The sequence below is a fragment of the Sminthopsis crassicaudata genome, chromosome 2 (assembly GCF_048593235.1).
Source record: "Sminthopsis crassicaudata isolate SCR6 chromosome 2, ASM4859323v1, whole genome shotgun sequence".
NCBI lineage: Eukaryota > Metazoa > Chordata > Mammalia > Dasyuromorphia > Dasyuridae > Sminthopsis > Sminthopsis crassicaudata.
In genome coordinates, this window is record NC_133618.1 from 214583773 (window position 1) to 214655861 (window position 72089).

Consider the following 72089-nt stretch of genomic DNA (forward strand, 5'->3'; position numbering starts at 1 on the left):
GAAGTAGATTAATTGAGAGAAATATAGAAATGATAAAATGAAAAGCTGTTTCTTTCAAAATACTAATAAAATAGCAAATGAGCAAGGTAAAAGCATAACCAGGTCTTTTTCATAATCATTCATAATTATATGCTAACCAAACTGAGAACACAAAAGAAACAGAGAAATATCTTCAAAGATATAAAATACCCACACTATAAGATTATATAGAGATCCTAAATACTCCAATCTCAAAACCAGAAATAAATCTAGCTGTTCTTAGTCCTAATAGATTCACAAGTGAATTCTATCAAATTTACAAATAACAGTTAATACTTATACTTTCATAAATTATTCTCAAAAATTGAGAAAGACATCACCTGACCAAAATCTTTTGATGAGACAAATATAGTTCTAATACCTAAGCCAGGGAAAAATAAAATACATAAAGAAAACTATAGGCCAATATTATCAATGAACATTGACTGAAAAAATTTAAACCCCTATTATAAAGAAACTATGATAATTTTTTCCAAGAAATCATTCATTATGACCAAGTAGAATTTATAGGAGGGATATAAAAATCCATCATTAAGAAAGCAATCAATGTAATTAACCATACTAAAAAGCCAAAACATCCAAAATCATATGAACATCTCAACAGATGCAAAAAAGCCTTTGATGATCAACAACTTTGATGATCTTTTATGCTAATAAATAATAAATCTATAAAGTATAGGCATAGAAGAATCTTTGTAAAATATAAAAGCATCTAAAATAAAAAACAAATACCATACATAATGAATATATGCTAGAATCTTTTCTATTACATGTAGAAGTGAAACAAGAATGCCTGCTCTTCCCACTACTATTTGACAGTTCTGGAAATGCTAGCAACAGCAATAGAACAAGAGAAAGAAATCAAAAGTATAAAGATATGTGAAAAGGAGAGAAGATTATCTGTTTGCTAATGATAATATGATGGTCTACTTGGAAAATCATAAGGAATTAGTAAAAATCCTAATTGAGATAATAGCTTCAGTAGAGTTACAGTCTGGAAAATAAACCCTCAAAAATCAACAGTATTTCTACATGATTCTAGAAGCAATGATTGCAAGAGAAATTTCATTCCAAATCACTAAAAAATACATAAAATATTTGAAGATCAAATTCACCAAAGACACAATAGATTCAATTGCAAAGTATTACTTAAAGGAATAAAGAATAATTTAAATAGATATAAAATTATCAATACTCATGGCTAGACCAGGCCAATATTTTTTAAAGAACAACAATGCTCCCAAAATTAATTTTTGTGAAATGATGATATAAAAAATCAAAACATCAATAAAAACTTTAAAAAACTAAATTAGGTAAGGTATAAAACAAGAACATATATACAATCATATACAATTCCTCCTCCCCCCAAAAAAAGAATTTTCTACTGATGGAAAAATTTCTAAATGATTCATAGCAATTGCACTGAGTACTGGATCAATACAAAATCTCCATATTGAGACTCATTGCAATGCAAAAGGTTACAGTTTAACTATCTTTTAAATTTTTATTTATTTTATTTTTGTTCTACAAAATAAAACTAGCATTTCTATAACATACTAGAATTTTTAAAAGATGATTACACAGGGGCAGCTAGAGCATCAACCCTGAAGTCAGCAGGACCTGAGTTCAAATATGACCTCAAACACTTAAAACTCCCTAATTATATGACCCTGGGCAAGTCACTTAGCCCCAATTACATCAACAACAAAAAATGATTACACAAATGTTAAATTTATAAGTTAAGTACAACTTTCTATTCTTTTTACGTAAATATATATACATATATGTACATATATATATAATGAAATTATCACAAATTATTTTCCCTTTTTTCTTTCCTCCCACAAAATCCTAGAATGGACTCCACTAGACACAAATATGTATTTGTCTGTATGTGTATGTGTGTATAATCATATATATATTCAAAATTATTCTTAGAAAATTTCTATATATCAGGTCTTTCTCTGTATGTAGATAGTACCTTCCTTCATATGTCCTTTATAGTTAATATGGGTATTTGTAATCATTCAACATTCTTTTTTTTTTTTTTTTTTTTTTTTTTTTTAATTTTTTTTATTTTATTTTATAATTATAACATTTTTTAACAGTACATATGCATGGGTAATTTTTTACCACATTATCCCTTGCACTTACTTCTATTCAGATTTTTTCCCTTCCTCCCCCAACCCCCTCCCCCAGATGGCAAGCAGTCTTATATATGTTAAATATATTACAGTATAATTTAGATACAATATATGTGTGTAGAACCGAATTTTTTGGTTGCACAGGAAGAATTGGATTCAGAAGGTAAAAATAACAGTTTACATTCATTTCCCAGTGTTCCTTTTCTGGATGTAGCTGGTTCTGTCCATCATTAATCAATTGGAATTGGATTAGTTCTTCTCTATGTTGAAGAAATCCACTTCCATCAGCATACATCCTCGTACAGTATCATTGTTGAAGTGTATAATGATCTTCTGGTTCTGCTCGTTTCACTCAGCATCAGTTGATGTAAGTCTCTCCAAGCCTCTCTGTATTTCTCCTGTTGGTCATTTCTTATAGAACAATAATATTCCATAACATTCATATACCATAGTTTACCCAACCATTCTCCAATTGATGGACATCCATTCATCTTCCAGCTTCTAGCCACTATGAAAAGGGCTGCCACAAACATTTTGGCACATACAGGACCCTTTCCCTTCTCTAGTAGTTCCTTGGGGTATAAGCCCAGTAGTAGTATGGCTGGGTCAAAGGGTATGCACATTTTGATAACTTTTTGGGCATAATTCCAGATTGCTCTCCAGAATGGTTGGATTCTTTCACAACTCCACCAACAATGCATCAGTGTCCCAGTTTTCCCACAGCCCCTCCAACATTCATCGTTATTTGTTCCTGTCATCTTAGCCAATCTGACAGGTGTGTAATGATACCTCAGAGTTGTCTTAATTTGCATTTCTCTGATCAATAGTGATTTGGAACACTCTTTCATATGAGTGGAAATGGTTTTAATTTCATCATCTGAAAATTGTCTGTTCATATCCTTTGACCATTTATCAATTGGAGAATGGCTTGATTTCTTATAAATTAAAGTCAATTCTCTGTATATTTTGGAGATGAGGCCTTTATCAGAACCTTTAACTGTAAAAATTTTTTCCCAATTTGTTACTTCCCTTCTAATCTTGTTTGCATTAGTTTTGTTTGTGCAGAAACTTTTTAATTTGGTGTAATCAAAATGTTCTATTTTGTGATCAATAATGGTCTCTAGTTCTCCCTTGGACACAAACTCCTTCCTCCTCCACAAGTCTGAGAGGTAAACCATCCCATGTTCCTCCAATTTATTTATGATTTCGTTCTTTATGCCTAAATCTTGGACCCATTTTGATCTAATCTTAGTATGTGGTGTTAAATGTGGGTCCATGCCTAGTTTCTGCCATACTAATTTCCAGTTTTCCCAGCAGTTTTTGTCAAATAATGAATTCTTATCCCAAAATTTGGGATCTTTGGGTTTGTCAAAGATTAGATTGCTATTTTTATTCACTATCTTGTCCTGTGAACCTAACCTATGCCACTGATCAACTAGTCTATTTCTTAGCCAATACCAAATGGTTTTGGTGACTGTTGCTTTATAATATAGCTTTAAATCAGGTACACTTAGACCACCTTCCTCTGACTTTTTTTTCATTAGTTCCCTTGCAATTCTCGACCTTTTATTCTTCCATATGAATTTTGTTGTTATTTTTTCTAGGTCATTAAGATAGTTTCTTGGGAGTCTGATTGGTATAGCACTAAATAAATAGATTAGTTTGGGGAGTATTGTCATCTTTATTATATTCGCTCGGCCTATCCAAGAACATTGAATGTCTTTCCAATGATTTAAATCTGACTTTATTTTTGTGGCAAGTGTTTTGTAATTTTGCTCATATAATTCCTGACTCTCCTTTGGTAGATATATTCCCAAATATTTGATACTATCGACTGTTATTTTGAATGGAATTTCTCTTTGTATCTCTTGCTGTTGGATTGTGTTGGTAATGTATAAAAATCCTGAGGATTTATGTGGATTTATTTTGTATCCTGCGACTTTGCTAAAATTCTGAATTATTTCTAATAGCTTTTTAGCAGAGTCTTTGGGGTTCTCTAAGTATACCATCATGTCATCTGCGAAAAGTGACAATTTGATTTCTTCATTTCCTACTCTAATTCCTTGGATCTCTTTCTCGGCTCTTATTGCCAAGGCTAGAGTTTCTAGTACTATATTGAATAGTAATGGTGATAGTGGGCAACCTTGTTTCACTCCTGATCTTACAGGGAAAGGTTCTAGTTTATCACCATTACATATGATGTTTACTGAAGGTTTTAAATATATGCTCCTTATTATTTTAAGGAATAGTCCATTTATTCCTATACTCTCAAGCGTTTTTAGTAGGAATGGATGTTGGATTTTATCAAATGCCTTTTCTGCATCTATTGAGATGATCATATGGTTTTTATTAATTTGATTATTAATATGGTCAATTATACTAATAGTTTTCCTAATATTAAACCAGCCCTGCATTCCTGGTATAAATCCCACTTGGTCATAGTGTATTATCCTGGGGATGATTTTCTGAAGTCTATTTGCTAATATCTTATTTAAGATTTTAGCATCAATATTCATTAAGGAAATTGGTCTATAGTTTTCTTTCTCAGTTTTCAATCTACCTGGTTTAGGTATCAGTACCATGTCTGTGTCATAGAAGGAATTTGGTAGGACTCCTTCAATCCCTATTTTTTCAAATAGTTTACATAGCATTGGAGTTAGTTGTTCTTTAAATGTTTGGTAGAATTCACCTGTAAATCCATCTGGTCCTGGGGACTTTTTCTTAGGAAGTTGGTTAATAGCTTGGTCTATTTCTTTTTCTGAGATGGGACTATTTAGACTACTTACTTCTTCTTCTGTTAATCTGGGCAAGCTATATTTTTGAAGGTATTCTTCCATTTCATTTAAGTTATCGAATTTATCGGCATAAAGTTGAGCAAAGTAGCTCCTAACTATTGTTCTAATTTCCTCTTCATTAGTGGTGAGTTCACCCTTTTCATTTTCAAGACTATCAATTTGCTTTTTCTCTTTCCTTTTTTTTAATCAGGTTTACTAAGGGTTTGTCTATTTTGTTGGTTTTTTCATAAAACCAACTCTTAGTTTTATTAATTAATTCAATAGTTTTTTTACTTTCAATTTTATTAATCTCACCTTTTATTTTTTGAATTTCAAGTTTTGTGTTTGTCTGGGGGTTTTTAATTTGTTCCTTTTCTAGCAATTTTAGTTGTAAACCCAATTCGTTGGCCCTCTCTTTCTCTATTTTATGCAGGTAGGCCTGTAGAGATATAAAACTTCCCCTAATTACTGCTTTGGCTGTATCCCACACATTTTGGTATGATGTCTCATTATTGTCATTTTCTTGGGTGAAGTTATTAATTATGTCTATGATTTGTTGTTTTACCCAATCATTCTTTAGTATAAGATTATTTAGTTTCCAATTATTTTTTGGTCTATTTTCCCCTGGCTTTTTATTAAATGTTATTTTGATTGCATTATGGTCTGAAAAGGATGCATTTACTATTTCTGCCTTACTGCATTTGATTTTGAGGTTTTTATGCCCTAGTATATGATCAATTTTTGTATAGGTTCCATGAACTGCTGAGAAGAAAGTATATTCCTTTCTGTCTCCATTTAGCTTTCGCCAAAGATCTATCATATCAAATTTTTCTAGTATTCTATTTACCTCTTTGACTTCTTTCTTATTTATTTTGTGGTTTGATTTATCTAATTCTGAGAGTGCAAGGTTGAGATCTCCCGCTATTATAGTTTTGCTATCTATTTCCTCTTGCAGCTCTCTTAATTTCTCTTTTAAGAATTTAGATGCTGCACCACTTGGTGCATACATGTTTAATATTGATACTGCTTCACTATTGATGCTTCCCTTTAGCAGGATATAATGCCCTTCCTTATCTCTTTTAATTAGATCAATTTTTGTTTTTGCTTGATCTGAGATGAGGATGGCTACTCCTGCTTTTTTGGTTTTGCCTGAAGCATAATAGATTCTGCTCCACCCTTTTACTTTTACTTTGAATGTCTCATCCTGTTTCAGGTGTGTTTCTCTTAGGGGATAGAGCACCAGCCTTGAATTCAGAAGAACCGCAGTTCAAATCATTCAACATTCTTAAAACAATATTGCTATTACTGTACATAACATTCTCTTAGTTCTGCTTATTTTGCTTTTCATTATTTCATGCAAGTCTTTCCATGTTTTTCTAAAACTGAGAACATCATTTCTTATAGCACAGTAGCATTTCATCACAACCATATAGCACAACTTGTTCAGCCACCCCAATTGATGAACATCCCACAATTTCTAATTCTTTGCTACCACAAAGAGAGCTAATATAAATATTTTAGAACATATATGTCTCCTTTTCTCTATTCATCTTTGAAAATAGATTTAGTAGTGGTATTGTTGAGTCAAAGGGTATAGACAGTTTAATAACTCCTTGGACATAATTCCAGATTGCTCTCCAGAATGCTTGGATCAATTCACTGTGCCATTAACAGTGAATTAGGGTCCCAATTATTCCATATCCCCTCCAACATTTGTAACTTTCTCCTTCAATAATTTTAATCCATCTGATAGAAGTAAAATAATATATTATTAAGTAATAAATCAAATAACTGCAAGGAGACTATAAAATGACTAAATAAATTGTATTGGTTTAACAACTAAGAGAAAAATCTGTGTTCCCAAAGAGATAAAGAAGGAAAAGACCCATATAAACAAAAGTATTTGTAGTGGCAAAAAACTGGAGACCAAAAAAATACCCATAAGTTGATTTTTAAAAATCAAAGGACTAAATATGCAGGAAAATATTTATTTTAGACATGACCAAAATTTGTTTTGCTTGGCTATGCATATTTGTAACATGAGTTTTTGTGTTTTTGTTTTTGTTTTTGTTTTTTGTTCTCCATTCTCCTTACCTTCAAGAGGAACAGTTCAGAGGGAGAAAAAAAAAAGATTGTTAATTGGGGGGGGGGGCGATAAATTGCATGTTCTTGGGAGAGGGGACATTAATAGGAAGCAGGAGGGAAGATAACCAGAACAGTTAAGATAGAAAGAACTAAATTAGAAGATGTTATCAGGAAGTCAAGTAACAGAAAGGTTTCAAATGCTGTATTTTGGATGCTGCTAATTAAATAAGAACAGCACTTTATGCATTGGCTAAATAAAAGAAGAGGCATCTGCTAATTGGAAGAGAGTTAACTTCCGCTAACATTTCAGCTATTGCCCTTAAATACCACCTATAGTTTGAAAGAGGTAAAATCTAGAAGTATCTAGTTATTACTACTATAGTTATCTCTGGTTTGAAAGAAAAACTGATAGGAAAAGACAGGTTTTTCAGCTGCTTTGTAGAAAGTATAGTTTGAAACTGATTGAAAGAAAGAGAGTCCAACTGAAGGAAGAGCTAGATAAGCTTTTCTGCATTGCCCAAAGAAAGAAGTTTTACTAGGAGCTTTGCTTTGCTCTGACAATTGGCTGAGAGCCATTTGAACAACATAGAAGCTATTTGGGCTTGTCTGCATTGCCAAGAAAACTAATCCAAGGAGCTTTGCCATTTTCTGGTGCTTAAAGAAATTACTTATCATTAAAATAGTGCAATACTACTTTTGGTGTCTTTTAAGGATGATTGGGAATTAAAAGAATATATTACTGCTTCAATTCAATAGAAAAGCAAATTTGTCCTGCAGGAAAATGGTGAGAATGAGAATACTTAACAAAAAAGTTGCTTTTGTAGAGTATAAACTGTACATGAAGGGACCCATGACATCAGGGCCTTTAGTCCAGAGTTGTGTGTTGCTCTAGGTATATAGATCATTCCTCACTTCTGTTCCTGCTGTACCCCACTGATATTATGTATTATAAAGGAAAAACATTATACAGATTTATGGGTAAATCATGATGCATTGTTTCTGCATTTGCTTTATATTGAATTAACTATGACATTATTATTGCTTTTGCTTTGTCATTAAGCAAATGTTTTATGGTTAAGAGTTAAGAGTGTTATCACTTTAAATGATGGATTTCACATAGAATAGGAAGAACACAGTGGGGGTTAAGAAACTACAATGGTTAGTAGAATATATATTATTCCAAAATAAGATTATCCCTTAGATTTTGAAATAATTTGAGTTGTAGCTACATATTAGTCATCCTTTTCTAGAAAAGAGATAAGTTAATCTGAAGACAATTTAGCGAGAATTACTCAGGAAAGGGAGGAGAAATTGGCTAGCATTCCATGTGAGGTATGTCCAGCATTTCTTCCTCCCGAAGTTTAAATTCAACACAAAGTGAAAACCAGTTAATCTATTAACAAATAATTGTGCTTGATACATGGTTCTGATCTATAAGGAGTTTACAATATAATTATACAACAAACTAGAAAAGGGACTACTTTATTATTTTAGAGTTCAACATATATTCAAGCCCATAAAAACAATGTGGTTAAATATGCTTATAACTGAGCAGTGAGAATCTAAGCAAATTACTAACAAGAATTTTGAAAAGCCCTATACAATTCTATCAATCAAGGAAAGTAGAATTGCTGTATTTGGATTCATAGCAATCCTAAATGTATTTCTATAAAAGACTAAAATGGTACTAAAAAGAACAAAAATAGAAAATACAGCTAAATTAAATCACCAATACATCCAGATCAAACTCTATAAGGAAAGGAATAAAGAAGGAAAAATAGAAAGACCTAAAAGTTATTTAAAAATTTAAATGTCAAAGCAATTTGTCATTGATCCTGCAGATTGAAGAGAATCAGTATAGTTTATCGAGCAGAGGCATACATGATGAAATCTGTTTGAAATGGATTGGAACAAGGAAAGGCTTAAGGATGAAAGATGAAATGGGAATCTATGGCAACTTTTCAGGCAAGAGGTGATAAGAGTCTTAACTATACAGGTGGTCAAGTGAATGTAGATAAGGGAACTATGGGGGAAATATTGTTAATACAGAAACAGCAATATTTGACAATTGATTAGATTGTGAGGTGAGTAAGAGTATGGAGTCAGGAATGACATCAAGGTTGTGAACTGGAGTACTTGAAAGAAAGTAGTGACCTTGAAAGAGATAAAAAATACTTTTGAAGAGGGCTGAGTTTAAGGAGAAACATACATGTTTTCTGCACTGGACATGTTGAGAAATAGATCCTTTAGATGTTCCTATTGCCTAGTTCACTGCCTGCTAAAAGACATTTGCAACTAGACCTCCAAGACCACTAATCCAATAATATGGGTTAGTCTGAGGCATTAGATTCTTGGCAAATCCCCTTAATAGTTTAAGCTATGAGCTATATGGCTGACATGTGACCAGCATTCAGGGAGAGGCAGATAGGATCTTCATAAACACTGATTTCTAGGTAGTGGGAATGGTCTGAACCTTAGAAAAAATAAAAATGGGTTGCAACCCATTCAAATAACCAACAAGCATTTATTAGCAGTCTCCTAAACATTGGGCATTGAACTAGACATTGGGGACACAGATACAACAAAAGAAACAATCTTTATTCACAAGTAGATCATATTCTAGTGGAGGAAACAAGTAAGTATATGCAGAATAAGTATAAATATACAGAATGCAATTTGAGAGGAAGGGTATTAGCACTGAGAGAATCAGGAAGGGGTGCTTGAGCTGTGACTTTAAAAAGTGAGGGATTCTATAAGGTGAGAGTGTTGAGGGATTGTTTTCCATACAGGATAAATGACCAGTATAAAAGCACTTTTTTTTTTTTTTTTTTTAAGAACAGAGAGGTCAGTCTTATTGGATCACAAAATATGGAAGAACAAGTAATGTCCAAAGAGGTCAGAAAGATCTATTGAGTCAAAGTTATAAATAGCACTTAAATGCTATTTTTAAAAACACATAATTTTATATTTAATCCTAAAGGTAAAAAGGATTTATTGTAGTGATTGTGCAGTTCAGACCTATCAAGGAAAGATTTTGACATCAGTGTGGGCAATGGCTTAGAATGAGAAGAACTTGAGATAAGAAGACTGATTAGGATACTAGTGCTTTTCTAATTTAAACAATTGGTTATACTAGCTCCCCTTATCACTAGCAGGCAGTGAACTAGGCAATAGAAAGAAACATCTAAAGGATCTCTTTCTCAACATGTCCAGTGCAGAGATTTGTCCTTACTACAACCAATAGTTGGCCACCAAAAAAATTCTTACATAATATTTTTTTCTGCATTATGCTACTACATATCCACTTCCTTCTCCATACCCTGACACATTGCCTCTGAGAAGGGAAGTCCTTTTATTTTGAAGCAGTTCTGAGAATGGACCCATCTCCACCTACATTCACTGAGTTTTCTATCTCCTTTATCATCCAGCTGATATTGTTGAATTTTGTGATAGAATTTTAAAATTTTAACATCTTAACTTCATTTACCTGTTTTTTACAATTTGAATTCTGAGTTGTCTCTTTCCTCCCAACCCTGAGTTAAAGAAGGCCAACATTTGATAAAGATATATTTGTAGAACCATACAACACATACTTCCATATATCACTTCTTTCTCTGGAGACAAATAGCATGTTCCTTCATAAGTCTTTCATAGTTGATTTGAATATCCATATTACTTAGAATAATTTAATTATTCATAGTTATTCTTCAAATAGTATTGCAGTTACTATAAAATATTTTCTTGGTTCTGCTCATCTCACTCTGTATTCTTTCATGCTAGTCTTTCCATAGTTTGGGGTTTTTTTTTCTAAAATCAACCTGCTTTTCATTTCTTACCATATCGTAGTATTCCATCACAATCATATGCCATAATTTATCCAACTATTCCCTAACTGATGAGCATCTCCTCAGTTTCCAAATCTTTGCCACCACATGTAGTAGACTTTTGCAACAGCAGGTCTGTCTTCAAATCCTTGTTTGGGGTTGGCTGTATCATCTCCCAGAAACTATATTTGTGATGAATTTTCATTATCCAAGGAATGGAGATTTTCCAATACAATAACTTCTTTGTAGTGGTCTCCAGGAAAACATTCTTGATAGGTTAAACTACTTTTAGACTTGGTACAAATGGACTCTCCCTAGACATTTCTCATCCTTTGTTCTGTTTAGAATTGCCCGCAACTTGCAGTTTTTACTCCTTCAGAAGGTTCTACCTATATTGGGGAATGGTTCAAGAAATCTATCATTTGTGGGTCTCTCCCTTGGGATAGGAAAGAGCCTCTTCCTAAAAATAGCATGATTTGAAATTGTTTGGAAGTACTTTCAAGCATTAGCTTTTAAGAAAATGGGGGAACTGAACTCATTGCTTAATAATTATGGTACATTTGTATTTTTCTGAAAGTAAGGTAATCCTTTAGCTGTCTGCCTAGAAATTTTGAGTCTTTAGAGCAAGGTTATGTGAAGTCTTCTCCAAGACCCTATTGATAAAAGGAAGTAATACTCCATATAGGCCTCTACAAGGCAAGAATTCAGAATTTTCCTTGATAGGTTTTCCAAAGAAGGGGAGATTTTTAGCTATCGGTACAGAAAATACTGAAGCAAATGGAGAAAAGGGGCAATTCTTGATACAAACTTAAATGCCAGGTTGATTTGTATGAAAAATGCTTATGATCTTTTAGCTGTTTTGCTACAAATGACCCTGACTAATCAATGACAGTGGCAAAATTATTTTCATCACTGTAATAGTCCTTATTTCCTGGTGTTGCTCTTGTTCCTCACTGCTATTTTGCTTTGGGAGTCCTATAGTGACTTGTCCCTGATGTTAGACCTAAGTCATGTAAGATATGTTTTTAAACAAACATAGTTTCCATCTTTTATATATATATACTTTGTGCTAAGCATCTTCCTAAGGTCAGAATTATTTCATGGTGAAAGGTACAAATAGTTTTTGTACCTAGTCATCAGTCTTGCAGATGCTAGACATGTTTCCCTTTTTAGGAGATAAAGATTCGGTCCTTTATTTGATCCAGAGCAGTAGAGGTTGAAATTCTAGTGTGACTTCTTTGTCAATTGGATGCAAAGACTTTAATCCATGAAGGCCTTAAGTTGTTGGAATTTTAACAGAATTCCCATTGTCATATAAAACATTTTTTTCTGTTCTAACATTGCTGCTATAGTGAATGCACAGGTGCAATGGAGTAATATCTCTTTCTAGTAATAATGAAAAATATTGCCTTAATGTTTTGTCCAAATGAAGCCATTTTATTGCATTTAGTGCATTTTTTTTTTGCTTTTTATGTTTCATTGCATTTTAATTACAAGGCTGATTCACTGGACTGCCTTGAGTTTATCCTGTCCCAGAATATCTTCTGAGAAATGTTTGGAAAGAGGAAATTTGGAAACTCGGTGGTAAGAAGGGCAGTTGAAATAAGATTGTCATGAATATTGAAAATTCTAAGACTAGGAAAAATGAAAGTCATACCTAGAAGTCAATGAGTTGTACTTGGAAGAATGGTAAATTATTGTGACCTTTAAAGAGAGGGAAAGATAAATAAAAGCAATAAGAGAATATAATATAATATAAGAAAAGTTAAAAATTCTATCACTAACTGAATTTGTTGGCAAGTTTGGGAAACAGGCCATTTTGTTTAGTTAGCATCTTGAAGATGTATAATGTCCCCCAATTATTTCTTTTTCCAGATTACCATGAGAAAAAAGGATTAGATTTATTCTATTTGGTCCCAGAGAATACAATAGTTGAATGATCAAAAAAGGGAAAATTTAGGCTTGAGATCAGGAAAACATTTATAATAATTATAGCTATCAAAACTGGATATCCAAAAGAACATCTCTTTGGGGGAAGGGCTTTCTTTCCTTTGAAGTTTTCAGGCAATAATCAGTTGACCATTTGTTGGATGTTTTAGAGTAAAGATTCCCTTTATATAAAACATAGGTGATAAAATCCTTAAGTCTCATGATATAAACTCCAAACACTGAAGAGCTTCCTAGATGAAATTAATTAGCACTCAAAAGTTTGACCTAATTATATACACAGGAAAACCAAGAAGACAAAGAAAACCTATTGTTCACTAGTCGTAGGAGCAACTTTTCAAATTTATCTACCCAAGGATGTTAGACAACCTCTTCAAATGTACCAATTGCCCCTAGAATTAAACTGGACAGGATAAGGCATGTGAAATAGCAAGATTTTTTTTGAATAGCTTTAAAGTACCTTTGAAATAAAGGCCCATAATTCTAATACCATCATTCTAATGTTGTGGTATAGTTGGAAATGATAGAACAACACAGTTTCTGAAGAATTAAGATAAGATTATTTCAGAGAATATAAGCAGGCTAAGTTTTGTAACAAACAATTTTGAATAAGAACTAGAATTAAATAGATGCATAATAGAAAAAAAAACAGATACTGGCTAAGAGGATACTGAAGAATAACTGTTGAGTGACCCATGTATTCCACTGGTGCTTCTCTATAACAAGGGAACTCAAGAATATTCTTAAACAGGTTAGGTGCAAATTTATGAGAAGTTATGGACAAAAGTTAGAGAGGACAATTAGATATGCATCCATTATAATAAGAACCACTGGAGATGTAGGTAAGATAACAGATTTATTTGAATAAACAACTGTCTATCCTTTACAATTGATGATTAAACAGAATTTTTAATTTGTAAAACAGTTTCTTTTTTTTTTGTGGGGGGATAGCATAGTCGATAAAGAAATGGCCTCAATACCAGGAAAAACTGGTTTGGAAGTCCACCTGACACATACAACCTATATAATTTTAGGCAAGTTACATAAACTCAAGGTGCTAATTTACATTCACCTAGTAGTTTCTTATTAAAAATGAAGTCATAAATCTAATTCCTATCCCTATTCCTATAAATTTTATAAGAATATGGTAATAAGGTCCTCCAAAATGGCAAATATCTTAAGATAAAAGTTTTGTATATGATTTCTCACATTGCTTTGAGTTTTAATTGTCAATATATGTGAATTGTTTGTGAAATATTTGAGAATTAATAAATTAATATGTTGTTTCGTGACTACTGTATTGTTTTAGGAGAAAAATCTTCTTAAAGTCCACTAGCAGACATGTAAATAATGACAAATGAAATGGACTTTCATTTCAGATGGAACCCAATAAAAATGATTTTTTTCTTTTCACTGTTATTTTGATAGCTCACCACAGTTTGCAATAGCCTAGGTTAGAATCATATCTTAAAGTAAAAAGTAATATATCCTTAACACGTTCACTAGTAGCTTCCAATGAATTTCTAATCAGTGTATGAAATATACTTTCTCTAAATTTCACACATTCATTGGTCTCATCTCACTAGATATTCTACTCAGTCAGCTGATTTCATACTCACATTGCAAGAGATAATGGCAAAAGACTTGATATCAGAAGGCAGCAGGACAGTTTCCACTTCACTCCCCAAAACTAACTCCTATTTTCTTTAAGTTATCCTTTCTGCTTAGATTAGATGTCATTTCTAATATGAAAGTGATGACTGAGCTTGGCACATTGGTAGAAAATATAAAACTTTTAAAATTCCAAAACATGAGAAATAAAACAAGAGGTATGGAATAGTAAGCAGAGGAATAGGTTTAGTGCCTGACAGACCTATATTCAAGTCTTTCTTCAATGTGGTTTAGCTGTATATAAGCCCTGAGCAAGTCATTTAAATCCTCCCTAGGAATTCTCTTGGACTAGGAAGCTCTAAGAACTAGAAGTTAAAGAGAAAGATCTGACTCATACAGGAGTTTTCTATGCCATGAAATCATAGGTCCTCACAGATGTTTCTCACAGAATTTATCTCTACCTGCACAGAACTTTTTGAGTTAAGAAATAAATACAAAAATCTATATTCAAGGTAGAATAGGAAAATATATTTTAAAAGGTTCAAAGTGCTATTAGCAAGGAAGTGGAATAGTGAATATAGGGGACCGGATTTGGAGTTAGAAATCTTTGAGTTCAAATCCTGCATTAGACACTTACTAAGTTATGGGATTCAACCTCTCTCAGCCTTAGTTTCTCCATCTGTAAAAGGATGTGGGAAGCACTATACTCAATACTCAGTAGCTCATTAGATCCTTAGTAGCCCTAATTTTACAATTCTATGAGTACAATGTTTATGGAGTAATAGATATTTCCATTGGGTTTCAAATAATAGGAAGGAACCAAGTAGGCAAATATAAAAAAAAAGATATATTCCAGGCATAGGCAACATCATGAACAAAATCAGGGAATCATGAAAGCACTTAGGGATTCATAGGGAGTACAGCTTATCTAAAGAACAAATTGTATTAAAGAGGTGAGTGGAACATAAAGCTAGAAAAGTATGTTTGAGAAAGATTGTAAGATGGGGTGGAAGGCATAAATTAAATTAGGTAAAGGAATTTAGGCTTCATTCAATAGATAAGGGGGAGCAGTTGTAGTTTTATGAGCAAGAAGATGACAAAATTTTATTGAAAAAATTAATTAAATTATTCATCAATGGGAGATACCATAGGATAGAGTAGATAGGTTTGCCATGCATGACTTTTACTTCTTGGAGCTCTTTCTGGGTGGGAAAGAATTTTAGCAGAGTCAGGGAATTTGTTCCAGCAGTCTTGAAGGTGGCTGAAGGAGATGCTATAGAGCACTTAGAGCTTGGTTAAACATCAAGGTTACCCACTGCATCATCAAGCCATCATTAGTCATCTTGGCTTTGTCTTGTCACAGGACTTTGATGACTCTAAAAGAGAGAGTGAAGTGGATAACTTCTTACAACTCTCTCATACAAATCCAATTTATGTTCAAATCAAAAGACATAACCCATATCATTTTACCTATCTCTAGTCCTACATGACATACAAGTGACAAAGCAGCAGGTGCAGATACACTTTAAGTTGTAGTCACAATTCTGCACAAAGACAACTCAAGCCACTGATTTTCTCACTGAAAGCAAATATGGGATTCAGCAGCCCCTTGTATATGAGTAGCCTTTTTTAAAGACCACATGTCAACATCTTAGAAAAGTCTAGAAAAGGGGCCCTAAAAATTGTCTGCTTCACCTAACCCTGGCCTGTTTACCCCAACAAGCCAGGATCCCACCCTGCAGTCAAAACACACACCAAAAAAATGTTGAATAATGTTTGCAAAGATGATTCCACTCACTATCAGTACACAGATAATGTGCATACCTTTATAGACAACATAAAATCCAATACCCTTGAAAGACAAATAGCTCTTGTTGCAGAAGAACTCAGCAAGTGTCACGTCCACATAAGCAGCCATGACTGAAATAAGGCTTACCACTGTTGGATTTGTATGCACATTTTTTCTAGAGTGGCTGAAGTGAAGGGGAAGGTCAAGAAACAGATATAGATTTTTCAGTCAAAACTAATCTAGTCCACAATAAAAATTCATGCATGTGCTTTTACAGCAGCCAATGGCATTATTCATTGCAAGGAGAAGAGACAGTCAGGATGAGAGTATCAAAGGCAAGGTGTGGTACAAAATATTGTACTGGTCAGAGACTTATCTTCTCCAAGCTAAATATTCACATTCAACAAAAGCTGCAGCCTCATGACAAATTGACTACTAGAAGAGTTAAAGTCAACAGATTAGAGGACTTTTCTGAGTGGGAACAGTTCTTGCTAACTAACTTAGAGAGAAAGCTGAGCCAATAGATGGTTGACAACAGTTAAGCAGAAAAGGAGTGGGTAGCTCTCAGAGATTTGTTATGTTGCATTTGCAGTCAGAGCACTGACAAATATAAAAATTGGTTTAATAAAATGATGGGAAAATTCAGAAGCTGCTAAATGAAAGATGATAATTCTGCAGAATTTACCAGCAGGATAGTTCATTTTTCTCTAAGAAGGCAATAGTTAATTCCATCAAAAGTAAAGTGCAAGCAAAATTGAACAAGATTCAGAATTCTTGACTAAGTAAGAATGTAAATAATATTCAGTTTTATGCTGATAGTAGCAATCCAAAGTATTTTTATCATGTCCTGAAGGTTGTTTATGATAGACCTATGGTATATCTCAGCTTCTCATTGCTGATGGAACCATATTGATTAGTGATAAGGATGTGATCCTAGAGAGACGTGTTCAGTACCAGCTGTGTTGCTCTTCCCCTATCTCTACTGACAGAGAGAAGATTTAGAAGACTATTGGATTAGTGAAGATAAGAGATAACAAGCACTCAAACTAAGATGAAAGCACTGAGAAAAGAGAAGAATCAGCTATTAAGAAAGCTAAAGAGTTTCATTTATTAATGACCTGCAAATGGCTTTTAGTTAAAATGCAATCTATTAAACCAAATAATTTTAAAACATATTTGCTGATAATATAAACAAGAAAGATGAGATGTATATTTGGATTAGACCAAATTTATATATGTGTACACAGAGGAAGCCCATGCTAGATTTGATACAGTTTTAAAGACACTAAAAGATCAATTTCATCATTTCTTTAAAAAAAAAAAAAAAACTATTACAGGCTTCAGAAAAATTAGGGACTTTACTGGCTAATTAAAAAGGAAATGAGATTATATCAATAACTATAGCTTATATGCCTATTTCCCCATGCTATATAAGATTTATGAGAATAAGTATAATATTATAATATTTATATACACATGAAAATACATATGTGTATGTACACACATATTTAGGGCATTCTTGCTAAAGGTATGAGAAGAAAGCAGGCAGGATTTCACATACTTTATCCTAATTGAGACTACATCTTTAAAGTTATGCATTTGACAAAAAGATAGAGAATAAAAGCATATGATGTTTGTTGACTATAAAAAGAAGTTTGACATGATGCAGTAAAAATTTCTCCTCCAATAAGGTAGGATATTCAGCCCATAAAGAGCTTCTATCAGTACATATATCTTGAACAAATACTTAAGAAAAAAAATGAGATTGGGACAAAATGTAATATCAGAAAGAAATTTGATAAGATTGCCTTATAAAGTTTGCACAGCATTTTTAATGACTCAAACTTCTCCAAGAAACACTGGACCATCTAATTCAAAAATAAATTTATTCTGGTGATGATTTATGGAATTTTAGTCTTGGAATATCACAATCTTTGAAAATTAAATTTGTGTGTAACACAAAGCAATGAAGAAGTACATTGTAGTCATCAGAAGGCTATAGCACATTACCAATAAGGAATTATGAAGGGAAAGGATATATAATAGATATTATCCAAGAGATATATTACTAGTTAGAGTGAGCTAAGATACAACCCACATACTCCTATAGTATTCATTAATTGTCAAGAAATGTAGAAGAAAGAATTCAACATATTTGATATACTCTCTGTGGAAGATTTATGGGATAACAGTAAGACAAGTCACATTGGAAGAGAAGACATGGAAAATTAGTGGTCTGAACTATTAGAGAGAGTGTTCATATCAGTAAGATTGAAGACCTATAAACATCAAAATATAAATGAATCCAAACTCAGAATTTCAATCCAGAAACAAACAAAAAAAAAGGTAAATTTGCCTTTTTTCATGACTAGATAATATATCTAGTGGACTACATCTCACAGATCTTGTAAATGAGTAGCCAAGATCATGAATAAGTACAATATAATCACTAGCAGCTAAATAATTTAAAGCACAGGTTATTTCTGAAATGCATTATCTTTTGACACAAAAAACTTGTTATAATTTTCTGATTTTGGCTTCTTATGTATTTGAGTCACCATGGTGAGTGATTAGACAGACATAGGGAATTCCCAAATGGGGAAATTCCATCAAGCAGTTTGGTACTTATCAGCAACTAAATCTTAGAAAGTTGCCTAGAACATTGAAAAGTTTAAGTGACTTGCCCATAGCCAATATATAGCACAAGTATTTCTTTTTTTTTAGTTTTTTTTTTATTTTCAAAATATATGCATAGTTTTCAATATTCACCCTCGCAAAACTTTGTGTTTCAATGTTTTTTTTTCTCTCTCCCTTCCCTCCACCCTTTCCCTTAGACAGCAAAGAATCCAATATTATATTAAACAAGTGCAATTCTATGCATATTTCTACATTTATCATACTGCACAAGAAAAATCAAATCAAAAAGGAAAGAAAATTAGAAAGAAAACAAAAGGCAAGCAAACAACAAATAAGGTGAGAATACTATCTTGTGCTCCACATTCAGTCTCCGTGGTCCTCGTTCTGGATGCAGATGGCTCTCTCCATCACGAGTCTATTGGAATTGACTTGAATCATTGTTGAAAAGAGCTATGTCCATCAGAATTGATCATCATATAATCTTATTGTTGCTGTGTGCAGTGTTCTCTAACACAAGTCTTTCTAACTTCAAAACCATCTCTCTATCCACTAGATCATGCTGCCTCTCAGATGATTAGTGAGAAAATCAAAACATAGAAAGTTGTTGGAAATCTTTTCTCCTCTTGAGTACAGAGATCTTGCTTTGTTTGATTGAATTTTGTTTTCCCATCACAGCATGTCACTCAATAACTCACTATGGGAGGGCTTCAATATGAGTTGTAATGTGTATAAGAAATATATCTGCTACAATGCAATATAGAAACCAATACTAAGGGTCAAAAATTAAAGTTAGCTTCATCATGTTGTCCATAAATAAAGTCATGTTATTTTATTTAGAACTATTATGTTAAAAAAGAGAAAACAGTTAGGGAGTGTTGTAACACAGGGGAAAAATCATTCATCTCCAAGCTCCAGAATATACCTGTGTGATAAAAAGATGGCACTCTACAAGATAAGCAAACAGATTTATTTCAGTGTCTTTGCATGTCAAGGTTAATCACAGGAAACCTAGGATTGGTGGGTCAAGTACTTCAAGAAAGAGGGTGAAAGGAGGTAAGAGAACACTAGATCTGAGTATTTCACTTACACATTAAGGAACTCTCAGCCATTGACTGCAAGAATTCCATAACTGTGAAAAATAGGTATATAGATGGAGGTATAGATATAGATTTTTGCATATATAGATATAGATGACATAGGTAAAAATAATACAGGTTTAGGTATGTCTCTATCTATATTTATGTCAATGTCAATACTGAGGAGGGGAGAGAGAGACAGACGGAGAGGGAGAGAGATAGAAGGAGAGACAGAGAGAAAAAAAGCAGAGTGAGAAATAGAAAAAAAGAATAAATTAGGAAGAGGTTCAGCAAAGTTTGTGAAAGATATAGCTATCACCAACCCTGCAAACCACAGTTGTTACTTCTTGGTTCTTTCATGTGCATGTCTTAACACCTCCCATGGCTTACTATGGAGCCCAATGGATGAAATTTTCCAAGGAATACATAAACATTGACATGCAAAGAAAGCCTGACAGGAAGCCAGATTCCTCAAACCTGTCCTTCTCTGTCACAATGATTTTACATGCACCTCTTACTCTGCTTCCTTCCAAAACAATCAGTTATAAAATGCAGTTTAGGGAAATTCAGCTAAAAGTCTGGTTTTCTGTACTGCTCCAGGCAGCCTCACAGTGGGGCTTTTAGCAGCACTTGCTGGTTTCACAGAATCAGAGCATGGTGATAGGTCCCTGAAGGCCCCCTAACCCAAGCCTTACCTGTGCTACAATTACCATTGCAAGCCTACGGTTGACAAAATAGGAAGAATTGGTTTTATTGGCAAGTTGAAGAATACAAAAGAAGAATCACAATAGAACACACACACACACACACACACACACACACACACACACACACACCATGAAGAAATGTTCCATCAAGTAATTCTTTTTTACAGAGACTTGCACTAGCCAAGCCTCAAGCACTTAGTTATGATTAGGTGGAGTTCTTAGCAGCTATCACTTCCTGCTCTCGTTTCTATAAAAGCATCAGTCTCTTCTCAAGCCACCCTCAATAAATTTGCTCCTCATTCATTTTTAGAACTTTGAGAGACAAATCCATTTTTTATTGTGCATACATCTTATCATTGCAAAGGAAGGTATTCCAGAGCTTTCCTTTTTGTGGGAAGTACAGTTCTCTTTGTGTCACAGTTCTAATGTGCCTATCAATGGGTCTTTGTTCATGAAGTACCTTGGTTATTCTGATTTTCTTATTAGTCTCTGACCTCTTGGAAGTATATTCAAAGATCAAGAAGACATAATTGTTCTCATGTCCAATCATATCTTCATTAACAATTCATGATTCAAGCATGATTAATTAATCAATAAGTATTTATTAAGTGCCCACTGTATAAGCACTGGTGACTATAAAATCAAATGCCTTGTTCCCTCAGACATATGGCTTTCTGTATCCTATCTAGTAAATAGTCTTCACTATTCCCAAGGCTTCAAAACACCCCCCCCAACTTCTTTAAATCCTAAGGAAATTTTCTGGGGGCAGTTGAGTAAGATTATTCAGATCAGCCTTGGTTGTGGGGAGCAGAGGAGGCTATGTACTCTATCCCATAGTGACACTGCTATGGTAAATAGAGAAGCAGGCCTTCAGTATGTTCATAACAACAGTTGTTGTTTAATTCTGTCTTGTACTTATGATATCCAAGATTTTATCTGTCTCAAATGCAAATTTGATAGGTATTTATGTATTCCTTCTTCTAAATCATTTATGAAAAAATATAAACAGTTCAGAGCCAAGGACAGATGCTTACATTACAGGCATTCCTCTAAGGTAATATCAATCTGTTAATGATGTCTTTGGGGCAGGTAGGTTGGCCCAATGGATAGAGCAACATGCTTGGAATCAAGACTAATCTTCAAAAATTCAAATCTGGTCTCAGACACTTATATGTAACTCTGGGCAAGTCATTTAACACTATTTGCCTCCGCTTCTCATCTATAAAATGAGTTGAAAAAGGAAATGGCAAACTACTCCAGTACCTTTGTCAAGAAAACCTCAAAATGAAGTCATAACGCGTCAGACATGATTAAAACAACAACAGAAACAACTTTGTGTGTTCTTCCTCCCTTTCTAATTATGATAAGGATGATGATGATAATTTACATCTATTAAAAAATTTAAGATTTGAAACACAAATTAAAGTTTGATGACATAGATCAATAGATTATTCCAGAAGACAAATGCATAATCAAGTTTAAAGCTACATGGGTTTTTCATGGTTTGTCTCTCTACATTGATACTACACAAAAAATGTGGAGTGAGAGAAGGAATAAGGAATAGGATTGGAGACACCAGAACTGATTACTTAGTTCATAAATGTTCTTTGGTATTTTGATTTGCTTTGACTTGATTTGATGAAAGATAAACTCATCTAAATAGTCATTCTTCTGGTCTCCATAGTTAATGTTGCATTTGATTGGCATTGAAAATCACAACTATATTAATGACTCCCCTAGACTTCACCACCATAACTCAGTTGCCTTCTCACTCTGTAACTTCCTTCAGCTCCTAGGGGCCTTCTCACCCTGAAATAATCTGCCAAACTAATTCCTTTTTCCTATATTCAAGTTCCTTTTAAGTGATAGACCCCTGATGGGCATGATCCATTCCCCTACTTGCTATACTTCTTACTCTTCAGACTTTGTCACCATGTCACAGCATGTGCATCTAACCTCCTTCCTTTGTACTTATTTTACATGTTACCCTCCCTTTAGAATATACACTCTTTGAGGATAGGGAGTATCTTTCTTTTTCCTTCTGTTTGTATTCTTCTCAGCACAGTTTTTGGAACATAATTGAAGTTTTTTAAGATGCTTGTTGTATGCCTGTCAACCAAGGACAATAATCAGTTTGTTCTGAAATTTATATTCTTAAGTTGTTAACTGATGAGTAAAGAAGTTAAGTGACTTGCCTAGAATCACAAAGCTAGTATATGTGTTATAGAGTACCTGAACAAAGCTTTTCCTGTCTTGCTAGTCATGATACCACACTACCTTTCCCTGTAGGGTGGAAAAATCATTGTGACACAAAATGAACTCACTAATGAACTGACCACTTTGCAAAATTATTCCTCTCCCACAAATCCTTCCTGTGCTTAACACTAGTATTATTTCTTCCTCTCCCTTAGTGTTAGTATCAAAAGAAAATTATCTGAATATCATAGGGACACAGAAAACTGATGAAACACTTTGATATTTTTTGCAACAGTGACTTTTTTCCTCATCCCATTGTGAAAGTCAAATATGAAGGAAGGATATTTTCCCAAGATATTATAAATTTTGTCCAGGAAATTCTTCCTAAACTAAAACTTAAACTAAAAATAGTTTTATTCATTCTTCTTTTGTTCTAAAAATTAGCGCAAATTTATAATTATAACCTAAATATTGTTTTAGATATTTATTTTCATAATGTTTGCATTATTTTTAAAGTAACCTCTTTTCTAGTACCTACCCTCTTATAAAAAAGGTTTATAAGGTCTATTCTTTTTTTTTTTTAATTACATCTTTCTCTTGGTAAATGTATCTAGACAGAAGTCTAATAGGGCCTGTGAGGATGCTGTGAGGAAAGGGTTTCCATAATCTTTCTACATGAATGAAGCATTTACTAAGTTAACATTTTAAAGAGGAGAGCAACACAATCTACATGACCATTCTTATGCTTCTAATTGTATGCCCATTCACACCCTGGAAATAATAGATGAAAATTCTGAATTCCTCAAAGGGATCTTAAGGCTCAAAGCAGGATGTCATTTGACAAATTCTTACACATACACACATACACACACACACACACACGTCTATAGATACACACAGTTCAAACTATATTGCCAAGTACAAATAAAATTAGGTTTTTATAGAACAACAGTTAAAATCAGCCACTTCCCTCCATCATGTAGTTCTATTATCTTTCTAGTTATAATCAGTCAGGTTCAAGAAAAGCTGCTGCCATTTTAAGAACCCATATTTAGGAGCTGATAAATCATAGTAAGTAAACCTGTCAAACTTCAGAAATAATGAGATTTTAAAATTAAACACAAATTACAATCCTCTAACTTGTCTAGAAAAGTCACTTTATAAATGCTAAGCACAATTAATAATTTTTGAAAGACTATGGGATCTCATTTAGAAAGCTCAGCAATGTTTCAGAGCTTGATGCAAATTGAACAATGTCATCCACAAACAGAAGCATCTGAAAGAACTCATTATCTAAGGGGAACTCCTCTTCAACTCAGATTCTACTTTAGATATCGTCCATGACAGTGGAAAACTTCCTTGGCAAGCAAATGTTTCCCTGACTTGCTTTATGGTAATAATCAAAAGGTCATTGAAGTTAGGATTTTGTATAATTTTGACATTTGGAGAGGAAGTTTGTTGGGGCAAAAATGTTAAAGTAGTTTTATTAAATAAAATATTTGTGAAAGGTTGTTTGTTGTTGTTTGAGACTTTTTTGGTATTTGCTTTTTACATATTCAACAAACAATAACCTCTAGACAGTGTGTTATAATGTATAGTGTTTGTCTCAGCATAAGGAAGACCTTCATTCAAAAGCAGAGTCTGATGCAGATAGCACCAGAAGTATGATTCTGAGGAGATCCCCTAACCTTAACAAGACTATGTGGGACAGGTGCTACACCCCCTTCCCCAATTAACTAATCAGAGACATCTCTAGGTACAAAGAGAAAGCATTTATTTAGTCCCTGCAGGGAGAGGCCCAGACACACACCTGGGAGACATCTCAGCTCCCAAAATGTGCTTGACAAGCTGGAAGTAGAAACTGGTTAAATAGCAAAAGACCCAAGCTCCTTTATTGGATAGACTAAAAGGAAATATCTTTGACTAATGGTCACTAATGTTGTCTGCTTCCTGTGAGTCATGTCACTTCCTGTCACTGACCTAGGGCCTTTAGAGACCCTCTAGGCGTAGGGATCATGTGATTTCCTACAACCTGGGCCCAAGACCTGATCTTTGAGCTCTGGGAATAGGGATCATGTGACAGGCCTAGTCTCATAGACTTCTTGAGAAAGTTCACCTATCTCACTCAAGAATGTAAATTGAAAAAAAAAAAAAATGCTGATTTGAGTTGGTAGAGGAAGTTTCTTACTAAATGTCCCTTTATCAAAAAAAAAGAAAAAAAGTTAGTTATGTCTGATAAAACAACAACACAGAGTGGTCCCAATGAGAACTTGCGTTCTCTATTCCTTTCAGACACAATTAATTGTGTATTTGTTAAAATTGATTTGTAAGGTATCATTTGCAAAAACTGGAACATAGTCTTACAAAAATGAATGTTAAAAACTATCTTTACAGCATTTGTAAAATAAAATATTATTGTAAAATTTAAAAAAGAATGCTCTCAAAATATTTATAGTTTTGTGAAAGAGTTTTAACCATACTTTTGATTTAATTGGTGTAAAGAGCTTCTGATAAGGCATTTCCTTTACCTATATATATCTAACCTAGTACCACAATTTATAGTATTATAAAGTTGCTTAGTGCACTGAAAGAATAGATAAGTGATTTGTCCTAGTTTGGAGGGCCATTACAAGTCAAACTTGAATTCAGATCTTCCAGACTCTGAGACTAGGTCTTTATCCACTATGCAACACTGAAGTAAACTGAGATTGGGGGGGGGGGGGGTCCCAGATCCCCTTCTGGAGAGCTCCCAGATCCTGGGAAAAGCCTGCAAACTCCCAGCTAAGTGGTCTCATTCAGTTGGAGATCAGGGATATGACCACATCCTCCCCAACTACTCCCAGTAGCTCAAAACTTCCAAGATAAGTAATCTCTTTTCAATTAGATCTCTAAGCCTAGGGCATTATCAACAATTGAGATTGTCAACAATCTCATTCAATTTTGAATTGAATCCACAGTCTCCAGTGGCTAATAAAAGACAGCTCTGAACCCCAATCTTTGCAGAAGTACCAAACAGGATTATGCTTGCCAAGGAAGCTTGGCAAAGCTGCCCTGCTAGGACTTTTGCCCAGTGGTGAAGATATTGTCTTCTCAGTGCCAATAAATCCCTTTTTGCCACACAGATTTTGGGTTTGGGAATTCAAATTGGACCAGAGGGGATTCCCCACCCCAATTCTCACACCTCATCACAACTATTATTGACCTCATCATTTGCACTTCATCAACACTACCTATCATGTAGATTGTTTGGTTAAAAATTTGTGCAGATGTTGTACAGGGCAAAGTAGTTGGTAGGTATTGGTATTGCATTTGTTGCCATTTTTTTCTAATAATTAAATATAAATGTAAGGTTTTTTTCATATCTTTTTTCCTTTTTTTAACTTCCTTTAGAATCGACCCTTCAATGCCTCCAAAATAATGTGGAAGACCACATCTGTGTATACAGGATCTAAGCCAGTTACATTTTCACCATCTTTATGTCTTTCAACTCCATTTTGGCATTCATATAAAGGATTTTAAAAAATTAAGCAAATAAACATAGAGGTGTGGCTCATTCAGATTTCAGTAAATTTTCAAGTCACAAAGAGCAAATTAAAGAGAAAATGAACTGTTAAGTTTGGTTCCACACCGAATGAAGTTTTGTCTTGTGGAAAGTGAACCTTTCTCAGGGTAAGAGGATAATTTTACAACATGTAAATTAAAGATATAAACTTTAAGTAGGCTCATTTGCACCTGGGAAAAGAGAAAGGTGTTAAGTAGTTCATCTACATATGAAAAGGCTAGGTAAGCAATTGAGCAGCCAAAGGTGGCAATGAACTTTTCCCCAGAGCACAAATTATCTACTTTTCTTTTCCCTAATCACTCTTTTGCATAAACCCAGAGGAGAAGGTTAAAGTTTTAATTTGGTTTGGTTTGGTATTGGCAAAATAGGCCATGTTAGACCATTGTCTGAATTTGGTCTTTCTCCAAGGGACAAGAACCTTGTACAAAGAAGAATTGTCAAAAGAAAAGACTAATGCAAGAATGACTCTACTCTCCTACTTCTTGCCTAATAGATGGCAAGCATCAGAGCCAGAGGGGCTAGAATTGGGAAGACTTCTTCCAATCTTAATCTTAAGTGCCTGCTCACTCTGAAGAAGCAAAAAATAACTACAGATGAAATTTTCAACTAAGCCTGAAACTGGAGGTGATGAAGAATATAGCTAGCTACCAATTGAAGAACAAATCCAAGGAAACAAATGACATCCTAAGGATGTCATATGGAGTGTGACCTCCCTACAACAAGAAAATCTCATCACAAGAACAAAGAACATTAAGGTTCTACAGTTGTGTGTTTCTTTGGCCATATGTTTCCTACATGTGGGTCTCACTATTATTGTACTCAAAATTGTGTGCCTACTCTTCCCATAAATAGTGGTATATGTGGAAGAATGTACCCAGCTTTATATGGTAAGAATGTTTTAAAGCTACTGTTTTTACTAAGCTCTCTTAATAGTTGCCTTTGTTAAAAGCTGATTTTGCTCCATAGCTAATTTTTAAAGGTATCAGCTAGTAATAATAATGAGGATGGGGATAAGGATGAGGTCAGTTAGCATTTATATAGCACCTGATGTGCCTAGTACTGATGTGAATTCTGAAGACACCTTATTCTCTCCTTTTGTCAGAAAATGCTAAAATGCTCATCCTAAGAACTTAGTTTCCTAAACTGTTTTATTAACATAGTTAAAGCAGTCATGATGTGCCCAGGTGCCTTGATTAGTATCTTTAAGATACCTATGATAGGAAACCAGGCTTTCCCAGATAGTTTTTATTAGTATTTTCAAGGCAGTCTCAACATCTCAATTTACATCCTTATTCTGGCTTTTATTTTCCCTACTTCCTTGAGATAGGATGAAACCCCTGAAGTTATATTTCCCTTATAAAATGCTCTTACAATGAAGATTTCTGCTGGATCTTTTTTAGGATTAAACTCTCTATGAGGTACTCTCTACCTCATAGTAGTCTTCCCTCTAATGGCTTTTTTCTCCTAGTTAATTGTGAGTTCTTCTAGGGAACTCATCTTTCCCTTCATTAATTCCCATAATAAGTAGCTAAATTTTATAATCTGTGATGAATGTCTCGTCATGGTTGTTCCACCTCCCAAACCAAATCTCTATTTTGAATTTTAATATAATATTCCTTTTAGAATTTATTGCTCTCTGAAATTTATTTCTATTTACCACTCCTGGTGCCTATTTTATCTCATTAGCACTGTGCTAAGTGCACTGCAATCCTGGGAGCTAGTTACTATAATTATCTCCATTTTGCAATTGAGAAAACTAAGGCAGACAAAGTTTAGAGTGAATGGCCCAAGATCACACATTTAATGTCTGAGAGTATTCTCTCTGAGCCACCTACTTAATCCCATTGGAAGTGATATGCAGACATATACCACCCCTAAAATCTAAGGTAATAATCATTTTATGGAGACCCAACCTTCAAGTGAGATTGAAAATTGGGAGAGGACCCCAGAGGACATATTAGATAAGTATTCATAGAGTAAAATCCATGATTCATCCTATGATATAGTATGTAGTTGAGTGAACTAACCACAAATTTATTCATTAAATATTGCAAATTGACAACAAATTTAGCTTAGAATTTAAACAGTAGGAGGACATTAGCCTGGAATGCCTTCATGATTTTATTTTATTTTTTGTGATCCCAAAAATTTTTGAAGTAAAAGCCTGACTGTTAGGATTACTAGATTACTAGGTGTTAACTCAGGTTATCTAAACAATTCTCTAGCTCAGAGTTCACACCTTTAGTTCAAACCTTTAAAAGGAGTTTACATCTTTAGACTTCTGAAAAGGAACTTGCTCATTGGTCAGTAAAGAGTTCCCACAAGCCCCTGGGAGTACCCACAAGCCCATTCTTTGGGAGGATATAAGGAGCCACCAAGGCTGCCTCTGGGGTCATTGAGTTTGGAAGGCAGCCTGAAAGGAAACAGTCTAGATTGGGATAAGAACAAGACTTCCTGGGAGAACTTCAGGGAAGCTCAAGGAAATTCAGAGCCAGAATTCAGGAAAAAGAGGATTCGAGATTCTGCCTTCGCTCTGGCTGGAGGCTCCAGAAGTCTCCCAAAAAACCTGTTCACAGAGAAAAGGATTATACGGAAAAGAAAACTCCTCTCAGAGAAGGATTATAATTGAGAGACAATCAGAACATTATACCTGACCTTTGAATGTCAATATTTTTATACTGCTTTTGTATAGTTGAAAATGATGAAATATGAAAGTCTCCAAAGAACTAAAGGATATCCAAGGGACATTGTATACGCATGTGGTGAACATAAATAGGCTACAACAAATTGTAAACAAGGAATTATGCAAGAAAGAATGTCAAGAATATCAGCCAAAAATGTATGATGAGAAAAAAATTAGGTGGGATGGTTTGTAAAGACTCATGAATGCTAAGAATGTCAGGAAAGCTGTTTTATTGCAAGAAACAAAATATCTTACCAAGAACTCCACTGACTCACTAATGAATGCAGAAAAGATTTATTTTACATTCTTCCAAGAATGGGTACCTAGGTGAGTAGATATACCTTTAAAACTCCAAAGGCAGCATTTTATTTCCTGTCCTGAAGCATAAGTCCTCCCCCTATTCCCCATTAATTGAATGTTACAGAAGACACACAACATTAATCTCCACCCCTCATTATATAATTATATACTCATTATATGGCTATATAGCCAGTCCCTGCTCCCAAGGAGCTTGCATTCTAGAAGGAAGAAGCTAACAGAGGAGGGCTAAGGGCAAAGAACAAAAGATTATTTTCAAATCTCAGGCCACTACCCTTTAAAAAGTCAGTTCTTGACCCCAAGGAGCTTATATTTTTGGGGGGAAGATAACCTTCACCCTTGATTATTCCTTGATGTCCTTATGGATTTTCATTTTCTAATTTGTTTCATGTCTCCAATTTTATTTTCATAACTGTGGAAACCCAAAATACCCATCTATTTCTCACAATTTCCTCCTTTTTTTCTTTTTAATAATTTGGTTTCTACATCCTTTTCAAACTTCTCAAATTTGGCTAATTTTTACATGCCACCTCATTAATCTATTAATCCCTTCATAGATTTCCTCATACAGGATGGATAATTAATCCCAAAGTTCTCTGCTGATTCTTCTGATAGGAGAGTACTGGAAATGAAACTACTTCCAATTGAAACACATGTTCCTCATGCTACCAATAATTTTTCTAAAGTCATTTTATTTTCCCATGCCATTCTGCTAGTGGCATCTAACTGTTCTGCTGTTTCCTTCATTGTTCCTCTGGTATAACTTATCTAATAATATTTACCTACCCAGAGTAGAAATGACCCAAATCCAGAAGTAGATTTCTAGCCTTTAATTATCAGTTACTGTCCTTGACTAAATTCTTCCTGATTCCGTCTTTCTTACTTTATAGAATGCTGAGGTAAAAGGAATAGCCAATTGGATCAGTGCAGGGGTGCCCACTCAGTTCCCTGGGCAAAGCAGGTTTGAGACTGCTGCCAAAACAATACCACCCAAGGTTTGTTTGGAATATGCTCCTCACTGAGAAATTGCCAGAGATACACTCAATACACACCATTACAATCCCTCAATTTTTCAATCTTTCACCCTGCCATGAAAAGCAAGCTGATTGGTCTCCAAAGCATAGAGGCTAATATAGCTTGGTTTATTCTCTCACAGAAGAGTAGAACAAAGCACTGCAGTTCTCCCCTGAAATGTTATTTTGGGAACAGAAGGAATTTTTACTCTCCTGTTTTTCTATACTGAAATGGAAGAGTTCTATCTGGGCAGAGGGCAACCTATAGCACAGACATACAAATTGCTGTTGGCACACTCTTTACAGAGTACTTTACCAATTCTTCCCAAGCATTGTTATCTATCACTTGCCTTATGTCCTTAACTTGATTCCAAATCTTCCTAAGAGATCTATGCCGATTACATGTACAAACAATTTACTCTTTTATCTGCATTTTCTAAATGTCTAGTTTTTGTAGCAAATCGAATATTATTCCAAATTAGACAACCAGTTCCATAAAATCCTCTTTCTCTATTAGGACACAATTGTACTTAGTTGTCTATGGCAAGTCAAGCCTCTATAATTCTATAATTTGACAAGTATCTAATTGAATTGTTTATGGGGTATTCTTTTTCAGGATATTAATTGTAATATTATTAAATATTAATTTTAATATTAACCCAAATCTTAACCCAATATCTCCATACTAAGTCTTAAATACTATTGCAGCAGGGGAGTAGCATTAATCCTATATAATCTTCCTCCTTCACAGGTTTGATAAACTCTTTACAGGGACTGGGTAGTTTGGGGTTCACTCACAACCTGTTCCAGTTCCTTCCCAAACAAATAGAGCCCAAAGTCTTTTGTGGTTTGGAGCAACGATCTCATTTTATAAAAACTACTTTTTGTTGAGAATAAGCATTGAGCTGGGTCATCCTAGAGGGTCCCATTTGAAGGGATTTGAGCTGATTGAAGATCTAGTGGCTTGAGTCAAAGCCCTGAAGCAGCTCAATACAGCTGTCTAATGCTGGTCATTTGAGGTCATTTGCTCAAAGCTTAGAGGAAAACAAACTTAAGAGAACTGAAGAGAAAGAGAACAAGTACAAAGAGCAGAACCCTCATTCTTGGGAGGTGTGCTTATATTTTCCCTGAAGCTTCTGCAAATAGCTAATTAAGCATCATTTCTGGGATTACATTATAACCAAAAAGCAATTTTGAGAAAAGGGAGAATCCCAATTGAATAACAGGAGTATTCACAAAATCTTTCATTAACAAGTCTCATTTACCTGTAAAAAGCAGGATATTGAGTTAGAGAAATTAATCCAAGCTTCTACATGAGGCATATATGGAAAGCCTCTCTGCTTTCCCCCTCTTTTTCTAAGGTCTGTTGTAGAATGGACTGGGAAAGGCCAATATTGGTTGGTCAGCAGCTTTTTCAATATAAACTATTAAAAAAAAACCCACTATATACAAATACTATACAAAGAAATGTTATTCCCACACTAGTTAAAAACTTAAATAAAAGTTATTTCCCATTAATATAACAAAATATTTCATAAATTACATCTTATAAGAAAACTTGAGTACAGTAAAATCTTTCCTCTGAACCATATGAGATATTTCAGCTTCAGTATCAATAATCAATAAAATAACAAATCCCACAGACAGTTGTGTCAATTGTTTTTACATTTATATAAGGTCTTTCATACAGACATATGCATCTAGCAACAGATAGATGATTAAGCCAAATTATTCATTTACTAATTATAAGATATAATGATAACATATCTTCAAGTTGAAAACAGCATATTACATCCTTGAACTGTGGTTATGGCTTCTATTGACTACTTAGCTGATTATTAGTCTGATTATAGAAATCTGCTATAAGAGGAAAAAGCAGGGGCCTGGCTAACAATCCCACCTTATAACCAACTCAGGAATCCATTTGAGTAATTTAATGGTATTTCTCTCAAATGTTACTAACTTAATTCAGATCATCATTCCCAAATTCAAAACTCAAAACAATATCAGTTATAATCCCATGAGATTTTATCTCAATGGGCATAGCCAAAACTAGATGCAGGACTGTCAGTTTGAAATCCTACTCTAGGTACTTCAAGAAAGCTATAGATCACATTTACTATATTAGATACTTTGCTGAATGGGTTTTGAAATAACCAGAAATCTAATAAACTTTTCTTAGAAGTTCCTTGAATTGCTCATGACTTTGCCTTAAAACAACCGCAAATTTGAAAAACAAAAACAATTATTCCGTTATTAACATTCTGTAAAGGGAAACTATTTCTTTAAACAATAGAAGCAATTAATGTTAAAGGAAATTCATTTGGGTAAGGGAGTAAGAAATTGTAGGGTGAGCTTAAGTGAGTGAGTTTGTTTTCTCCCTTCTAAGGAGCAGCCATACCCAGTGGGGAAAGGATAGAGCAAACCAACAAATCATGTAAATAATAAGTATACTGTTTTCAATCCTAAATTTCAGATTAACTACCAAAAATCTCAATCAAAAACCTCAAAAAACTTAAGGGTGTAGAGATTGGAACTCTACACTCAAAACCAAGCTTTTTCCAAACCCAACAAGTTCACTAATTTTCTTTTCCTTTCCCCTTCCTCCATGCCATGTGGTATCTCTCCTAGCTCCACTATGCTTCTTAATAATACTTCTCCTTAAAAGCTAACTTAAATCCCTTTCAGGGTTTAACCTGCCAGCTAAGCCAAAGGCATACCAGCCTCATGGGATGCTTCCTGTCTTTTGGATCTAACACCTCAGAGCCTATAAAATGGCCCCAGTCACCAAAGGAAATATTAGATAGTCCAAGCTCTTTCCTCTGGGTACAGAGCTGCCTGGTTGCTACAGAGCCTACTCTATTTCCCTTTCTTATTCCTGGATTTATTAGTGACCTTATCAACATAACCCTGGTATCTTGGATAGTCTATGAGAGAGGGAAGCCCAAGTCAATCCATGAGGCCCAATGTGACATATCTTCTTGTGCTTTGACAGGGCCACCCCAAACTCATAATATCTGGATCCTGGACGAGCTCCCTTTTGCAGAAACAAGATATCTTACCAAGAACTCCACTGACTCACTAATGAATGCAGGAAAAAATTATTTTACATTCTTACAAGAATGAGTATCTTAGTGAGTAGACACACCTTTGAAACTCCAAATGCAGCATTTTATTCCTTGTTCTGAAGTCCCTCCCCTGATTCCCCATTAACTGTACTATTGTACTTTACAGAAGATATACAACATGAATCTCCTCCCCTCATTTTATAACCAGTCCCTGCCCCAAAGGAGCTTATATTCTAAAAGGGGGAGGTAACAGAGTAGGGCTAAGAGCAGAGAAGAAAAGATTCTTTTCAAATCTCAGGCCATCACCCCTTATTACAGAAATCAGTCTTTTTACCCAAGGAGCTTATATTCTTTTGAGGGAAGATAACCTTCACTCTTCATTATTCCTTGATGTCGTTATGGGTTTCAGTTTTCTAATTTAAATTTTATTTCTCCAATTTAATTTTCATAACTGCAGAAACCCAAAATGCCCATGGTTCAACAATTAAAGTACCAGGTGGCTTCAATTAGTTATTATCAGCCAGGAGTTAGATCAAACTTGTTTGGGCCAGATGGAAACCCAGTTAAGTAACTCTATAAATAAGCAACATTTCGTAGCAACTGAGCCACTGTAAGCATGCTTCTATGATGCAACTTGCTTTTTTGTATCATATCTTAGTATCCATCTAATGTACTTCAAAGAGTGTTCATGCAGTGATGTCAAGAGTTAAAAGACAGCCAGAATCTGCAGTTGGAATTAGGAGACAATGTAGCACTGTAATGGCTACAAAGTCAGAGGCCTTGAGTTTAAATCATACCTCTGATCTTACTACTTGTATGACTGGGAAAATCACTTCAACTCCTTGGGTCTTATTTTCCTCAAATATATATACAGGGAATTTCACTATGACTTCTGAAGCCCCTTATGATCACTGTCAAATGAACTCCATGAAAACACCCAAAGTGTTTTCTATACTCTGTGGCAGATTTATAAGAGAACATGGATAAGAGATGTAAAGGATGTCAATACTACCAAAGGGAGTAGTTCAAGTGTATAAATTCATTGTAATTTTTAAGTATAAATAACATTTATTTTAACTAGAGAAATCAATGGACTTGTTTTCTCAGAGTTTATAAAAGCTATCTCTTCCACATAGCAAGACAAGAAGTCAATTAGAAGAAGATAAGTGCCTGAATAGAAGAATCTCTTTCATCTAACTTGAAATTCCTACCTTTGAGTTTTGTCTAGACTTCTGAAAAGGCTTCCTTACTGATGGTGCTCTGATGGTCTATCAGGTCTCCATTCCATATTACACCCTTTAGTCCAGTATATCTTTCTTAAATTAGTACTATGATTATCTCATTCCTCTATTCAAAAACTTTCAGTGATTTCTGGCTTTCTGTACCAGTAATCTATAGGAAGCAAGATAATGGTCCTGACCTAAGATGGTTGCAGTGATAATGGAAATGAGAGAGAGAGAGAGAGAGAGAGAGAGAGAGAGAGAGAGAGAGAGAGAGAGAGAGAGAGAGAGAAAGAGAGAGAGAGAGAGAGAGAGAGAGAGAGAGAGAGAGAGAGAGAGAGAGAGAGAGAGCACAAATCTAGAAATACCTAGACAGAGTGATTTTCTAAATGCCCATTTACACCTCTTTTCCACTCCCTTGTTTACACTACCACCTGATTAATGTGCCAAATTCTCTACTATGGCATTCTTCAAAGACCCTCCTACCAATTTTTCTGCCACCTGACATAAAAAATAAGCTCCTTCTAATTTTCAAAGGCCTTCACAATCTGAATGCAACCCATATTTCTAACCTTGCTGTTAAGTGGTTTTTCAGTTGGGTCGATTCTTTGTAACCCCTTTATTTTGTTTTATTGTTGTTGTTTGTTTTTTGGCAAATATATAGGAATGGTTTACCATTTCCTTCTCCAGTTCATTTTACAAATGAGGAAATTTAGGCAAACAGGATTAAGTGATATGCCCAGTTATATACACAAAGCTAACTAATAAGTGTCTAAGATTGGATTTGATTTCAACCTTCCAAACTCCAGGCCTAGAACACTCTAACCATCATGGCACCTAACTGCCCCTTTTAATCTTATTTCACATATATTCCTATTTATACATTGTAAATTGTATTTTTCTTCACTCTTTTTTCTCATTCTTCCTTTTCCCAACTTCATGTTTCTATTTACACCATTCCCTACACATGGGCTATTTAATTCCTCTCATTTCCATCTACTGAAATGGAGGAACATCATGGTACAATGGCAAGAACACTGACTAAAGTTAGAGGACTTGAAACTACATAAATGATCTTGAATGAGTCATTTAACCTTCATCTACCTCATTTTCCTCAATGGTTAAAAAATAAAAATAAAAGAGGTAATTAGAAAAGATGTCCCCTGAGATCCCTTCTAAATCTAGAACTATAATTTTAGGAAATCATTCCTTTCTTTTGTTGCCCAGTTCAACAGCCATAGCACATATGCAAGGTTTCAAAAGGAATAAGGGATTCCTAGTCCAGTATTGGCTGATAGTATTTCCTAAATAAATAACTTTAGGTAAGTCAGTCACATAGCTTCCTGGAACCAATGTTTCCTTATCATTAAATTAGACATAATCATATATGTGCCTGCCCAAATACCTCACAGAATTGTTAAAAGGAAAATATGTTGTAAACCTAAAAAAAATCAATATAAATGCTAACTCTTTGTTGGTGGTATTATTATTTTAAACTGATTTAATGTTCTGGTCAAATGGGAGGTTATCAGCTTAGGTCAGTGGAAGATGATGCTCTCAACAAAAATAATAATGTTGTGGGAAGGAAGATATGAAAATGATGAACAGTTTTAGAAATGTTTAGAAATTTAGAAATAGAATAGTTTAGAAACAGTTTGAGGGATTGGAGAGGATATACAACATTCATTTGAAAATATAGGAGTGAAAAACTGGGTAAGATACAAAGATGTAGACTCAATTTGGGATTCATTTAAATAAAGGTAAGAAATGGAAGTCCTGGAAGAGATTAGATCAGCCAATTCACTCTTGCAATTCCAACTGCTGCCATTCATTTCTGCCCCAGTTTCACTGTCACCTTTTTATAGGCACTTTTGACTTTTAGAGATTATTCCTAAACAATAATTCTGATTATAATATTTTCTCTTCCATAATGTATAATATTGCCAAATTGATTTCCTTTCTTAATATTAACTTTTATTTTTTAACTAGCATAAATCTATTTTATATTATACTTATCTTCATATCATTGGAAAAGCAAAAACAGTTAAATAAAGTTAAGAAAAACAAATTCACTGGTTTTGAACAACAATAACAAAAAAAGTCACTCTTCACCATGAGTCTGTCACCTCTCTATTGGGAGATAAATATCATGCTTCATAATCAGTTCTCTGGATCACAGATGATCATTTTGTTGAGTTCTTACAGCTTTTAATGTTTTCTTTTTTACAAATTTGTTAATATTGTATAATGTGTTTTCCTGCCTTGGCTCATTTCGCTCTTTGACAATTCATACAAATTTTCAAAACTGTTCATTTTTTATTATCTGATGTTATATTCTAGATTGTGATTCTGCTCACTCATTCATCATCAGTTCATACAAGTCTTTCTATGTCCATTTGAAATCATATATTTCTTCATTTCTTTCACACAATAATATTACATTTACATTCATATGTCATAATGGATTCAGCTATTCTTCAGCTGATAGGTATGAACCAGCTGAAGTTTCCAGTTCATTTTCTAGGTTTTTGCCACCATAAAAAAACTACTCTAAATAATTTTGTATATATATAATCTTTACTTATTTCTTTGATCTCTTTGTGATATAGATTTAGAAAATTCAATACAGCTAATATCAAAAAAAGAAATAAGTGGGGAATATATTTGCAGCAAGTTTCTCTTATAAAGATCTCATTTCCAAGATATAATAATTAAAGAACTCATTCAAACGTATAAGAATAAAAAATATTCCCCAATTGAAAAATAATCTAAAGATATAAACAGGCAGTTCTTAAGGCAAAAAATTAAACCAAAACAAAACAAAACCTCAGGCCAAAAAAATGCTTCAAATGTATAATAATTAAAGAAATATAAATTAAAGCAATTCTGAGGTTCTACCTCACACCTCTCAGAATGGCAAAGATGACAAAAATTGGGAAATGATGAATTTTGGAAGGGCTGTAGGAAAACAGTCACATTGTTTGCACTGTTGGTAGTTCTGTGAGGATCTATTCCTTATTAAGGAAGACAGAATGACCAGAAGGCTAGAAGGAAAAGGCAATAGGGAATTTTTATTCCCTCTTTTTATTCCAGCAGACTTTGTAACCACTGGCAGTAGATAACCAGGAGGTGCAAATTTCCTAGCAGTAGATAGTTTGTTTGATGAATTCTGGGATGAAGAAATTCAGCATAGTACTACCTCTCCAAAGAACAAAGGACAGATGAGGCTTGAAAAGACAGGGAGTTCAGAATAGAATTGGAATCCATAGAGATTTAGTTTGAATTTTTACATGGCACCAGATTGCTAATTACACTGTGTCCCAAGATAGCAGGGAATGGCACACCTAGCACATGTCAACCATGCCCTCAATGTCAAATCTGATTTCCAAAGTCCTGGTCCTATTTGCATTTAGGTTGGTACCTGAGACATCAGTCAGACTGCTAGGTCTTTGTCTACGTCTTTTTAACTCTAGGCTTTTTATCTGAGGCCTGACCCATGGGTGATACTGTCCTTTTGTCTGAGATTCCTGAGAGGCAGCCTCATTTTAGAGTAAGGGTAGGTTTTTGTCTAACTTAAGATAACATAGAGAGATTAAACATATGTCAGAGTCCAAATAAATGATAAAAGCTAATAGGTCTTCTACTACTACTCCTTCCTTCAGTCACCTACAAAACCTTAGAAATATTGAAAAAGGTGTGAGCTGTAGAGAAGAGAAAATTTGGCTATTACACAATGCCCAATAGTGAAAGCCTTTTAAGAAGTAGTGACAGTACTATTTCAAAACCTTATCAAAATTTTCCCTGCAATTCATCCCAAGATGTAAATTAAATGACAATCTTTCTTCACTATCTCTTTATTCACTCTAGTCTTAAATGGAAAGGTTCTACTTTCAAGGCCAACTCTTTTATACACACACACATAAACACAGGCTCTATCTCTGGCTTTGGCTCTCCCTCCCCCTCCTCACGCGCCCCTCCCCCCTCTCTCTTTCTGTATCTGTCTGTCTCTCCCTTTCTTTCTGTCTCTCTGTCTCTGTCTGTCTCTCTATCTCTGTCTCTCCCTCTCTTTCTGCCTCTCTGTCTCTGTCTAGCTGTCTGGCTATCTCTTTCTCTGTCTGTCTGTCTTCCTCTCTTTCTGTTTGTCTGTCTCTGAGTGTGTCTGTGTATGTGTCTCCCACTCTCATCCTCTTCTGTCTTTTCTAGTAGATTGTTACTACTGACAATCTTTTTCTTACCTTCAGCCTCTTCCTATCTACTGGCTTCTTCCCTACTGCCTATAAGAATGTTCATGTCTTCCTCATCTTTAAAAAGCCATCACTAGATTCTACCATCATACCCATCTATTGTCTTATAACTTTTCTTTCATTCTTAACTAAATTCCTTAAGAAAGCCAACTACATTTACTTGGTGCCTCAACTCTAACTTTATTCAAAACCCTTATATCCAGGCTTCCAACCTCATATTTTACCTGAAACCGCCCTCTCCAAAATTACCAGTGATCATTTAACTTACAATTCTTAATGATGCTTTCTGTCTTTTTCATTCTGGAATTCTCTTAGCATTTAACATTCCCTATCACCTCTCTATATATATATACTCCCTTCTCTCTAGGCTTTTGTGGCATTGCTCTTTCCTGGTTCTCCCACTCTGTCTAAATACTCTTTCTCAGTCTCCTTTTCAGGATCTTGGTTCATGTCATATCCATTAATGATAGATGTCCTCCAAGGCTCTGTCCTGGGCCCTTGTCTCTCTTCTTTCCATACTATCTTACCTGGTGAATTCATCAACTCCATGGGTTTAGTTATCATCTATAAGCAGATAATTCCCAGATCCATAAATTATAATCCTAGTATCTTTCCTGATTTTCAGTCATATATCATCAGTAGCCTTTTAGATATTTCAAATTGACTAAACAGAACAGAAGAAATTTTTTCCCACCAAAACATCCTCCCCTTTCAAACTTCTATGTCATTTTTAAATATCCCACCACCCTCCTCTAATCATTCTGGCTCACCATGTCAATATTATGCTCAACTCTTTACTCACTCACACCACATACCTAATACATTGCCAAATATTTCTACCTTTACAACATTTCTCACATTCATTCCATTTTCTCAATTTACAAAGCCTCCTGGATACAAAATAAATCCACATAAATCTTCAGCATTTTTATACATCACCAACAAAATCCAACAGCAGGAGATACAAAGAGAAATTCCATTCTAAACAAATGTTGAGAGTATAAAATATTTGGGAATCCATTTACCAAAGGAAAGTCAGGAATTATATGAACAAAATTACAAAACACTTGCCACAAAAATAAAGTCAGATTTAAATAATTGGAAAGACAATAAATACTCCCTAAACTAATCTATTTATTTAGTGCTATACCAATCAGACTCTCAAGAAACTATTTTAATGATCTAGAAAAAATAACGACAAAATTCATATGGAAGAACAAAAGGTCGAGAATTTCAAGGGAATTAATGAAAAAAAAATCAAATTAAAGTGGCCTAGCTGTACCTGATCTAAAACTATATTATAAAGCAGCAGTCACCAAAACCATTTGGTATTGGCTAAGAAATAGACTAGTTAACTGATCAGTGGAACAGGATAGGTTCACAGGACAAAATAGTGCACAACTATAGCAATCTTGTATTTAACAAACCTAAAGATACCAACTTTTGGGATAAGAATTCATTATTTGAAAAAAAAACTTGGGAAAACTGGAAATTAGTATGACAGAAATTAGATATGGACCCATACTTAACACCATATACTAAGATAAGATCAAGATGGGTCCATGATTTATGCATAAAGAATGAGAACATAAATATATTAGAAGAACATAGGATAGTTTACCTCTCAGACTTGTGGAAGAGGAAGGAATTTATGACCAAAGGAGAACTAGAGATCATTACTAATCACAAAATAGAAGATTTTGATTACATCAAACTAAAAAGTTTCTGTACAAACAATACTAATGCAAACAAGATTAGAAGGGAAGTAACAAATTGGGAAAATATTTTTATAGTTAAAGGTTCTGATAAAGGTCTCATTTCTAAAATATATAGAGAACTGACTCTAATTTATAAGAAATCAAACCATTCTCCAATTGATAAATGGTCAAAGGATATGAACAGACAATTTTCAGATGATGAAATTGAAACTATTTCCACTCATATGAAAGAGTGTTCCAAATCACCATTGATCATAGAAATGCAAATTAAGACAACTCTGAGATACCACTACACACCTGTCAGATTGGCTAAAATGACAGGAACAAATAATGATGAATGTTGGAGAGGATGTGGAAAAACTGGGACACTGATGCATTGCTGGTGGAGTTGTGAAAGGATCCAACCATTCTGGAGAGCAATCTGGAATTATGCCCAAAAAGTTATCAAACTGTGCATACCTTTTGATCCAGCAGTGCTACTACTGGGCTTCAATCCCAAAGAGATCTTAAAGAAGGGAAAGAGACCCACATGTGCAAAAATGTTTGTGGCAGCCCTCTTTGTAGTGACTAGAAACTGGAAATTGAATGGACACCCATCAATTGGAGAATGGCTGAATAAATTGTGATATATGAATGCTATGGAATACTACTGTTCTTTAATAAATTACCAGCAGGATGATTTCGAGAGGCTTGGAGAGACTTACATGAAGTGATGCTGAGTGAAATGAGCAGAACCAGGAGATCACTATACACCTCAACAACGATACTGTAGGAAGATATATTCTGATTGAAGTGGATATCTTCAACATAGAGAAGATCTAATTCAGTTCCAGTTGATCAATGATGGACAGTAACAACTACACCCAGAGAAGGAACACTGGGAATTGAGTGTAAACTGTTTGCACTATTGTCTTTCTACCCAGGTTACTTATACCTTCGGAATCCAATTCTTATCGTGCAACAAGAAATTTGGTTTTACACACATATATTGTATCTAGGATATACAGTAACACATTTAACATGTATGCGATTGCCTGTCATCTAGGGAAGGGAGTAGAGGGAGGAAGGGAAAAATTTGGAAAAGTGAATACAAGGGATAATGTAAAAAAAAATACCTATGCATATGTACTGTCAAAAAATATATAATTATAAATTTAATTTAATTTTTAAAAAATTTATTAATCATTATACCATATGACTTCCTTAAAAAACAAAACAAAACAAAAAAACCTTACAAAGCCACCATCCTAGTTTGGGTCCCCATCATTTCTAGCCTAGGTTATTACAATAGATTTCAAATCAATCTCCTTGCCTTGAGTTTTTCCCCACTCCAATCTATCCCCTATTCAGCTGCCAAGATAGGTAGATCTAACCATGCTACCCACATGCTCAAAGAGCTTCCGTAACTTTCTGTTATCTCCAGGCTCAATTATAAACTCTTCAGCTTGATATTTAAAAGTCTTTGTAAACTGGTCTCTTACTATTGCTCTCGTATTCTTATACATTACTCCCCTCCTTATACTAATATCTAATGACATTAATCTTATTGTTTCTTCCCCATGATCCTCCCTCTCCTGATTCTCTGCTTTTTCAATGACTATTCCCTCATACCTGGAATTCTTTGCTTTTTAATTTCTGCCTCTTTTAGTTTTCCTGGATTTCTCCAAGGCACAGCTCAAATTCCATCTTATTCAAGAGGTTCCTCCTCTTTATTTAATCTTGATCTACTCTGTATATATCTTCTGTATACATAGTTATTTACTTGTTCTCTCCCCTATTATAATGAGTTTCTTGAAGGAAAGGACTCTTTGGGCTTTATGTGTAGCTCCTAAACTTTGCAGAATAGCTGGCACTTAAGAAATTAATGGATGTCTATTGACTGATTAAATATCTCAATTTGATCTACAAGTAAGAAGATAGTCTTTTGCAGATTAGATAATATGATCTAATATACAATTTCTACTTAGATTTCTGGTAGAAAACAAACTATCCAAACTGGAGCAGGGATTTTGCAATATCCTAACACTTTTTATCCATGGATTATATATTTATTGTTGCAGGAATTCTAAGAAAATCATCTTTTCATTTAAAAAAAATTAAAAAAATAAAACCTGATAATTAGAAGTAAAAATGTATTCTCTGCTCCCTGTTCTATCAAACTCTGTTTTACTAATTAATGGGTGAGACATAACCAGTGACTACAAAACCAAGTTCTTATAGATACTAAAAAGAGATCCTGCTGCCCTTGCCCAGGTGTTGAACTCCATCCACCTGGGGGGGCTCTTTGTAATTAGCAGTGGCAGCAGGTGTTTGCATTAGATGATGTTCCTGATAGCTGAGCATATGTGTCAGTTCCCTGTTGGTGCCAGCAGGAGGGGAAAATGAATGGTTCAGTCTTGTTCAAGCAAGGTCAGTTCCCCCTAAGAGAAGAAACATAATTTGTACAGTTCCCTCTAATAGGATTCCTGGCTATTTGACCAGGGAAACTCAACAGGAAATAAGGATATCAGGAGTGGGAAAAGATAAGTTTTTGTTATTCTCTTCTTACTCCCCCCCATACAAAAGCAGCTCTTTGTGGGGCTTCTCTACAAATAACTAAGATTTCTCACCTTAGGATTGATGGGAAAATGTCACTTATGACCTACATCCCACTCCCATTTCAGTTGTAGACTGCTTTAAATCAATTCAAAGATACAAATACTTACTGAATGCCTCCTATGGGAAAGACATTGTGGTAGGTACCTTGGAAGAGTAAGGACATTAAAAGACATTTTCTGTCTTTAAACATCTTACAATTCACTGGAAGAAAGGATCTTTCATTGATAAGTGATAATATATTAATGTGAGAGGACAAAGCCATGAGTTCTAAATAACATATACATAGTCATAAACATCACATTTGTACATAATTTAAAGTTTTTCAATGAATGAAAATTTTTGCTAAGTGTTAGCTTTGTGTCAAGTACAGAGCTATGTGCTTGGAATACTAAAACCTAAGACCATCTCTGCCCTTAAGGAGCTTATAAGTTAATAGGGGGAAATGGTACTTATACAGTATAGCTGGAAAAAGGGCATAGTAGAAAAAGTGTTGGTCCTGGAGTCAAGAAAACATCTTTTTTAGTTAAAATCTGGACTTATATGTTTACTAGTTTTGTGTGAGTAGACTCATAGAAGAGTGGATCAACACACCAAATCTGTGCCTTTCTATGAGTTAGGGAGGAGCAGGAAGGAGGAAGAGAATTTGGCACTCAAATTTTTAAACATGAATGTTATTTTTTATATGAAATGGAGAAATACTTTGTGAATATACACACACATACATAAAGAGCCTGGGGATTCATGGAACCCAAGCTAATCTACAATAATTTTGTCCAGATCTCAATGTCATATTTTAGCAGAGATGATAAACTGTATTGCTTTCAGAGAAAGGCAACAAGGATTATAAGAATACTAGAAACCATCTCTGTTCACCTATTCCAGCTGTATCAATATAGTATAATTGATAGTTATCTTAGGGATAAGGATTTAATTAACAAACCCACAGCCACACATTTATTAATGGATCGTATTGAATATTTTTAGGCAAAGATTATGTGTAATAACATGTTTCTTCTGCCACAGTCATCTCTGTCCCATAGTCCTTCTTCAGATACATGAATACATGGTACCCCATGGTAACCCACATGCCAGTTAGCATTCACTAACCTGGGATATACACACACTACTCAAGTTGACACACTACTCAGGTTGACAATCTTGATTGAGGAATCTTGAGAGTGGTTGAAGGCATACACTAAAAATTTTATACAATAATGTCATCAATCAGCAAAACTTTATAATTCAATTCAAAACACTCAGAAATTGATGCCCAAAAAGGATCAAGCACTTCAGACTAGGTTATCATTTCAGCTTTATAGTCAAAACAGGAAAATCAAACATTATTGCTCTTGGGTTGGAAAAACTAAGAATATAACAAGAGATGATGCACCAAGCAAAAAACACCTCCAAGAGACATTATATATTCTGGACCAATACATGCCATACTAGGATCAGTTAAAGGACTTGGACATTAAGCTAGGAGAAGAAAAGATCTTTAGAATAGATGGAATAGCTGTCTTCAAATATTAAAATGGTTGTTATATAGAAAAGGAAATAGACATAGCCAGCACCTCCTAAAATGCTTTGCACATAGAGGGTGCTTAATAAATGTTCATTGATTTAAATTGAATTCTACTTAGCAGCAAAAGACAGAACTAGAATAAAGGAGTAGAAATGATGAGTAGTCAAATTTTAGCTCATTATAAGGAAGAACTCCTAACTCATTAAACTGTCCAAAAGAAAAGGAAAAGGAAAAAAGCCTCTTGTTACAATTTATTATTCAGTCTTCCACCCCTTAAACATGGCATAATAAATATAGAATAGAAGGGATCTAAGTTTTTTATCTATGAATTAGAATTCAAGTAAAGTTCATCAATCAAATCATCACACAACCTATGCTAATCTTTTCTAAATTCAGCAGGAATCATGGGGGAGATCTTCATGGTCAATAAATGCTGAAAACTGTGGTAATTCACCTCCTCCTCATGGTTAGGGGTGGAATATATTTATATAAGTTTTTCTGGAAGTGAAGCTACAACTAGTTGGTGTCATCCTCATATGTCCTTATGCTCTCTATCAGGAAATATGCTGCTCTAAATGGTGCATTAGACTTAAAGCTTAACTCAAGATAAGTAGATTTGCTTTATCTTTAGATTATGCATTTAAATAGATATCTAGATTTACTTTATTTTGATATTATAATATTTGATATTATTATATATTATAATTACTTACATATGTGCATATTGTCTCCCCCAATAGAATAAAAATTCATTGAGGGAAGGAATGGTTTTGACTTTGACTTTATATTTCTAGCCCTCTGGCATGGTATTCAGCATATATAAATGCTTGTTAATTGATTGAATATAAATATGCAATTATATAGAGTGAGAGAAAGAAAGACAGAGAGAGAAAGGGAGACAGAGAAAAGGAGACAAAGAGAATAGGGAGGGAAGGAGAGAGAAAGGAAAAAGAGGGAAAACAAAGCAAGGAAGAAAGAAAGAGAGAGAGAGATGAGAATGAGGTAGTGGATATAGCATTGCAATGAAAGGGGAAGACAGGGTAAATGGTGATTCTGAGATTTATAAGCAAATTGCTTAACCCATGTGGGCCTCAATTCCCTCACAAGCAAAATGATGGAGTTATATCCCATATATATCCCAGGTTATATCCTGACCCTCTTCAAGTCTCAGCTAAAACTTACCTTCAAGAAGGTTTTCCCTATTCTTAATAATAGTACCTCCTATCTAAATTTAACTCTAATTTATCCTTTATTGATCTTATTTGTAAATCATTTTTTACATGCTATCTCCTCTCCCCTTACTCATTAGACTGGTGACTCCTTGAAAACAAGCAGTTTTTACCTAATAGTTTTTACTTTTCCTTTATAATCTCAGGACTTATACAGTGCCTAATTCCCTAGATTATTGTGAGGATAAGTTGAGATAATACATGTCAATCTTAAAGCATATATAAATGCTACTATTATTATTAACATTTTTCCAGTGGCATGGCTATGAGTCATTGAACATTGTATTCTTCTAAAATTTTAAGTAGGGAGTCCTTCAAAGGTAATAGAGAGGCACCTGGCAGACACGATCAAGAAGCAACAAATGAGATATTATACAGAAGTGTGATGTCAATCAAGTAATCAACAAGAATTTATTTTGCACCTATTATGTGCCAAGCATTATGCTAGGATATAAATGCAAAAAACAAAAAAACTGACAAGGGCTTACATCTTAATGATTTCCAATGAGGCTGCAAAGAAAGATTGGGGTCAGATTATATAAGGTTTTAAAAGCTAAATAAAATTTATAGTTTATCCTAGATGTAGTGGGATAATGGATGTCTTCAGGATATAGCTGAGATCCAGAGAGTTTATCTTTACCAAGATCGTAGAGGTAGCAAGAATCAAAGTTTGAATATGAAGCTAGCTCTTAAATCTAAAGTGTTATTTATATCTTTTGACTGGAAGACTGGTGCTTTTTCCACTGGGCAACACCACCTCCCAATTCTTCTCTACACATATACACACACACACGTAGCAATATCATTTACTCATGGTGAGTCAAAGGTAACTTTGAAGGAATGAGAGAATCTAATACAACACTGAATAATATTTGTGAGTAGGAATCTTTGTTTCACACCTCATCTTACTCAGTAGGAGTCTAGATAGTGCTTGCTGATGGCTTAAGGTAAATACTTTTATCAGTTAATTATTCTAGCATAAAAGTGTCAATGCAATAGAGAGAGAAGAAGAGACAGAGAGAAACATAGACAGGGGAAAAGAGAGAGAGAAAGAGAGAGAGAGAGAGAGAGAGAGAGAGAGAGAGAGAGAGAGAGAGAGAGAGAGAGAGAGAGAGAGAGAGAGAGAGAGAGAGACTCAGAGACCAAGGTGAGAATTGCAAAACCTGCTCTAAAAGTTCTCAGACCTATTTAGACAGCTAGGTGGCGTACAGACGAAACTAAGTGATAGAGAACATGGCATACTGTACCGAAAGTCATAGACAATCCATCCCTAAATCAGATACCTATTAACTGTATGACAGTAAGCAAATCATTTAAACAATCAGCTTCAATTTCCTCAAATGGAAAATGAAGATGTCATGAGGACCTAATGAGGTAGCAAATGTAAAGTACTTTGTGAAATTGTAAAATTCACTTTGAATGCTTTATGAATATTGGGTCTTTTTTATTTTTTAGATAAATTATTTTTAATTGATCTGTATCAATTAGAGCCGCTTCCCAATTGATAATTGGCCAAATAATATGAACAAGCTGTTTTTAGAAGAATAAATTAAATGAAAAGTACTCTAAAACACTAATAATAAATGTAGAAATAATACATTAAAACAATCTGTGATAACTCAGGTTAGCTTAGATGACAAAAAAGAAAATGAGAAATGTTAGAAGTGTAGTTGAAAACTAGGTACAATAATGCACTGGTAGTAGAGCTGTGAACTGGTCTAAACTTTCTGAAAAGCCATTTAGAATTATGCCTTCAAAGCCCATTAGACTATGCAAATCCGAAATTATCACTTATACCACAATATCACTTATTTCACAATATATCCCAAGCAGATCAGAGAACAAAGGAAAGCACTCATGTGTACAAAAATGCTGATAGCAGCTCTTTTTTGTGCTGGCAATGAATTAAAAATTGAGGAGATGTTAATCAACTGGGGAATGGATGAACAAATTATGGCATATAAATGTGATAGAATAGAATTATGAAGATGATAGTTTCAGAAAAACCTGAAAAAGATTTATATAGCTAATGCAAAGTGAAGTGATAAAAACCAAGAAAACAATTTATACAATAACAGAGATATTGTATAAAAAATAATAATCAACTATAAACAACACAATGATTCACTATAATTTGAAAGAATTCATGTTGGAAAATGCTATCCATCTCTAGGTAAAGAACTAATGGGTCAGACTACAGATTGAAGATTTTTTTCTTTCTTTTTCTTGGTTTTTTTTTCAGAATGACTAATCCAGAAATCTGTTATGCATATCTTCATAATTGTGATGATGCTTAAATTTATTGCCTCTTCAATGGGTGGGGAAGATGGTGAGAAAGAGAAAGAATTTGAAACTAAAAATAAAATTGAATTTTTTAAAATTTCTGGCTCTCAATAAAAAAAATGTCTTTTTCCTGAATTGAAATTCTTGAAGATGGTAAAGAAAGTGGTCATAGAATCACAGATTAACTATGGAAAAGAATTTAGAGATTATTTTCCAACCCCCTCATTTTATTTTCATATGTGAAATTAAAACTTTTAATTTGGAAACTGATTTTGGGTTATTATCCAATTATACCAATAAATATAAGATTAAGAAATGAGACAAAGTCTAAGTGGATTTTAATCACCATGGTCTTTGGGAGAATAATTGGAATTAGTATGCCCAACCTTAATTTGGAATAGTACTTTGCTAAATTTAACATGGTTAAGAAAAAAGCCATATAAATATAGAGTTTAGAGAATCCGATTCAGAATTAGGGCAACCTGATTTCAAAACCTTTTCCTTCCTCCCCACACACATACACACACAGATTGGTTGACCCTAGGTAAATCTATTGATCTCAAAGTACATTGGGAAATTCTTTATGAAAATAAATTGCATAGCAGGTATGCTTCTACATTAATTGAAAGATTTCCTCAGCAAGAATTATTTATAGAAATAAAATCATGAGTCTAATCCAAAATTATAATTTAAAATGTTACATATTTGTGTGCCTGTACCATCTAAGTCAATTATATAATATAGTCAAGAACTAATTCTAAAATAATTTCCTATAGTATTCATTTTGAGAGGAATACATATACAACAGCTCTATTCCACTCCTATGAACAATCCAGAATTCACTATACTTTCCAGGAAGATGAATCAATTAAAAAAAAAAATGTGAGCAATATATTATAAACTTGGCAGGAGACAGATGCTTCTTGTTCTATTATTAAAGGCTCATCTAGGCACAGAAATTTATAGATTTTTTGGTTGTTATTCTACTTCTTAGCCTTTCCCAGCAATAATAGTCTATAACAACAGATAGGATAACTTGGTATCATTTATAATCAGAAAATCATTGAAGCCCAAAATAACATGGCATTCCTCAGTAAGGAGGTAACATCATCAAAAGATTTAAACTGAGATTATGGAAAAGGAAGTGAGCTAGGATTCATAGGTTTGGAGCTTGCTGAAAGACATAATCACATTGTATCATTTCTGCCTCCTAAAACATGATTTCTGCCTTTAAATTTTCCATGAGATTTTACTATATAACTCAATATTAACACAAAATACTTAAATATAGAAGATAGCACTTAGACAAAATAGGCCTCAAGCTCATAGAAATGCTTTCAGGACATGTGTTTTAGTGAGTATTGACCTAGTTAATGGGGGGGAAATGCCCCTTTAAGGGTATAAATGTGAATGAGTCAGAAGTAGAGGTTATTAGAATAAAGGGAAAAGAGGACAAGCATTAAAAAAAAATAAACCCTGATCAGTTAGAGAAAGATTCATAAAATTTATCCTATAGAGACTCTTAAACCCCTCCATTACTTTTTGTCCCCTTTATTATGGTAATTCTACTTTAAGAGAACTCACTGGTCATAGCAAACATTCTTTTTCAACAACTGCCAAGGTTACTCTACACATGGACATGGCCAGGTAGTCAATATTGAAATCAGATTGATAATATCCTTTCAATCAAAGGTAGAGAAGCTCTATACAGTCTATTAAAACAAGGTCTGGAGCTGACTGTAGCTCAGATAATTATCTTCTTAATACAAATTTAAGAGTTAAATTTTTAAAAGTAGAGAAAACCATAAGATTATATAGATATGATTAGCATGAATAAGATTTAAGGGATTAGATCTGGTACAGTACCTAAAAAAAACTATAAACAGAGGTTCACAACATTGCAACAAATAAAACATCCCAAAGAAAAAAGAGCAAGAAAGTGAATTTTTTTTAATGAGGCTTTACAGATATCTTAATAAAGCAAGAAAGCAAAAGGTGAAACTTATATTCAACTGAATATAAAAATTCCTGAGTGTAGCAAAGAGAGATAAAAAGGTTTTCTTAAATGAGCAATGCAAAGAAATAAAAAACAAGAAAATGAGAAAAACAAGAGATTTCTTCAAGAAAATTAGAACTATCAAGTGAGAGTTCCATGCGAAAATGGGCATGATAAAAGATGGAAATAATAGAGACTAAGCAGAAGCAGAAGAGATTAAGAAGTGATAAGAAAATACAATTTTTAAAAAAATCTATACAAGAAAGATCCTAAAATCGCTGATAATCACAATGACATGGTCAATAATTTAGACCTAATCATGCTGGAAAATAAAGTCAAACAAGTCTTAGGAAGCATTGATAACAATAAACCTAGTATTCTTGACAGAATTCCAATTGAATTTTTTTAAATTTTAAAAGATGATATTGTTAAAGTGATATACTCAATATATTGGCCAGCAAATTAAGTTTTAAAAACTCAACAGTGGCCACTGGTTTGGCCCAATACTAAAGAAAAGCAATGTCAAAACTGTTCAAATTACAAAATAATAGCACCTATTTCATGCATCAGCAAGATTATATTTCTGCAAGCCAAGCTTTAGGAATATGTGAACTAAAAATTACCGAAACAATAACTGGTTTTTAAAGAGGCAGAGGAACTAGACACCAAATTGCCAACATTCTCTGGATTATGAAGAAAGCAAAGGAATTCCAGAAAAGTCATTAGAAGAAGTCATTTGCTTCATTAGCTACACGAAAGCTTTTGACAAACATTTGAATCACAACAAAATGTGGCAAGTATTCAAAGAAATGGGAGTAACAAATCATCTTGTGTCCTAAGGAACCAGTATGTGGATCAAAAAGCAATAGTTAAAAATTAACAAGGAACAAATGATTGGTTAAAGATTAGGAAAGAAGTACAAGGTTGTATTATTACCTTATTTAGTTAATACATCATGTGAAATGCAGATTGGACAAATAAAAAACCAGAATTAAGATTATCAGGAAAAAATATAAACAATCTCATATATGCAGATGATACAACTCTGATGGCAGAAAGTGAAGAAGAAAGCTTCTTGATGAGAATGAAAGAGAAGAGTGTAAAAGCTGACTTGACATAAAAAAAAAAAAATCCTGAGATCATGGCAACCAGTCCCATCACTTGCTGGCAAATAGGAGAAGAAATGGAAGAAGTATCAGATTTTAAATTCTTGGGCTCAAAGATCATTGCAGATGGAAAGAAAACTATGGCATGCTAAAAAGCAGAGACATCACCTTGCCAAAAAAAAAATCTTTATAGTCAAAGCTATGTTTTTCCCAATCATAATATATGACAGAGTTGAATTATAAAGAAAACAACACTACAGAATCAAAGATTTCAAACTGTGATGCGGGAACAGCCTTCTGAGAGTCTCTTGGACAACAAAGAAATCAAATCAGTCAACACTTAAAGAAATTAATTCAGACTCATTAGAAGGATAAATATTGAAGTTAAAATGTAAATACTTTGGTCTTATCATGAGAAGAAAAGACTTAGAAAAGATCCCAATGTTAGGAAAGATGGCAAACAAAAAGGGAGAAGGGGATAGATAGTAAATGATAAGATGCTAAGATAGTATAGAAGCACTGAACATGAATTTGGACAGACTTCAGGACATAGTGGAGGATATTACAACCCAGCACACTATTGTTCATAGAGCCACAAAGAATCAGATACAACTGAAAAACAAAAACAATACTTTAAATCCAAAAATGAGGCCAGAGTTTCCCCATTTCTAGGCTCCTATGTATTGTTGTTTTAGGAATGGGAATTAGTTTACTTTGTTTCATCCACTTGTTCTTACCTAGTCTTCCCTTGTTTTCCAAAGAAAGCATTCATAGAACATAGTTTTTTGTTGTTGTTTTTTTAATTTTGTCTAGTTATATTATTTCATTGGGAATTACCAATACAGGTACCTGTTTTGCTAGTGACACTATCAACATATGTCAGACATGGGAACTGACCCTGATCTTTCTGACCTAAAAGCTCTTGGACTATCCACTATTTCATGATATTTTGTACATAACAAAAGTTAATATTTATATAGCACTTCAATGTTTTAAAATGAATTTTATATACATTTTATCATTTGAATCTCACAACCCTGTGATACTACATGTATTATTGTCCTCACAAATACATAAGCTGAAGTTCAAAAAAGCTAAATAATCTTTACGACTCATTGTCATAAAGCTCTTAAATTTCAGAAGTAGGAATTGAACCAGGTCTTCCTGATCTGAAGACCAGCATTCTACCTACTATCTTTCAGATACTGTATTACTATGCTAAAACAGTTGTAGTAATTTTTTTCCAACAGTGGTAAGTTCTTTTGACCTAATTTTGGGTCATTTTAACCCATTTACTATTTCTTATCCAGGTACCCCGTCTTGTTATCAGAAAGTAAGATAGGGTTGAGGTCAAATTGGGTTTCTGTAGCAGTCAGTATTCCTTCTCCAATGCTTCCTAAACCTCAAGGCAATTATTCCTCTCAAAAAAATTTATATACTTCTGAGAAGAGTTGGACTGTCTTACAGAGATGATATTTTATTTGTCTCTATCATTATAATACAATGGGATAAGTGCCTCTGAAGCCTAAGAACTTGGGTTGAGAGCTCATCCCTCATTTTAAGTACTTATCGATATTAAGCAAGGCTCTTAACACCTCTCAATCTCAAACTCAATTTCTAATAAAAGAGTCACTAGATAAACTCTAAGGTCCCTTCCAAATCTAGTTTTATTCTCCTTCTCTATTTCTTGACCAGTGTTAAGACTTTCACATGGGGGCTTAAATTTAGGACCTTAATGTTTTAATATAATTAGATATGAGATTTTTTTTCAAGAATACTATATTGGAATGTCTACATCAACAAAAACAGAGAAGCACAAATTGAAAAGAACACCTGTTTGATAGATATGAAAAGGCAGTATTCAAAGGAAAAAATTAAAATTATCAACAATGACACTAATAATTAAAGAAATGGGAATTAAAGCAGTTTTAAAGTCCCACCTCACAGCCAACAAATGGACAAAAAGACCAAAAAGTAAAATAAAACAACAATTAAATAGAACATACTATGTGTCAGGCCAGGCACTATATTATCTTCTTTTAATATCACAACCACTCTGAAAGGTGAATACTACCATTATCCCTGTTTTGCAGATGAAGAAACTTGAGACAGAAGCTAAATGATTTGCCTTTGTTCACACAGTTAGTAATTGTCAGAAGCTGTTTTTCCAAGCCCAGTACTTTATCCACTACACTATCTAGCTGCCCTTGCAAAAACAAAACAAAACAAAACAAAAAAAAAAAAAAAAAAAAAAAAAAAAAAACAAAAAAAAAAAAAAAACTTGTGGAGCAATGAATGGAGTTAACTATTTTAGAAAGCAGTTTAAAACTATAGCTTTTAAATCACTAAATTTTGTATACCCTTTAATTCAGCAATATCAGAGCTGGATCTGTAACCCAAAGAGATTAAAGTAAGAATAAAAATGCTCTATCTAAACAAAAATATTTATAGCAATTCTTTTTGGAGAGGCAGAGAAGGAGATGCTCATTAACTGGATAATGGCTTAACAAATTATGATATATGAGTGAAATGGAATATTATTGCCCCCTAAGAAATAAAAAAGGACAATTGCAAAAAAAATTAATAAAACCTGGAAAACAATTTGAATGATAACATTGTGAAGAAAATGAAATTTTAAATTCTTAAGCATACCAATGATACAATAAGACCAATGATGAGGTGCTCTTAACTAATCCTGATAGAAAGATGGACTCAAAATGCAACATGAAACATACCTTTTGGGGCATAGTCAATGAAGAAAAATTGTTTTGCTTGAAAATGCATATTTGTTATAATGGTTTCTTTTTTCTTTTTCCAATGGGAAGGAGACAGAGAAGGACATGTGTATACAGAAGACAAAAAAAGAAAAAAAGAAAAGAAATGTGGACCATTGAAGCATTTTAAATAATAAGGGACTAGGAGACTAGAAAGAATCCTATTACACAAGACAGCTTTAAAAGTTACATGTTGAATGGATACGAAGATACTAATACATAAATATACTAATACATAAATATATACATATTAGAATGATGCATTTTGAGTCCATCTTTCTATCAGGATTAGTTAAGAGCACCTCATCATTGGTCTTATTGTATCATTGGTATGCTTAAGAATTTAAAATTTCATTTTCTTCACAATGTTATCATTCAAATTGTTTTCCAGGTTTTATTAATTTTTTTTGCAATTGTCCTTTTTTATTTCTTAGGGGGCAATAATATTCCATTTCACTCATATATCATAATTTGTTAAGCCATTATCCAGTTAATGAGCATCTCCTTCTCTGCCTCTCCAAAAAGAATTGCTATAAATATTTTTGTTTAGATAGAGCATTTTTATTCTTACTTTAATCTCTTTGGGTTACAGATCCAGCTCTGATATTGCTGAATTAAAGGGTATACAAAATTTAGTGATTTAAAAGCTATAGTTTTAAACTACTTTCTAAAATAGTTAACTCCATTCATTGCTCTACAAGTTTTTTTTTGTTTTGTTTTGTTTTGTTTTGTTTTGTTTTGTTTTGTTTTGTTTTTGCAAGGGCAGCTAGATAGTGTAGTGGATAAAGTACTGGGCTTGGAAAAACAGCTTCTGACAATTACTAACTGTGTGAACAAAGGCAAATCATTTAGCTTCTGTCTCAAGTTTCTTCATCTGCAAAACATTTTTCCATATTTCCCGGCAAACAATACAAAATAGTAGCTCAGGGATAACATGGATTGATGAAAAATAAGATTTGGGGCAGACAGTTCCAATGGTCTTGTGAGGGAAACAGTCATCTGTACCCAGAGAGAAGAAGACTATGGGAACTGAGTGTGAATCGCAACACAGTATTTTCACCTTTTTTGTTGTTTCCTTTTGTTTTTTATCATTTTTTTTCCTTTTTGATCTGATTTTTCTTGTGCAACACAATAATTGTGGAAATATGTATAGAAGAATTGCACATATTTAACATATAATGGATTACTTGCCATCTATGGCAAGAAGGGAGGGAGAAAAAAATTGAAACACAAGATTTTGCAAAGATGAATCCTGAAAACTGACCCCAAGACAGAATTCAATCAATGGGAAATGTAAACACTGCCATACTAGCTCAGCAGAAACAGCAAGTGAGGAGCCCTGGGGCTAACTGGGTTCAGAGGGAGCCCCAGCCTAACCACAGGAACTTTTATCTCAGCATGGAGAGTCTGGGGCATGAGTTCAAAAAGACTGAGGAAACTTGGGCTGATTAGGAACACCAGGCCTAGATTGCTGTAGAGACCCAGCCCTGGCCTAGAAGGAATCAGCACACTTGGTGAGTGCAAAAGCTGTGGGGCAGGTCTGACACTTGCAGGAGAGTTCCAAGTCAGAGGGAAGAGCTGAAGTGAAGCCAAAAGCACCATCCCTCCCTTCCCAGGTTTAGAAGTAATTACACTAATAAATTCTCATTTAAAAAAAATGAGCAGGCAATTTTAGAAACTTACTATGGGAACAAGGCAGACCAGGGTTCATTTTCAGGGGAGGACAATGAAGTTTAAAAAAAAAAAAAAAAAAAAAGCCTCTCCTACCTCAAAGAATAATGCTAAATGGCTGCTCAGAAAGAATTTTTGGAAGAACTCAAAAAAGACTTTAAAAATCAAATGAAAGAGATTGAAGAAAAACTTTAAAAGAAGAACCATACAAGAAAAACAAGATTATGAAAAGAAAGTCAGTCAATCTAAAAGGAGATGTGGAGTCTTAAGGAAGAAAATATCTCTTTGAAAATTAGAATTTAGCAAAGGAAAGCCAGTAAAGCTATAGGAGATGGAGAAATAACAAAATAAAATATAAAAAAATGTAAAAATAAAACAGAATATGAAATATAAGAAAAACAATAAATCTGAGAACAGATCAAGAAGAGAAAGTATTAGAATAGTCGGACTACCTGAAAGAATCTTGACAAAATAACGCAAGGTATAATCAAAAAAAAAAAAAAAAAAATCATCCTGAAGTGACAGAATAAGAGGGGAAAGTAGAAATTAGAAAAAATCTATCAGTCACTACCTCAAAGAGATACTACAAGGAAACTACATAGCAACATTGAGAAAAATTTATAGGAAACAAAAATAAATAAATAACAATATGCTGGAGTTACAATTAGAATTGTACAGGGTTATCAGCAGCTACAATAAAAGATCATAGATACTGGAATTTTATATATCATCAACCAAAAGAATTAGGCCTGCAGCCAAAATTTTTGTATCCAACAAAACAAACCATAATATTGAACAACAACAAAGATATTTAACAAACTCATAGATTTTCAGGATTTTGTCTCAACCAAATCTAAACTTACTAGGAAAGTTAGCATATAAGAATCGACATCAAAGACCAATTTCAAGGGATTTAACAATGACAAACTGTTTATGTTTCACACATGGAAATGTAAATAATATGTCTAAGAATGTCATCAGTAATTGAGTAATTCAAAAGAAAGATTGGGGCAGAACTGGACTCTAAAAAACAAAACTGTCTAGGAACAGGTCAAAATAGTAATTATGCTATACAAATGAAATGCAGAGGAAGAAATGATATAGAAGCATTAGATAGGGGAAGAGGGCAGATCTGAAAACCTACTCACATCAGGAATGGTTAAATGGGGAATAGTACATATTTATATACCAGGATGGGTATAGCATCCTCCAAAATATAAAGATATAAGTGGGGGAAGGAATAAGATAATGTGGGGTTTATAATGATGTGGAGATTAATGGAAAAGGGATAAAGAGGGAAGGAAAGGGTGGCTTAGGATAAGATGAGATACAGAAAAGTTTTTGGATTAATGGGAGTAGAATGAAGTATGGAGGCTAATGGGAATAGGAAAAATGGAGAAGGAAAGAATGGGAAGAGAAGATAAGGGAAAATTCGAGGGTGAAGAGAGGTTAAGAAATAGCAAGGCAAATAAAAGAATAGAATTAAAGCAGAGAGTTAATAGGCACAGGAAATAAGAGATATACACAAACACAATTACAAAGATCAAGAGTAGAACTTATTTGAAAAAAAATATGACTAGTAATCACTGACCTCAAAGTCAAACTTAAAAATTCAATCAAGAAAGAAATCTACATTATATTTCAGCCATATTAATATTATTTTAGATATAAGTCTACATTTGAGTAAAGGGGTTGTGTGGGTGTATTGTGAGTGTGTGCATGTAGGTGTATGTATTATGTATACAGATATATGAATGTGGGGGCTATGAGTATAAATATATATGTTTATATGAATATATGAATATATCTGTGCTTAACTGTAATCTGCTTAGGAAAAGGGAAGATGGGGAGAGGGAGAAAAGGGAAAAAAGAATAAAGTAAAAAGTTTACAGCAGAGAACAAAAGAATAACCTACAAGAAAGCAAAGAAAAATATACAGTCATAAATACATTTTCTATTATCTATTTTCTTGAAATGGAAAGTTATTGTTACATATTTTAACGCCTCCTCCTGATGTTCTTCTAGACACATGTCAATGTTTATTTTATTTTCCTTTTTCTGTCTTTCTTTTTCTATAGGTTTTTTATTTTGTATTTAGTTTTAGATAAATAAAAAAATTAAGATTCAAAAAAAACATAAGAACTTATATTTAAGAAGAATTTATATTTTCTCTTCAGGGCAATAAGGAGCCATTGAGTTTATTGAATGATATGGTTAGATTTGTATTTACAGAAAATAACTTTGACAATGGATTGTAGTAGAGAGAGACTGATGGCAAGAAGACAAATTGAGTCTAAGGAAATCTAAGAGAGAGGTGATAAAAGCCTGAACTAAGGAGGTACCTATGAGAGTAGAAAAAGGGAGATAGAAGGGTGTAATGGAGCTAGAAAGAACAAGGCTTGGAAATTATTTGGATATATGTGTGAGAGAGCAAATATATGTATGTATATACATCTACCTATAAATTTCTGTGCATGTTTATTTGTATATATACATACACATGTGGATATTGTCTTAGAGATCTCCTAGTTCAAATTCTACCCATTCTTCAAGTATTGCTCAAAGACAACCTCTTTCTTGAAACTTGCCCTAATTTTATCTCCTTAATGAAAATGATCCTCATTTACTTTCAAATCTTGTAATATTTCATTTGTATTTCTATTATGGTTTTCTATTCTCCTATTTCTTATTAAATGTATTCATTGTGCATAGTGAGAATGGTATACATTTTTTTAATTAAAATGAATTTGTAATTATTTGCAATTGTCCTTAGCATTTTTGATCTGAGAAATAAGACTGGAGATACTCAAAACATTTATAAGGCTATGAAGGTGTTTTAGCTCGGTGTTAACTGTAAACATCTCGATAAAGTTCACAGCTGCATCAGCCAATAAGCTATAAAAATATTAAATACTAGTTCCACAACCAACCATTAAGGGTTACTACTCAGTGTTACTCCAGGTAGATAGCAAGCAATTTTAATGACCGGTCTGTTGATATGACCCTCCAACCCGTTATAATACATATTGATGAGAATGTCATGCAAAGTGAAATAGGAAACAATACTGAAATCCAAATATTTTATGTATATTTTTCCCCTTTGTCCCTTTATCATAAAAAGAAATTAAATGTTTTGAGCATTACTATCTCTTTTCAGAGCCAACATGGCTACTGCTACCCAATATCTTGCAATATTTAAGCTGTTGACAAATCTCATCTCATTCCCTTCACAAGATTACTGATTATAATGTTCTCTCCAAGTTCTCTTTCTCGTGTTATCACTCCTTTTCAGTAGTATTTTCTTTTTTTTATTTTATAATTATAAATTTTTGACAGTATATATGTATGAGTAAATTTTTATAACATTATCCCTTGTATTCATTTTCCAAATTTCCCCCTCCCTCCCCTAGATGACAGGCAATCCCATACATTTTACATGTGTTACAGTATTACCTAGATACAATATATGTGTGTAAATCCAATTTTCTTGTTGCACGTTAAGTATTAGATTCCGAAGGTATAAGTAACCTGGGCAGATAGACAGTAGTGCTAACAATTTACATTCACTTCCCAGTGTTCCTTCTCTGGGTGTAGTTGTTACTGTCCATCATTGATCAACTGGAACTGAATTAGATTTTCTCTATGTTGAAGATATCCACTTCAATCAGAATACATCTTCATACAGCATTGTTGTTAAAGTATATAATGATCTCCTGGTTCTGATCATTTCACTCAGCATCACTTCATGTAAGTCTCTCCAAATGTCCTGCTAGTCATTTCTTACAGAGCAATAATATTCCATAACCTTCATATACCATAATTTACCCAACCATTCTCCAAATGATGGACATCCATTCATCTTTCAGTTTCTAGCCACTACGAAAAGAGCTGCCACAAACATTTTGGCACATACAGGTCCCTTTCCCCTCTTTAGTATTTCTTTGGGATATAAGCCCAATAGCAGCACTGCTGGATCAAAGGCTATGCACAGTTTGATAACTTTTTGGGCATAGTTCCAAATTGCTCTCCAGAATGGTTGGATTCTTTCACAACTCCACCAACAATGTCCCAGTTTTCCTACATCCCCTCCTGTCATCTTGGCCAATCTGACAGGTGTGTAGTGGTATCTCAGAGTTGTCTTAATTTGCATTTCTATGATCAGTAGTGATTTGGAACACTCTTTTATATGAGTGGATATAGTTTCAATTTCATCATCTGAGAATTGTCTGTTCATATCCTTTGACCATTTATCAATTGGAGAATGGTTTGATTTCTTATAAATTAGGGTCAGTTCTCTCTATATTTTGGAAATGAGACCTTTATCAGAACCTTTAACTGTAAAAATATTTTCCCAATTTATTACTTCCCTTCTAATCTTGTTTGCATTAGTATTGTTTGTACAGAAACTTTTTAGTTTGATGTAATCAAAATCTTCTATTTTGTGATCAATAATGATCTCTAGTTCTCCTCTGGTCATAAATTCCTGCCTCCTCCACAGGTCTGAGAGGTAGAATATTCTCTGTTCCTCTAATCTATTTATGATCTCATTCTTTATGCCTAAATCATGGACCCATTTTGATCTTATCTTGGTATATGGTGTTAAGTGTGGATCCATATCTAATTTCCACCATACTAATTTCCATTTTTCCCAAGTTTTTTTTTTCAAATAATGAATTTTTATCCCTAATGTTGGTATCTTTGGGTTTGTCAAACACTAGATTGCTATAGATGTACCCTTTTTTGTCGTTTGTACCTAATATGTTCCACTGATCAACTGGTCTATTTCTTAGCCAATACCAAATGGTTTTGGTGACTGCTGCTATATAATATAGCTTTAGATCAGGTACACCTAGACCACCTTCATCTGACTTTTTTTTCATTAATTCCCTTGCAATTCTCTTTTATTCTTCCATATGAATTTTGTTGTTATTTTTTCTAGGTCATTAAAATAGTTTCTTGGGAGTCTAATTGGTATAGCACTAAATAAATAGATTAGTTTGGGGAGTATTGTCATTGTCATCTTTATTATATTCGCTTGGCCTATCCAAGAGCACTGAATGTCTTTCCAATTATTTAAATCTGACTTTATTTTTGTAGCAAGTGTTTCGTAATTTTTATCATATAATTCCTGACTTTTCTTTGGTAGATGGATTCCCAAATATTTTATACTCTCAACATTTGTTTGGAATGGAATTTCTCTTTGTACCTCTTGCTGTTGCATTTTGTTGGTGATATATAAAAATGCTGATGATTTATGTGGATTTATATTGTATCCAGCAACTTTGCTAAAATTGTGAATTATTTCTAATAACTTTTTATTAGAATCTCTGGGGTTTTCTAAGTATACCATCATATCATCTGCAAAAAGTAACAGTTTGATTTCCTCATTACCTACTCTTATTCCTTTAATCTCTTTCTCGACTCTTATTGCCAATGCTAACATTTCTAATACAATATTGAATAGTAATGGTGATAGTGGGCAACCTTGTTTCACTCCTGATCTTACTGGGAAAGGTTCCAGTTTATCTCCATTGCATATTATGCTTACTGACGGTCGTAAATATATGCTCCTGATTATTCTAAGGAATAGTCCATTTATTCCTATACTCTCAAGCATTTTTGGTAGGAATGGATGTTGGATTTTATCAAATGCTTTTTCTGCAATAATTGAAATGATCATATGGTTTTTAGATATGTATATGTATTGATAGAAAGGAAGTAGTATTGCTAATCAACTGCTTTTCCCTAACCAGATTAAAGTATACATAGAAAGTAAGAAAGAGGCAGGTAGCAGAACAAAGTTGTATTTTCTTTTTTATCCCTCTGTGGTATATGAAAAAGCTCTTCTTGATCGAGTTATTAGGAGGATGCTATATATAAGCTGCCTAAGTTTCAGCCACACTCCTATAGCAGTCCTTTACAAAATAGTATATGCTTTCTAATCACTCATTGAGAACACAAGTCTATGAAATAAGAGCTATAATGACTAGATGGCATTGTGAATAGAGGAAAAGTAGGGAAGACATGATTCAAATTCTGCCTCACACACCAGTTATAAGACTCTGGGTAAATCATGATTTCCTCATCAGTAAAATGTGGATAATAATAATACTTTTCTTATAGTGTTCCTGTGAGAATCAAATAAGATTTTAATTGTAAAGTGCTTAGCACAGTACCTGGTAAATAATAAGAACTATATAAATGTTCATTGTTGCTGTTGTTATTATTGTTATTGTCATTTAGCATTGGAAAAAAAAACCAGTTATAGATTTTGGAAGAAGTGGGCCAGGAATCAATGTATAGAGAGAAATAGAACTATAGAGTCCAATTAAGTAAACTACTTAATTCACTTAATTAAGAGTGAAGAGATAAAAAATAACAATAATAGTTAACATTCAATGTCTTCCCATATATTATATGTATGATATATCTATACATTTCTATGTATAGATATATACAATTTGTATAGATATGATAGAGTAGCCTGGCCTGCAATCAGGAAAATCTGAGTTCAAATTTGACCTCTGACTCTTACAAATGGTGTAACTCTGAGCAATTCCTGTGCTTCCATTTCTTCATCTATAAAATGGGGATAATAATAGTACCTATCAGGTACTGTGCTAAGTGTTTTACAAATACTATCTCATTTAGTACTCACAATACCCTTGGAGATAGGTGCTACTCTATCTCCTGCATCAGTCCCACAGAATTGGAGGCATGAGTTACCTCAGACACATTTGTTCCACATGTATTTGCCTCTCACCAAATATATTTTTATGTATGAGCTCTTTTTCTAGATATCATGTGTATCTGTTGGAGAGTGTATTCCAAGTTTATTCAGGGAAGGTTTTATAGTTGCAATTCTTATAATGCTGTTTCAATAAATGCCTTTGAGCTTATTAATTGTATTTACTAAATGACTTTACCAAGAATCGCATTGATGGAGACTTATAATATATAGTTTTATAAGTGCAGACCCATGGAAAAGTGAATCTTCTAAGTAGTAGTTGTCCTCCAGAAGACTCAATTAATCACTGTGAGAGCAAGTTGGGGAGAAATAAATATACAGAGTATTATGCATGTTTTTTGGATTGATTGACTTTTTTTTACTATACAGTCAATAGAGTTATTATTTCTATTAACTATAACATCTCCATTAAAATTTTCCTATTTCAGCAATTTTTAAACTATCAAATATATAACAATTACACAAATATAAATTTGTCCTATCATGTATACATATATTGTTTTAATTGTTTTAATTTATACTTTAACATATTTAACATGTATTGTCAACCAGCCATCTGGGGAGGGGGGAAGGAGGTTAAAAGTTGGGGCAGGAGGATTGGCATTTGTCAGTGTTGTGAAGTTGCCCATGCATATATCTGATAAATAAAAACTATTAAAATATAAAAAATAAAATAAAATAAAATTGTCCTATATGAATATTCACATTAAATTTATGAATTAACTTTTATATTCTTACAAAAAATAATTCTAAGAAACCATCTGTTTCTTATGACTTTCACCCTCAGATTCCCACCTAGGCACAAACAAATATAAACATACATTTTCATTTACACAAATACAATCTTGCTTGTTTATTCTCTTTCCATCTCCCTTTTCCTTTTTCTCCTCTTTTCTTTCTGTTTCTCTTCTCCATTTCTTCCTTGTTCTCCATTTCTTCTCTATGTCCTTTTTCTGGTCATTTCTACCTGTGTCTCAGACGTAACTAGAAAAGAGAAAAAAAAACTCATCTTAGAACAAGCTCCCAAATCAAATATGAGACGCAAGAATTTGTCAAAAGTACTATTATCCCTAACATCTGACCTTCAGTTCTAATATGGAATAATAGTAATTAGCATGTTTTTAATACTTTAAGGTTTGAAGGGAGCTTTACAAATATTATCTTATTTAACCTCACAATCACCTGGGAAATAGGTGCTATTATTGTCCCCACTTATAGATGTGGGAACCAAGGCTGAGAGATATTAAGTGACTTGCCCAGAATTACACAGGTAGTCAGTATCTAAGACTATATTTGAACTCAGATCTTCCTGCAGATCCATGGGAGAAAAGTAAAATTGACTGCCATGGCTTGACTCCAGAATCTATAAATGGTCCAAAGAGGCACAATGGGAAATGATATGAGGGGCTGGAGAAGCTTGGTCCTGAATATATAGAGGTGAGTTGTGAGAACATGATTTACTTGATGATGGCCCAGAGATGTTGAAAACTTGGGAAGACAACTGCTGGCTAATATCCTGAAGTTCCAGTTCCCAAAAAAACAATACTGATAAGTTGCATTTCTGAGGTAAAAAGTGGCCCAGAAGACTACTAGAAGAGAATAACAAGTTAGATTTGAATAGCAGAATGGCCCTACATTCAAGGTATAGGAATCTTTGGAAAATGGAGAAGTGGGAATAATTTCAATTTGATTTGATTATTTTCTTTCCATTATGTTTCTAGAAAATATTTTTTGTTTTACTATGATGCCATCTTTTTTTCTGAGTTTAGCCAGGGAGATTTAATGGGAATAGAGCCTGAGGACTTATGGATTAAGCAACACAATTAGCCTTTGAATGTCATGGCCCTAGTCAACAAGGGATGACATGAAAGTGGGGAGGTGGGTGATTAGGGGAAGACCTTAAACATAATAAAGATCAAAACATTCAAAACATGTCTGTTAAGTAAGGCCAGCTATAAATAGAGGAAATCTTAACTTGTAAGCTCTTGTGTCTAACAATGGAAATGTCTTTTCTATTTTTAAAAAAAAAAGGGTTAAGCAAAGTAGCAGCTGTAACAGCAAATCTATTAGAATCAGCTCTGGAAATGACAGGTACTAAATAAGTGTTACATCCATTACAGTTATCTTTTTGAGAGTTCATTAAGGTCGGGCTTCTGACTAACAGGTGACTCAACACTTCAAAGATAGGATATTGGCACAGTCTGCTTCCCTCACTGTTGAAGTCAGTGCCAATAATAGAATAGCCAGGGATTTGAAAAATACCAACAAAAAGACTTAAAAAGAACTGTCTACATTAATAGAGCAAAAATACTTTTAAGATCTAAAAAGCCCAGCCTTTCAAGTCAATGAACCAAAGCCCAGCCTTTCAAATCAATGAACCTGAGTTCAAATTCTTCCTGTGACTTAATAGCCCCACCATCTGAGGTCTAGCTCTTCTGGTCTCAATTTCTTCCTTTGTAAAGTGAGGAGGTTATGCCAGATGGTGTTGGCGGTGCCCTCCAGACCTAAATCTGAGATTCTCTGATACTGCGGTATGAGGAAATGGAATGACTAATTTGTATTACTCAAAATGATTGTTAGCCTATGTAACACAGTGGGATTTGTGAATGTGGATTATATAAATTGTCTGCTGTCTGTCAATCACTCAGTGCAACATGAGAAAAAATGCAAGAGACAACTAAAGTCTCCCTAGTTGGATAAAGGAAAGGTCATTCATTTGTTCATTCATCTCAGACTGTTAGTTTGGAAGGTGTTCAGTTCTAGTAGAGTAGTTATGAACAGTGTGTCTTTGTTTATATGTTTGGCTGTTTCCTGGACTACCACCCAAAATAAATATCAATTATAAAATTACTTGTGTTTACTTGTGTTTCTACAATGCTCAGCATATAGTGTGCACTAAATAAATGAAGAATTTTAATAAACTTTACTGTTATGAAGTCTTCTGCATTAATGAAACCACCTAACAACATTATGTATCCTAATGACAATATAAAATGAGACTCTATCAAGAAATTCAAAGTTTGAAATATCTTGAAGATTAGTATTCACTCAAAACCATAGCTCATAAACTCTCACCAATGTGCTAACTCATCTGAGTCCTCCTAAAGGACATACTAGTACAGAGAAAAAGGCATTTAAACATATAGATTAACCCCAAAAAGTAATCAAGAAAAGCCATGCCCACATGGATCACTATATTTATCCAATTTCAGCTGTAATTCACATTCAACTCTCCTATCTTCTTATTACTTACCCTGGTCCATCCCTAAATCCTGCATACCACCTACACCTTGACATTAGCTCCACCACTGAACCCTCCTTAGGGACTTAGTCCTGTCACCTCTAGAACTCCCACCCCTGAGCCACACTGTCCATACTAGGGAGGGAGCACATTACAAGACTCATTATATGTAGCCGGGCTGGCCATGCTACACATTCTACTCTTTCACCATCTTGCCATCTACCCTGGTACCATAACCATACCATACCTGTCCTGCTACCTGCTGCCTTGCTCAGAAAATGTATTCATAACAATACTACCATTGCTCACAATGGAAATGGAATGCCAATCATTTCCATCATGGTTCCACTCACTATCTTTACAACTTCCTAAAACAAAGAACCCCTCCCTGGTCACTATTTCCCTATATGTATTCCCCAACAACACCTCCATTAGAATATTAGTTCCTTAAGAGAAGGAACTATCTTGCTTTTTGCATTTGTATACCTATTGCTTACTACAGTGTTTAGAACATAGTAAGAGCTCAATAAATTATTTTTCACACATTTTATTCATTCACATAATCTTTAAAGATTGGGGGGAAGGAACTCAATTAGAAAGCATTTGTGACTAACTATCTATTGGATATTTCAAACCAAATGTCTTATAGGCATTTCAAACTCAATCTTTCCAAAACAGAACTCTCCCCAAAAACCTTTTTTCAAACATCTCTAGTACTGTCAAGAGCATCATCCTTCAAAGTCAGCCAACTTTAAAATCTTAATGTCATTCTAAATCCTTTTATTTCCTTCACCCCACAGATCTCATCTCTATATGATTGTTTTTTTATCTCTATATCTCCAGCGTTCACACTTCTTTCCATTCACAGAGCCACCAGCCCTGTTTATCATTTATCACCCATCACCTCTTACTTGGACTATTGCAATAATCTCCAATGTATTCTCTCTGTCTCAGGTCTCTCCCCCATCTCCCTCTCTATGCCAAGGTAATGTTTCTTAAGTATAGATCTGACCACATCACACTCCTATTCAATAAACTCAAATTGTTTGTTCAGTTGTTTAGTCATGTCTGATTCTTAGTGACCTCATGGACCAAATTGTCCATGAGGTTTTCTCTGCAAAAAAACTAAAACAAAAAATGGAGTGGTTTACCATTTCCTTCTACAGTAGATTAAGTCACACAGAGAGTAAGGGGCTTGTCCAAGATCACATAGCCAACAAGTGTCTAAGACCACATTTGAAATAAGGTCTTCTTAACTCCAGGTCTAGTACTCTTATCTTTTAAGCCATCCAGCTGCCTCAATAAGCTCAAAAGAGGTTCTCTATTACTCCTAGATTCAAATAGAAATTTCACTGGCACCCAAAATTCTTTATGACCTGTTCCCTATCTACCAATCTGGTTTTCTTATACATTACCTCTCTTCATCACCACTCTACAATCTGATCACAGTGGCCTCCCTGTTAATTTTCATACATAATTCTCCATCTCCTGTTTCTATGCCTTTGCCATTTTTAGGATGCCCTCCATCCTCATTTCTGTTTTGTGGAATCATTAGTTGTTGTTTTTAAGATTCAGCTCACATTCCATTTTCTGCTGGAAGTATTTTGAGTGCCCCATAGAACCTTTGTAGGTGGGCTCTGTATCACAAAAGAGTTGAAGACAGCTCAAGGGCTATAAACTAAAAGGTTAGTAGATACTGCCCTTCCCTTCTTTCCATGAAAAAGAAGCCATATGGTAGCTCTAGTCTAATAGATGGGAGCAAAAAACAGTCTAAGCTTAGCCCAGCCATCTAGCTAGAAAAATCTTTATTTTTAGACTTTTAAAAATCTTTTCTTTGAATTTCTTTTTCTACTTGCTAGACCACAGTTCCCTGAACTTCCTCTCCTATCTGACTTAAGTCTGAAATTTCTACTCAATTCTTGTCATCCTTTATATAGGAAAGTTACAAAGTTGCACCATTGAATTTGGTTAACAAGAATCTTTTTTATTTTCATCATACTCCTGTTTGCCAGACAAATTAGTTTGGTGCAAGACAGAAAGGATCAGAAGAGGCAGTCTACCTTTGTTCTGCATTCCTGCTTTTGTTTCACATTCCTGTCAACAACAAAATCCCTGATCTCCCTAGACTTATAAGGAAAATTCTACAATTGCTACCCAACTTTTCAAGTAAGGAAACAGACATTAAGAGGCTAAGTGACTTGCCTAAGATCATTGTAAGAACCCTTTGGAAATACAAATTCAGGTGTTAGAAATCAGAAAAATCGGACTTCCGGCCAAGATGGCGGCGTGGAGGCAGACAGCTGCTTGAGCTCCTCATTTTCTCTCAGAACTTACTTCATGACAAGCCTCTGACTTAATGCTTGACCCAGAAAGAAATCCATAAATTATCACCAAGAGAAGACATCCTTGAAAGTCGCCAGAAAAGGTCTGTGTTTGTTCGGGGGAGGGTCAATCAGACTGGGCGCAGACTGAGGGCAGACAGCCAGAGCAAGACAGGCAGCTCACACAGCTCAGACCGGAGGGGGAGGGGTGTGATCTCTGCTGTTTCTGCGAAAGGGCTTTTGCCCCAGTGTGGATGCTCCGTCTTGGCAGCAAGCCAGGAGCAGCAGAGAGGGTGTAAACACCAGAGGTGAAGATTAAAACCCCAGAAAGCCAGCGTCTCTCAGAGCCCGGCCACCCCCAACCCCCACCTGGACTGACTCGGTGTGTTCTCAGAGCGTCAGAGCGCAGACTCAGTACAGTCATTGCTGTTCTGTTAGTGGCTCTCTGCTGCCCTACCCCCAGTCTGTAGAGGAAGCCCATTAATAACATCCAGCCCTATCCCCCGCAAAACAGACCAATTGTTTCTCTTGTCAGTTTGTTTTCTTTGATTCCTACTCTGACAAAATGAACAAAAAATTCAAAAGGGCTCTAACCATTGACGGCTTCTGTGTGGAGAGGGAGCAGACTTCGAATGCTGAGGAGACTAGGAACAGACTGTCCACAGATGTATCCCCTGGGAGGGATATAAGCTGCTCCTCAATACAAAAGAACCTCATAGAGGAAATCAAAAAGGCTCTCACAAGAGAGCTGGAAGAGAAATGGGAAAAGGAAAGGGAAGCTTGGCAAGAGAGCCTGGAGAAGTCATCCCATGCATTCAAAGACAGAATGGATAAAGAAATCAAATCATTGAGAAACAAGATTAGTGAGCTGGAAAAGGTAAACAACTCCAAGGAAAACAGGATTAGTGAGCTGGAAAAGGTAAACAACTCCAAGGAAAACAGGATTAGAGAGCTAGAAAAAGAAATCAGCTCTCTAAAAAATAAAATGGATAAAATGGAAAAAAATTCCATAGAAGATAAAAACTCAATTGGACAATTACAAAGAGATATAAAAAAAGTGAGTGAAGAAAATACATCATTGAAAATTAGACTGGAACAAGTGGAAATGAATGACTCAAGGAGAAACCAAGAGGGAGTCAAGCAAAACCAGAGAAATGAAACAATTGAAAAGACTGTCAAGTACCTTACCAGAAAGACAACAGACCTGGAAAACAGATCCAGGAGAGACAATTTGAGAATAATCGGACTCCCTGAAAAATGGGAGGAAAAAAAGAGCTTGGACACCATTTTCGAGGAAATTATCAAAGAGAACTGCCCAGACGTTTTGGAAACAGAGGGTAAAATAGACATTGAGAAAATTCATCGATCACCTACTGAAAGGGACCCTAAAATCAAAACGCCAAGAAATATAGTGGCCAAGTTCAAGAATCATCAGACAAAGGAAAAGATATTAGAAGCTGCTAGAAAAAAACAATTCAGATATGGAGGATCCACAATAAGGATAACACAGGATCTAGCAGCATCCACATTAAAAGAACGCAGGGCCTGGAACATGATATTCCGAAAGGCTAAGGAACTTGGTATGCAGCCAAGAATAACTTACCCAGCAAGAATGAGCATCGTTTTCCAGGGAAGAAGATGGACATTTAACGAAATAAATGAATTCCATCTATTTTTGATGAAAAAACCAGACCTACATAAGAGGTTTGATCTTCAAATACAGAACTCAAGAGACTTCTAAAAAAGGTAAAAAGAAATCTTGAGAACTATACTTCTGTCAAAAAAATATGTAAAGAACATATGTACAATTTGTCTTAGAAACTAGAGGTGGAAAGGAGATTATATCATAAAAAAGTATAAAGTGGTGGTACTACATCTCATGAAGAGGCAAAGGTAACCTATTATATCTGAGAGAAAGAAAGGAGGGAGATGAACATAGCGTGTATCAATAGACATATTCGATTTATGGTGAAACTTCTTCCACTTCATTGAAAAGTGAAAGGGAAGGAGTAAGCTAAGGGGAAGGGAATACAGTAATTTTGAGGAAAAGGGGTAAAATAAGGGGAGGATCTTTAAGGTGGGGGAGGGATCCTAAAAAGGGAGGGCTGTGAAAAGCAAGTGGTGTTTACCAGTTTAATACTGGATAGGAGGGTAAAAGGGAAGGAAAGAAAAGGGGTAAAATAAGGGGAGGATCTTTAAGGTGGGGGAGGGATCCTAAAAAGGGAGGGCTGTGAAAAGCAAGTGGTGTTTACCAGTTTAATACTGGATAGGAGGGTAAAAGGGAAGGAAAGGGGAAAAGCATAATCAGGGGTTAATAGGATGGCAAGCAATATAGAATTAGTCCTTCTAACCATAAATGTGAATGGGGCAAACTGCCTCATAAAGAGGAAGCAGTTAGCAGACTGGATTAAAAGTCAGAATCCTACTATATGTTGTTTACAGGAAACACACCTGAAACAGGATGAGACATTCAAACTAAAAGTAAAAGGGTGGAGCAGAATCTATTATGCTTCAGGCAAAACCAAAAAAGCAGGAGTAGCCATCCTCATCTCAGATCAAGCAAAAACAAAAATTGATCTAATTAAAAGAGATAAGGAAGGGCATTATATCCTGCTAAAGGGAAGCATCAATAGTGAAGCAGTATCAATATTAAACATGTATGCACCAAGTGGTGCAGCATCTAAATTCTTAAAAGAGAAATTAAGAGAGCTGCAAGAGGAAATAGATAGCAAAACTATAATAGCGGGAGATCTCAACCTTGCACTATCAGAATTAGATAAATCAAACCACAAAATAAATAAGAAAGAAGTCAAAGAGGTAAATAGAATACTAGAAAAGTTTGATATGATAGATCTTTGGCGAAAGCTAAATGGAGACAGAAAGGAATATACTTTCTTCTCAGCAGTTCATGGAACCTATACAAAAATTGATCATATACTAGGGCATAAAAACCTCAAAATCAAATGCAGTAAGGCAGAAATAGTAAATGCATCCTTTTCAGACCATAATGCAATCAAAATAACATTTAATAAAAAGCCAGGGGAAAATAGACCAAAAAATAATTGGAAACTAAATAATCTTATACTAAAGAATGATTGGGTAAAACAGCAAATCATAGACATAATTAATAACTTCACCCAAGAAAATGACAATAATGAGACATCATACCAAAATGTGTGGGATACAGCCAAAGCAGTAATTAGGGGAAGTTTTATATCTCTACAGGCCTACCTGCATAAAATAGAGAAAGAGAGGGCCAACGAATTGGGTTTACAACTAAAATTGCTAGAAAAGGAACAAATTAAAAACCCCCAGACAAACACAAAACTTGAAATTCAAAAAATAAAAGGTGAGATTAATAAAATTGAAAGTAAAAAAACTATTGAATTAATTAATAAAACTAAGAGTTGGTTTTATGAAAAAACCAACAAAATAGACAAACCCTTAGTAAACCTGATTAAAAAAAGGAAAGAGAAAAAGCAAATTGATAGTCTTGAAAATGAAAAGGGTGAACTCACCACTAATGAAGAGGAAATTAGAACAATAATTAGGAGCTACTTTGCTCAACTTTATGCCGATAAATTCGATAACTTAAATGAAATGGAAGAATACCTTCAAAAATATAGCTTGCCCAAATTAACAGAGGAAGAAGTAAGTAGTCTAAATAGTCCCATCTCAGAAAAAGAAATAGACCAAGCTATTAACCAACTTCCTAAGAAAAAGTCCCCAGGACCAGATGGATTTACAGGTGAATTCTACCAAACATTTAAAGAACAACTAACTCCAATGCTATGTAAACTATTTGAAAAAATAGGGATTGAAGGAGTCCTACCAAATTCCTTCTATGACACAGACATGGTACTGATACCTAAACCAGGTAGATCGAAAACTGAGAAAGAAAACTATAGACCAATTTCCTTAATGAATATTGATGCTAAAATCTTA